Here is a 72,089-nt window from a genome sequence, read left to right as displayed (position 1 = left end):
ACCATTAATTTTACTAGGTTCTTTCAAATTGTACTGACAGAGACAGTACATGATGCAAACACAAAAGAAATTACCGGGGGAAAAAAGCCTGCTGTGGGTGGACTTCATCCCAGAAAAGTGCAAGCATCAAGCAGTAATTAATACTTTTCATAAAGCTAGTTGAGGGAGCCCCACACCTTATGATAAATGACTCTGAATTATAACCAGGACTATCTGCAGTCCTTGTAAACCCAGGAGAGGGGAGAGGCAACGGGTAGGGAAACAGGCTGCAGCACTTTCTAGGTGTGTTTTTTTCCTTCCTCTGTAGTCATTTTTCGAGACAAGACAGCTCTACTTGTTGGGCATAGAATGGCTTTACCTCAAGGTTACAAGGCCTTCAAAAACCTAGTAATGAAGCTGACTTAACACCTAGAAAAGGACATCTCTGGTAAGAGAAAAGCATTATAAAATTCAGACAAAGCCGTCCAGTATTTAATGGATCTGCTCCTTAGAAACAGCTGGTAATCAAAAGAGAAAAGTATCCTTTTTCAGAAAAGCATGCCTGTTTCCTTTAAGCAGTAGTTGTTAGTCTAAAGGTTAAAATAAAATATTTCCTTTCTCTTTGAAAGCTCTAATTAAAGAAAAACTGTACTATATGTATTTTTTCATTCTGTAGTTATTTAGCAATACAAACATGTTAGTCAACTCACATCTGACCACGAGCACCAAAACAAGCCTTTTATCCTAGCACTGCAAATGCTGCAAGATGTTTATTTAATGCAGGACCCAGCCATAGTTTTTTGTTGTTGTTGTTGTTTTTTTGCTAAAGCTTTATGCTTTTTCATCTCTCAAGACATTCATAAGCCTGTGATGCACACACCAACACAGAGAACAAGGATGAATCCCTAGATCCAAAGTAATCATTCAGGACAGAGTGGGCATTACTCTGCAAGCTCAGGTTCTGCATAAAGAGAAGAAAAGCTTTATTCCTACTCAGATTACTGAAAGAACTCCAGAATTGCTGTTATGAAAGTTACAAAGTTCATATTCTTCCCATCATCTGCCTCTTTTGAGAAAAGATTTGATTCCTTTAACCCTATTTCATTTGCTTTCTATTAGGTAAGTGCAGTATTGCTTGTACCAATGAATATATTCAGATTAAAATGCACCAGTTTTGATTGCATTCTTTCCTCCACTGCAGATGTGAGAAAACTAACTTATTCATGTGAACAAAGTCAGGCTCAAAGGAACGAAAACAGAAGCTGTCACCAAAATTATTGCCAAAATGCAAATAAATTTAAAAATAAAAATAAAATAAAATGAAATAAAAAATAAAATAAAATAAAATAAAATAAAATAAAATAAAATAAAATAAAATAAAATAAATAAAATAAAATAAATATGAAGCTGGATGAACAGTTCTGAGAGCAGTGAAAGCTGCACCAGTGTTGCTGCCACAGCCCCACAGACAGCAGCTCTGGCACCGCTTCCACACCAGGGACACACAGAGGTCTATCAGTGATGCCTGCTCAGGTGCTCACTGGAATCCAGAGATCAAGTCCTTGAAATTAAATGCAAAGTCAAGAGACTGACTTCTAAGTGCTTTTCTGCATAATAAGGATATTATTGAACTTGTTTGTTGCTCCAGGAGTTAAGAAATATCTTGGTATTGATCATTCCCAGTATTCCCAATCCTATTCCCACTTCAGCCTCCCCCCAAAAAACAAAACCCTTTATTCTCTGCTATTTAACCACAGTTTCGATCACAAACATCTCCCACTGTAGACTGGAGTTATTACTATTTTAGTATAGGCTGGAGGGAAATTGGTAAGTTTAGTAACAAGATTTTGCAAAGAGATTTGAACCCAGTGCCTAGCTCCGATGCTGGCTGTACAAACAGCCTTATCACCAGCTGAGATGGGATAGAGGCTGACAGGTGGATGGGCTGATGAAGGATGGGCTGAATCTTGAATTTCAACAAGGAGAAGTGCAAAGTCCTGCACCTGCCAACAACCCCAGGCCCCGGTACATGCTAGGGACCACCCACCTGGGAAGCAGGTCTGCAGAAAAGGACCTGGGGCTCTGGGAAGCACCACATCTACCATAAGCCAGTCCTTAAAGCAAAGAAACCTAGGGGAATCCCAGGCTGCAACAGGAGGAGTGTTGCCAGCAGGTCGAGGGAGATGAGCCTGGCTCTATTCAGCACTGGTGAGGCCACACCTGGAATACTGTGTCTAACTCTGGGCCCCACCAACTACAGGTGACATGGACATACTGGAGAGAGCCCAGCAAAAGGCCATGAAGATGATTAGGAACGGGAGCACCTCTCCTGTGAGGAGAGGCCAAGTGCTCGGACTGCTGTTCAGCCTAGAGAGGAACAGAGAAGGCCTGGGGGTGGGAATCTGAATGTGTGCAAATACCTGAAGGCACAGTGTAAAGACAACAGAGTCTTTACACTCTTCTCACATTTTACGCTCTTTTCAGTGGTGCCCAGTGCCAGGAGAAGAGGCAGTGGGCACAAGCTGGAATGCAGGAGGCTCCATCTGAACACCAAGCAGGACTTCTTTACTGTGCAGGTGACCGAGCACTGGCACAGGCTGCCCAGGGAGGCTGTGAAGTCTCCTCCTTGGAGATCTGCTAAAGCCACCTGGACGTGGTCCTCGGCAACCTGCTCTGGGTGGCCCTGCTTGAGCAGGTGGTTGGACCAGATACATCCCGAGGTCCCTGCCAACCTCAGCCATTCTGTGAGGGCACTTTTGCCAGAATTTGATGGATGAGCCAAGTAAGACTTCAGAGAAGCACAAATGTGTTGGTCAGATTTCCTTCTCTGCAGGCAATGATCTATCCCTTTGCTTTCTTATTGAAGAGTGTATTTAAAAGTATGATTGCTTTTTCAATTAAACTTAAAGAAAAGCATTGACTAAACATTTTAAATCTCTTTTCTGAAATGAGGCACATCATATGAAGACACTCTCACTATTTTCTATTTCATTCAAAGTATTTTATCTTTAGAAGCAAAAATAAGTGTTTTCCAGCTGAAACTAAATAAAGATTTTCAAATGATGTAAGAATTCAGATGCTTTTCTTTTTTGCTTTGTTAATACAGTGAAACAGCTTCCTTCTCCTTTCCAACCTATTCAATAAGTAGTACAGGAAGGAAGATAAAATTTCCTTTATGTTGTTCAAGAAGTGGTATAATTTTCCTTTTGATAGGTTTTCTAATCTTTGGCACAAGCTGCCAGCACATATTCAAGCTTCTTGGCATTCTCATCTTCTCTCTGGCACAAAAGCATGCTTAGAGCTTGTGGGAAGTGTTCTCCTCATCCTTAAGTTTCATCCTCCTCCTCCAGTCCACCCTCAATCAAAGCTCAGTAGCTCTCTCAAAAGCTGGCTGCAATACCACTACTCTTGCTGATACACAGTGAACTCTTCATTTCATTTCTCTCCAGCAACATTCTCACTAATCTTCCTTGGCACTGCTTATAACCAGATGTTAAGTGATACTGCGAGAGTCCCATAGCCAATGATTTAAAACAGATGCAGAGGGAAGACAAAGGAGAGATGACTTTTACAGTGGATTGCTAGTCACCAATTTTCACCCAGAATCATCCAGAGCAAGGAGCAAGCTGCTGCTGAACAGGGAATTTCCTGCTTAGACAGCTTTGGGTGAGGAAGGAGAAAGCAAAGGTTTCATGAATAGATACCAGTGCTAATTACAGAATGATTCCCAGTGTTAAGTTCTAGACCACATACACACACGCTTCCTTCTCTCCTCTATGGAGGAAATAATGAGTTGTCATTAATTCATTTAGGAAATTTATCACCAGTGAAACCTCCCTCCACTCATCCTCAAAACTCCCAGCTGCCAGCACCTAGAATACTCAAGGCCAGAGCTCAGTCTGGCCCCTGTCAGCAAAGCAGCAGTCAACAGGCTTCAGGGCTTCCGAACACTCATCAACCCCAATTCTAGTGTGCTGACATTAAGTCAGATAACTACTTCTGCTGTCTCTGACCACTCAAGCTGCTGTTCCCGTCTCTTCTTATTAGTAATAGAGGAAACACCAAATGGTCAGCTGAGTTCAGCTTACAGTACACATGACAAAACACCTGTCCCACTGTCCCACGGCTATATTAGCTCTACAGGACTAACAGGGGAATCACCAAACTATTACCTCATTGTTTTATTGCAAGAAAGAAATGGTATCCTAGTATTTTTTGACAGCTGCTGTTCAGACATAGTTCTAATTTCTCTTACACCTCAGGCCAAGATTTAAATTAACAAAAATAAAGATCAAAACCTAGTAAAAGTATGTTTGAAGCATTCTGTTCTGATGATGAGCTACTACAATTTTCAACATTTTTAAGTGATGGTACAAAACTGGACACTGGGGTATAATTAATCTCACTGCCTGTTGAATAAGAACCTGCAGCTTTTATGATGCCTTTTCAGCAGTAGCCAGAGTTTAAGATGGGAATTCATCTATCACAGCTTTGATACAGGCAGCCTGTATTTGACTTGCTGCATGTTTCCATGCGTTTAGGTGGTTATTAAATAATACAGATGATCAATTACTCTCAAATATTATTTCTCCAAGTCTTGGACCAAACTATACAGGTGCAAAAAGCTGAGTAGAAAGGAAGAGGAATGAAGTGAATTCAGAGCTGAAATCCAATTGCCAGTGAAAACACACCGCCCAGTTGCACCTCCATGAACTAGATGATGTGAAACTCCAAGCAAGGCAGGGCAGGGCTGCAGCAGGTATCAGTACAGCCTGCAGCCTGCCTGCTGTGCCCCACAGCACGTGGCTCACATAAGACTGCAGAGCACGTACACTGCTGTAGCGGTGTGTAAATTACACGCTATTTATGTCACCTCTGAATTTGGCTCGTGCTGCTTTTTTCCCTTTAACACAAATTGGCTTCTACGTATAGCAATTAAAACTAACCTGGCAAGTGGGAAAACACCTGTATAAACCTCTCATTATCCTGGCATCTTACACTATTTATTCCACAGTTTAAGAATTCAGTATATTGCCTGAGGTGGACAATTTGTCTGATGCTCTACATCCAATGGCCTTTCACCAGATCAGCTGCCTTTTTCCCTAATCCCAAATTCTAACATTACCAAATCCTGATCAGCTTTGTGGAGCAACCAGGCTTCAGACCTAAGAGTTAAGACATATTTTACCTGAGGCTCTATTCACAGCTGACTGGGAAATACCAGTTATGAATTATAGTCACTGGCAGATCCACTTCAGATAGCTCCTTGCAAGCAATTATCTGTTGTGCTTGCTGGATGCTGTATAATATGTTTTAAACCCCTGAATCACATAGAATTTACTGACTTCTTAAGTTTCTTATTCAAACTCATGATTCTGATCACATTCATCAAGACGATCACAGACCTGATATTTTGAGACTTTTTAATCCTGAAACTAACAACATTCACAGAAACTAACTCATACTTGCTTGAGATTTGAGGAGAAAATGAGTTTCACAAATCCTACTATCAAAGCAGAATACTTGTAACAAAAGAATTTGTTCAATGTGTAGAATGAAGCTATAAGAAATAGTGTTCCTGTGCAACCCCAATTCTATTTCTGTAGAGGTCAGTAATATTTTGAGCAGGCGGGAGATTGCATATATACAGAAAAGGACAGAGATATTAAACCCAGCAATGAAGCCATGAGAACTGGATTTTATTCTTAGGTGTGCCAATAATTCATCAGTGACCTTTGAAAGGTACTGAAGTGTACTCCAAATAGAACTAATAAAATAGTCACCCATTAACAAACTTGCTGAATTCATTAAAATTAGTACATTACTTTGGGGTTCAAAAATTTTAAAGTTTGCTTCCAGGAATAACCTTAACAGTGGTAGTAAAATTAAGCCTGATTAATCCAGAAATCTGTTCCTTCTTAGTGATTGAGATAACCACAGCTAAATGAGCATAAGACTCAATAGCAGAAACTACTTTTGTTTCTTTTTTACTTCTTTTGTTAAAAGGGTTATCATCCTGGAGGAAGAAATGTAAAAAATAAAGAGATTAGGGAGGGAGTTAAATAGAATTAAACAAAACAAAAATAATCATAATATAAAAATAAAAGGAACAAGATACCACAAAGAGGGTGATAATGTTTCAAACTCATCAGGTTTGCAAAAAGACTTGTAAGCCTCAATGAGGTAGGTTGAAGAGTATCTCATAGAGATCAGGTAAATCTTTTTTCAACCACTTTGTCTATAAATCAGGCAGATTTTCATAATTATACAAGCTTGTATTACTATATGCCAAAACTTCAAGCTGCTTGCTCTTCTGAAGAGCACTTTCTGCCTGATGGACCCAGTCAGCCTTGTTCTTCATATGGGGACTGGGCAGCAAAGCAAGTGAGTGAGAGAGTCAAGCAGGAAAAAAGCTCTAGTGTCATTGCTTCTCAGTGGGAAAACAAAAACAAAACAAAACAAAACAAAATAATAATAAAAAAAAAATAAAAACAACACATATCTAGATCCAGTATGCTTTGTTGTTTACTCTGTCACCTGTGACACCTTCAAAAAGATCCGCACAGAATTCTATCTCCTGTGTGATCTTAAGATAATTGCTCCTCACAAAATGAACACATTTAAAATGGTCCCCATTAAAGAACAAAGGTAAGAGCAAAAAGAAAGGAGAATTGCAGTGCGTGATATTGCATTTCTTTTTAACCAAAAATGATGCATGAGCCACAAGCAAGTACATTATTAATCTCACCACAGTCAGAAGAAAAATAATCATAAAGAGCACATTTATTCATTATTTCTGCTTTGACAGTTTCTTCATTCTACTGAAATTAAACACCACATGAAACAGCACAAGAAATTCAAACACTGGTATACCTGCTCTGGGCCAGAGTCTGTGCAACAGAAACCAGCACAGGTCCCCCAAAATAAATCCATAATGTCAATGTCCCTATTCAGCTTGAAATGTTCAAGGATGCAGCTGGGCTGAGGTCAGCCTTTCGAGCGTGTACAAATCTAGGAAGAGCCTATTGTTTTCCCCACAACTTTTGCTCTTTTGCTTTGTTGATAATTTCCAATATATCTTGCATACCTTGGATTGCCTCCTTTCCTTTATGAATTTCCTTTTTATCTGATATTTTTAAAACTACGATTTATGGATTCAAATGGAAAGATGGACATCTCAATTTTCGTATTTCTAAAGGCAGATTTCTAGTCCTAGTAGTAAAGGAGAAGACTTCACAGAGATTACCTTAAAAGTTTGGAAACAATGAGACAAGTCAAAAACTGGCATCTTTGTCATTTTTTTGATCTTAGTATTCATTTCATTTATTAAAGAGAATCTGCATCCTCATTTTAAATTCCTGAAGCTGCTAGCAATGGCTTTGAGTTTGACTCAGCCTAAAACCAAAGTAAATTCCATCAAGTTTTACATAATAACAGAAACTATAAACAAGCTTTTGTAATCTACTTTAGTTTCAACTTGCATCTTTTAATTCAAATTCAGTTCTGTGAAGCAGAAATGGTATCAGCTGCAAAGTTTGGATTTAGATCCAGCTTTTCCCAAGCAATAAGAGCTATCCACTAAATAGCTCTTATCCCTGACATTTTTTAAGCTGGAGCTTTTCAAAACCCACCTGCTTAGGAATACATGCCTTATACCTTACAAATCCTCGGGGAACACTCCATTAGTGAGTGTCATCACACCTCCTTCCTTCAAACAGCTGAATCTTCTTCTTTGTATTGTCCTGTCTATAAGCAACTCTTTTGTTTGTTTGTTTCTGTTTACAGCTTCACCAACTTCATCTGATCCTGATTTGAAGGTAGGCCTATCTAAGAATGAAGGATGGGAAAGTGGGAAAAGGTAGGCAAAGTGAAGGAAAAAAGTGAATGCAGGACAACCTTTCATTCTTGCTGATTATTCTTAGACTAACATTTCCATTTCTTGAGAATCCTCACCCTAACGTCACTTCTCACCCAACCTACCTCCTTACCATCACAAGATCACAAGAAAGATAGAGCTGTTTCTCCCATGCTCTACACCATCTTTTTCTCTTGAATTTTCAGCCTCAGCTGGAAATGCTCTCTATCAGTGGTTCTGCTGCCAGTCTTGTGCCTGATTGCTTTAATTAAAAGGCCAGAGGGGATGATTTAAGAGTGTCATCATCAGGCTTGACAAAATTAGATTCCTGGACTCAGTGTCAAATGCTCACAGAGCTGCCTCAACCTTTCATCCTTCTAAGGCAGCTGTAGGCAGTTCTATAGAACATGCTCTACAGCAAGAACTGTTCCTGAAAAGAAGCCTCAGAAGAGAGGCTTCGTCTTCTTTCTTAATCCATAAAAGGTCCCCGGCACTTTTCATAGAGTCCAGACTTGTGTTTATAACTTCAGCCAATGCAGCCCTAATATCCATGCCAGAAGTAGCTTTATTTTTATTAATGCCAAGTATATGAAGTTGAAAATTGCCTAGTGATCCACTGGAACAGAAAGCAGTATGTAAATAGCTTTATTACTTATATCCCGCATAGGCCAGTTTTAAACTAAGACAAATGGGAAGAGGTCATTGCCCTCTCAGATATGTACTCCAGAAATTGTCAGTATCAATTAAGCACAAAAGATCAAAGCTGCTGAAGAAACAGAACGAGATTGTTTTCAAGGTGCATCAGATCCCCCTAGACTGAGTTGACAGCTGGATACGTGCCATTGAGCTTTCCCAAACAGAAGAAGTGATCTGCTGTGGTCATTGATATGGCTTTAGTCTCTGCATTTTCTCCAATTTTGCTCTTAGAGATTAGTTTCCAGCTTTTTCCGAAATTTAACTGCTGGTTTAGATGCATTGCTTTCACAAATTAGGGGACATGGGGACATCTTATTAGTTAAAGAGTCTTGCTTGTTGTATAAAGGTAAGGCCTATGTCTACAAACACAGACAAGCAATTAAAAGGTTAGTTTCTGGAAGGCTGAGCTAAATAGCAGATATATTACCTAAATCTCACAGATGGGGCCTTGTAGGTAGAACTTACACAGATGTAGCCAGCTTAAACAAGGTACATAGTAGCTTAAGAAAGCAGTTACCATAAAGGACATATTTTCACCGCTGCTGAGGTGCAAGCCTTAGAACTAAGCTTTTCTGTGCTCCCTATTTCCATACACGCTGTTGTACTGCCATCAAGTGGGGAACATGCAGAGGAAGAAGGATAAAGATGGTCATGAAGATGTTTGAACAGAGACTAAAATGAGCAAAAGTAACAAGAGTTCTGAGTTCCCAATTCCAATAGTCACATTTTAGGAGCAAATTCAAAAGTAATGTGGAGATAGCTGTATAACTGGAATAACATTTCTACCCAATAAACAAACACCAGAAGACTCAGAACCAGCAAGCTGTATTCCACATGTCCCAAAGGCTTGTCACCAGACCGCAAATTAAGCCACAAAACTAGACAGTGATATATTAATCTGAATTATCTGAAGACCCATATGCATAGAAACATTTTCCAAAGGAAGGAGGAGGTTAACTTCAGCAAGTAAAACACCAGCTGTGAATGAACCTAAAAATTGCTCAGAAGTGCACAGGGCTCAGGAGGAACATGTAACTACAGATGCATCCTTCCTTGCCTTTGTTGGGTTAATCTAGTTCTCGTCATGCGCACTTAGCTGAAGGGCAAAACCTTGGCCAGTGGCTAAACAAAATAAATTGGTGCCTAATCTTGTGCCAGTAGTTTTAATTAACTTGAAAAGGCCAATTCCAGTCCAATTTAGAACTTGTAAAAAGGGTGAAGCCTTAAGGTAGCAGGGTCCAGACTGGAATCTTTCCTCCTTCTTTAAGAGCAGCACCGGGGCCACAAGAGCAAACAATGCTGAATTATTGGCCAGCAGCACCCTGGGCAATGTCCTGCCCCAAGACAGCTCAGAAACACTGCACAGCTGGCTCTGAAGAGGCAGCAGAAAGGATATTCCTGGGTAGACAAAGATATCCTGTCATTTCAATATTCAGACTCCAAAGTAACAGGGAAGTTTTAAGGTTTTGAGAGATTTTTAACATAAGATTTATTCCTGATTTCCTCCGGTCAATGAATTTCAGGCAAGGGCTTTAGATAAATGGTGTGGAAATGAGACATCTATCTATTAAACCAGTGTGTCACCATCAAACGGTATCACCTATGTTTTATGAGTCCAAATTTGCTTTGTACATTACTGAGTATGTTTCCATTAAACTTGGGCACCAAAGAACATGTTCACATTTTGGCAGCTGGTTTCAGACTGTGTGTGAAGCCAGGCACTGGGACAAATGTTGCTGCGTGGTGACATTCTCTGCACCAGCTGCTAACTGACTGGCTTAGCATGCTTTGTCTCTTACAGTTTGTGTTGGAAGGCCAAGGTTCAGTCTTTGTAAATACATCCAACAAAGGCAGAGTAGAGTTTCATAGATCAATGCATTCAAAACACCTTCTTATTTAAATAATAGCAAGGGCATGATTCAGTTTACACATACAGAGCTAGCACTGTAAATAAAGGTGTTCCTCCTCTCTAGGGCACACTGAGGTTGAGGTGATCCAAGTGTCTCTGGAGCTACGCCCATGGTGATAACCACATGCATGCGTTTTCTAAGTATGCTATAGGCAGAGCCCTGATCGCAGTCTTTGAAGAGAAAGGGACCTACTCCCTCTCCTTGACCCCATTTGGGTATGGAAACACATCACATTACTGCTAGGTCTTCTGAGCCATTCTTCTATGATTCTAGAAAACTAAGTGACACAACAGAGGGTGTGCATCTCCTTTGCTAGTTAGAGGACAAAGTGACAACCTGCTCTGGCTAAGTACTTAAGATCACACAGAGGAAAATGTACCAAAAACCAAGAACATCTATCTGACAAGTTGTGCATAACACTCTTCCTTTGACAGACCATCAAGCACTTCTAACAGCAGGGCCCAGCCAACATACACTTCTAAACTGGCCAGAGACATGCATAGTCAGGACTTGTCCCAATCATTATCTGTCCCATGTATTATAAGAATTTAAAATCCCATTGTGAGTTTGGTCCAAGGAACTTCAGAGACCCCAATTCTATAGTGATTCTGCAGCAGCTGAAATCCCCAAACTCCCCCAGAATAGCACCTTTTTATTTGATTGAAGTGGCTGACAGGCAAAAACTCACACTACAGTAGGTGAGAGAAATGGAAAAATTTCAGAAATTTGCAATTCCCTCTGCAGGAACACCATGTAGGCTACCTGCTTGAGCTGGGTAATGATGCATAAGAAAATAAAGCCAGGAAGAATTGTCTGAGTAAGAGGTAGGTGCAGGGACAAAGCAGTGATGAGGAGATATGGATGATGCTGCAACTGTTAGCATCTCTTGAAGTTTGCCTGTGACTTCAGTTAGAAACTGCTATAATGTCTACATTTAGACAGTGGAAAAGGTAACTTATCAAAGCCAAATATCTTATCAACAGCATTTCAGGAAAAAAGTCATCAAGGCAGAAAAATAAAAAATGTAAGAAGTAGCACCACTGGGCTAGAAAAGACAAAAGTATGATGAAGTTGTACTTCAGTATAAAAGGAGACAGACACATGAATTAACTTACTTAAGTTGAATATGTCACATCAACTGTGCGATTAATGAATGGATAACTTTACACTACAGTCCCACTCTGTGGAATGTGGTAGAAGTTTAAGTGCTCACCAGAAGGGAGGGAGGAAGAGTTTTGAAACTAACAGAAAATGCATGGGAAATTTAGGAAGGGCGGATGCCAATACTCAGTGGGAAAGAAGCAGTGACAAGGCAACAAGCACCACCTACACATTCTGTCCTCTAAAATCAGCAGTGGCAGTCCATTGCTTAAGACCTTCACAGCCTGGGAAACAAACTGGCCTGGGAAAAGATGCCAGATGTGAACCAAGATGTAGACCTAATATTAATATCCAGACATATACCAAAATCAACCTGCTCCTGAATTCCTCAATAAGCTCCTCTAACAGTTTAAATCCAAGTAACCTTAAACTTTGTGGTTATGGAGAAGACAATCCAAAGTCTAGGTCTGGATCTAAAACATGGCCAAATACTGGAAATGTCAGCTGTTCTTCCAAGAATTTCCAGCTGAGGAGAATTCATTTACTTGCCAATGCAGTCCTGCAGTGAAAGCTGCTCCTTTCCCTGCAGCACAATGAACAGAAAGGATGAATCTTAAGTTCCTCTGGTCTTAAGTGCCCTCTGCCCCTAAGCTACCTGTAGTCCCTGACATCTGTTCTTCTTCGAGCAGGGCATCCCACCCTTGCCCTTCAGACAGATTTCATACTCCGAAATACTTCAGATAGGTAATGCAAGATAAAGTTCTCATTTTTTAGTACAAGAATGTATGCTAGTGATAAAAAGCACTGACAAACCATCCGTAATTCCACTGTGAAATTAACTGGGCACTTACAACCAGGCTGAAACGATTTCCAGCTATTTTATGCTACTCATTTAACTTCAAATATTTCAGCCTTAAGATTTGTTATGAAGTACTAAAGGCAGAGAGTCACTAAGTAAAGTTTTTTCCAGTTCTCCACCCACCAGATGGTTATTATTCTTAATAATGCATACAGAGGCAGAAAGCACTTTTCTTCCCATTACTTGATGCAGCGTGCAGCCTTTTGGACTTTCCATTATAACCTGTCCCCTGTCATGAATCTAGCACGTTTCTACATGCCAGGTTCCTCCCCCACCCACCTGGGCACCAACACTGCTCCTAAAATGAAACAAAATTAATTTCCAGGGAGGTTGCTGCAGTTGGATTTTATTCTTCTGCTGTCTCCCAGATCCAAAACTATTTTAAGAGTACTAAATGTTTCTCTACAGAAATTACAGGGCTTCAAATGAAAGGAAGACATAAATCATGGGTACTGTTATTCCATTCTTACTCTTTGTTACACATAAGCTTCATTTGGGATCATGGCCTAGTTGCACGAGGCACACAAGATGATTAACTGCAGCTTCAGCAATATGGTGGAAGGTGATGAGTGAACCTCACAGTATAAAAACCTCATCGGTTGGTGTCAAACTTCCTTGTTACTAATTGTTGCACAGCTCAGTTCTTACGAGACGGCTGCAGGAGCATCTGATGGTGGCGTTGTAGCATGTCACCACAAGGTCCCGCCTAGGGTTGTGCCAGAGGACCACAACCAGTGACGATGTGATGTGCCATTGTGACAATGTGATGTGCCACTGTGACATCCTACAGGGACACTGCTCGATTACCACTGCTTGGTAGCAGCACGTTTCTGCCCTAACAGCACATCAGCAGCAGGCTGCAGCATGTGGGAGCGTTAACATCCAAGGCGTACTCAGATACTGCAGGGTGTGGTGAGAGATGCCAAAATCAACCATGCTGGCAGCATGTGCTCCACTTCAGAGAACAGCCACAAAAGCAATGGGCATATGCTATGATACAGATTTCACATCATCTGGTTTTAGGTGCCTAAATTAGAAGGTTAATCACCTCACACTGTCCAGAGACAGGCATACCAGAATTAATGAGACAATTTTCAGCTACAGCTCAAATGACAGTGCTCTTGCCGCCTCCTGAAAGAGCCCAGCTTCTAAGGAACCAGAAGAAACAACTCTGAGACATACATTCATAGATGCCCAGCATTTGGCTAATGTTGCAATTATTTAATAAACATTTGTGAGACAGCAATGCATTGGGCACAGGACACACTGACCTGAAAGTATGCAAGTCCTAGGCAGCTGTAAATTCACATAAACCCACTGACATCAGGAGAGCTTTGCTAATTTCAGCCCGTCACATAACGAGGCAAAACTAGTTTGCTGCCTGCTTCATTTCCGGTTGCCAACAGGCACCCAGTACATTCAAAAAGTAATTAAAGACTAACACATAAATGCAACAAAACAACAGAAGATAAGCTGGTGCTACAGTTGCTGCTATAGCGTTGCCTTCATTTTGACAGCCTCCCTTTACAAACCAAATGCTACCAGTGAAGTGATTTCTTATAAGATGCATTTTTAACTGTGTGCAGACATGTATCTCACCGACCTCACTGAAAGCATGACTACATTATCTTTTAATCCCCCTCCTAAAAGGAACCGCATCGTGTTTAAAAACCGTCTCTAACCAAAGGGTTTTTTAACCAAATAGAATAATTTCTGCAGTATTTTTGAAATATGCTGTGCTCCTCTTTCCTTTAATCTGCAGTTGAGAATTATCAACATCTCCCACAAGACTACATGAAAAAGATGAACAGTGAGCGAGCCAAGCCAAGTGCTTCCGCAGCTCTGCCAAGAACTGAACACACAGCTCCATCAGCGGAGGGCTTACTTTAGTAACAAAATCTGCCTCAGCCTGTACCTAAAAGGTTTACTAAGGCTCCAGATTAAAGTTTAAAGGCCACTGGAAAAACCTCAAGACAAGGACAGCTCCCACAGGCAAAAACCCATACAGAATTCCCAGAAAGAAGAGGTAATTATTACTTTGAGGAACAGCAATAATAGCAGAAGTCCCTATTTTTAATGATTCTCTTTCCCTAGAGATCTAAGCATGCTTTGTAAGTTATATAAGCACCAGTGAGAGGCTCACTTAATATTGAAATTCAGCCATCTCTGAGACACTGCATTTTGCAGTCGAGCTGTATTAAATTACACTTTAGTATGTCAAAAAAATGCTATATTAATTTGAAATCACAAGAGAAGTCTGGCAAGACATTTGGAGAACACCTGGGCTGGAAAAACAACTCCCTCCATGGAGAAGTGCCATGGAATATTTAACGACCTGAAATGGTCAAGATTTCTTGCTTGTCAAATAGAAAAAGAAGGTACTTCATACCCGCCTCTGCTTACCAGCCACATTAAAGCAACCTGGGGAGGCCGTCAATCAGCAACTAAAAGGAATATGCTCATGTACTGTATGGGAATAGCAGCTGCTTAGAAGGTATGCAAAGTGTACAGGCACTATGTGCACTGGAAATGGATTTATCAGGAGGATGGCTGCTAGAACTGTTCTGCAGCACATTTATGCTAAGTGTGGACTGACACAAAAAAGAGCGGAGCTCAAGTGTTTATGCTCAGGAAGTCAGCTTTGTTTTTTTTTGTTGTTGTTGTTGTTGTTGTTGTTGTTGTTTTGCTTTTTTTGCTTTTTTGTTTTTTTTACTTTTTGGTAAAAAGTGAATACAAATTGAAACTGGAAGTAAACAGAAGAAAAAAATACTTTTAAAAATCCTGTGTTACTTTTTAATTAGCATTACGTACTTCCCAGAGCAGAAATGTGAGTCTTTATCATCTAGGCTTAGAAATACTGCATAAGTACTCCCTTTGCAACTCCTGTCACCCTCTCCCCTCCTACCGTCATCCTATATCGCACCCCACCCCATACCCCGTCCCAAAACAAACACACATATCCTTGGGAAAGAACATATACTTGGACTCTATTTCCACTGTGGCCAGAAGCAAGGAACATCAATCCCAGAGCTGACAACCTAGTACTACCCCACCACAATTTAAAAAAAATGCTTCATTTATTTTAATAAAAACTAGCTAAAGCAGGCAAGACAGAACTGTCTTTTCCTTTTAACCTGCTCTGATGGCTGAGCCAGCCTCTGATCACATGAGGCTTACAAGTCATCTGAGCGCATTAGTATGCAACTATTTAATAACACTGCAGTGATCAAGTGTCTGAAGTTATCTCAGCCAGTTCAGTGAATGTCTAACACGAAATGAGCTAAATTAACAGTGGAGGCACAATGGCTCGATTATGGCAAGAATATTACAGCCATTTCTCTTAATAGTAATCTCCTGTCAAATTGATGCCTATAGATATTATATAATTGTTTAACACTGAAAATTGGCCACGTTGTTGTCATTCCCAGAAGACTTGCCTGCAAAATGAATGGACCACGGAGACTTAACAGCCCATTAATGCTCATAAATAGTCATCTGAGAAGGCAGTGCTTGGAGAAGCAGTGGAAGGAGATTTTTGCTCTCCTGCTGCTGAACAGACAGCAAGGAACACATTTTAAGTTCAGCAATTTAGCAAGGAACAACTTACAGCTTGAGAAGTCCAGTGAGCATTAGGAACAGCTGCTTTGCTAGGATAGTGCAGCATCAAGAAGGTAATCCAGAAAAATGTTGGAATCTGAGCTGCATCTAGACAAAACTGCAGCTGGCCTGGTCTAACAGTAGCAACTGTCCTACTCCCAATGGGAAGCTGGATGCAATTACCCTCAAAGGTCCCTTCCAAGCAACTTCCCTAGGATTTTGTGACCTTGTATGTGAACATAAAGCAAGCCATGAACTAACTGCAATTGGAAACTGTTTGCAACAGTCCCTGTGTTGCAATAAAGCCTTATGCCTGGACATCTCTCAGATAAAGGCCCTGGGTGGATGCTTTCATCAGCAGATGTCTTTTTTTTTTTTTCTTTTTTTTTTTTTTTTCCAGAGGATGATTATGGCTTTGCCTTTCACCTATTAGGTGAAGAATTGAAACACAGCAGCACAGCAGCTATCACCTCCTTTGGTCATTTTCCTGAGATGTACTGTTTTGCCTGCCACACATCTTTGCTAAAACATGAAGGTGTTCAAATTAGAAGAAAAGCCTAGCACACTTCAATTCCCTCCAGAACAGCAGGGCAGGCATCAGCTTGCAGCTGGTTACAAAAGCACAAACAATCTTCGTAGACAAGGAGAGTTCCTTGGAAGAAAAGTGCTTTCCTCTTTCTCTGTTAGAACCTTTATGGTTTAACTTAGGAAAAAAAAAAAAAAACTCTGCTTCAAAAGCTTTTCATGCATATGAATGCAATTTTGATCCGTCTTTCAAGTTTCTTTTTCTAACAAGTTCTAGCTACTCAAGGATAAATGAAATATACAAACTGACAAACCTTTCTTGAAGGAGTGCACACCTGCAACCTATCCACTCACCCTGCCATTGATACAGAACAACTCTCACATCTTTTAAAAATTTTGTACACAAAAAGGCATATGCTAGGCATGCCATGTAAACACACTTCCATCAAGTTTTCTTGTAGCCATTGGTGCAATTTGCTCTGCTAATTAAGCATAGTGTTAATTAGCTGGTGAGACTCCCAAGAAACAAACTGGATGGGTAGGTTTGTTTATTGTTGCTGTTTTTTTGCTTGTGGTTTGTTTTTTTGTTGTTGTTTGTTTTAAACCATGGCCAACCATAGCTGTGGTTTAAAGAGAATCTTAGAAAAGGAGCTATGTGTACTATCCATGGGGCTGCCTGGACTCCAAAACTTCTGCTAAATCTTTTACATATTACATACTTCTCATTGCAGTAGTAGAAACAAAAAATGAGAAGAAATACAAACAGCTACTGCTACAACTGCAGCTGAAGATTTTTGCATGATTTTAGCTCTCAGATACAGAGAGTCCAACCATAACAATAGTGTCCAGAAACTCATGAGTCTCCAAAAGACATGCTCAGTAGTGCAGGAACAAAGAGGGTTAAAGCAGTGAGCCCTGGGTTCTTATCTTTGGCAAACAAGGCTCTCCTTTGCCCCACGTGCACCAAAGGCAAGTTACTGAAATCACCAATCTATCACATGTGGCAACTAAAGTGAAGTCTTGCTCTCCATTTTGAAAAGTACTGTGTATAGCAGTAAGCAAAGTGTAACTAACAGGCATGAAATATGTACAAGCTAAAACCGGGGCAAACTTTGAGAGGTCATTCTCTAGTATCTTTTCTTCTTATCCTTTTCTCCTGCCAGTTAGATTTTTTTTCCATCTCACCAATTCTCTTCCTCCCTCCTTGCTATTTCAGTTTCGTCTTCCTCTCTCAGAAACACAGCTTTTCATTTTCCCTAACCCTTTCCTCAGAGCTAGTTAGAAGGTTGCCACCAGACAAAGCCTGGACCAGTTACTCAACTAAATCAGCATGCTTCCCCAGATCTTCACAGGCTGTCCAACTTGCAGGTTCCATTCAGCTTGATTTCTTTCAGTTTTAGTACAACTTTCTAGGAATGGTAAAGCATGCTCTTTAGCAAGATAAAATATTAAAAACTTCTAAGTGATGGCAAGTCCACCACATTCACTAGTTAACTATCTGAAAGTATCTTCTCACTTAAACATTGCATCTTTTTTAGATTAAACTGGCCTGTTTCGTTGTATTATTAGAAGACAGACAATTTTCCCCTATTAAGGCATCTTTTATTCCAAATTAAGCTATCCTAAGTCAACTTGCAGACTTTCCTTCAAGAAAGGTGGAATACATGAGTGTTTTTATGCTCATTTCCAGCTAAGGATCATTTCTGTGGCCTTCCCTGGACCTTCTCCAATATTACCATGTCTTTCTTCAAGTAGAAATTCCAAAGCTGGTCATAGGATTGGAGAAATCTTAATTGTGCTGTATACAGAAGAGAGACTAATTTCTTCTGCTGCTATTGTTTACCTGCTATTTCCCTTTGCAAAGTTCCATTGTTCCTATCAGACACTTTTGGCACATCACATTAACAAAGATGGATATTAAGATGGTTATCTACTTTAAATCCTTCACTGCGTTATTCCTTTCCAGGAGTTTCTTGGAAAGTTTGATTAGGTATACCAAGCATGTTCTAATCCTATGTGTACTATGCTGTACGTGTCTGTATAAAATTTTCAATTGTGATATTTAGAAAATTCAAATTACTCTGTAATAATGCAGCAGTGCAGTAATAATGCATTACTTCTTCAGTAATAAGTAGTGCACTAATCATATTATTTGCCAGTAAATCATTTTCATTTCAGAACACTGATAAAATGCTGAATATAGAAGCAAATAGATTCCTGAGATCTTGTCAGAAAGACTCCCTGCTTCCTTCCCAACAATCTTTTTTAGAACTGCCAAGACGACAGATTTTAAGCCATCTAGTACATAACCTCTTAGTTCCAAGTTTTGTGATTTTTTTTTCCCCCAATCAAGATGTTAGAGTGCTAAGACAAATGCCTTTGAGAAATTCAAGTACACTATATTTATTCTGCTGTCTTTATCAGCCAGAGATGTGATCTTGTCAAGTGATGACAGTTTTGTTTGACAGGACACATTTCCATAAAACCAACTTGACTGACAATAATACGCTCTTTGTCTCTAACCTTTCATTGATGGCATCCAAACTGTTCTGCTCTGTTGCCAAGACTTACGTGAGAGGAGCTATTCTCCTGGGTTTTTGTATAGTTCCTTACAATACTTTTAAATAGTGGGATTGTGACGGCAATGCTACATTGTCATAGAGCTTTCCCATTCTCCAAAACTCTTTAATATTGAGTTAGTGGCTTGGAGAACTCACGTTTTATTTAAAATTAAAGTAAAATAAAATAAAACATTGATTCCAGAAAATGTGATAAAATAGTTGCTCTTATCTGATGCTCTCTATATTATACTTTGACCACAGTGAATAAATTTATCCTATCCATAATACCATAGGAGGGTTAAAAAAGTGAGCAGAAGCAGCTGCTGAACATTTCTATCTGTTCTGCATCACTATTTATAATTTTAGTCTCAGTTCAGCAATGGATAAATCTGTTGACCCAATTTAAAATCAGCTTGAAGGAGGAGGTATTTCTAACAACTTAAAATGCCACCTTACTATTAATCCTAATAGCTTTTGCCATTCACCTTCTTCCCTGTGGCTTGCTTTAATGCAGTAACAAAGTCTAAATTAAGTTAGACACAGAAATTTACTCATGTCAGCTTTATCCTGAAAGCACAGGAAAAAGATACAGTAAGACTGTCTAAGCAACCATGTGCATGGAAGAAATTGCACTCCCTTGAAAAAAAAAATCGAATGAACTGCAAGCAAATTTAGAGAGCTGCTTCTCCAATATTTTTCACTTGACTTGCTCTTTGAATGTTGAAAATTTTCTTGTTTTTGTTAAGACAGAGGCAAATACGTAGACCTAGAGGTTGATCATTTGTTTTAAAATGTAAAAAATAGAACTGATGCCTATGACAAACACAGCCAAAGCCTCATTTAAGAGAAGCAGAAAATAGTACGTCTTAGATAACAACCTCTGTGATACACTCTCCATTTCCCGGTTTTGAAATGGCATACAGGGAGTTAAGAGATGGCAAATTGTGCCACCTTAACCTTTTCCAACACTAAATGAAATGAAAGGCATATTCTGAGTTGTAGCTCATTAAAAAGGACACTGATGTTAGCCAGAGCTGGACAGACACAGAGCCGTCCTCATTCTCTCGATTACATTCTTGCCTAAGGGCTGGTGAATTTCTACTGCTTAAAGCAAAGAAGTTTTTTTCTGCTCTGTTCCTCTGAGGAGTGGGAGGAGATGATGGAGAGGCATCCATACCTCTCCCAATATGCTCGGTGCTGTTGTGCTTAGTTGTGCATATGCCAGGGACATGAAGCATATGGCCCGGGGGCTGGCAGTGTCCCGCTTCGCAGATGTCTTCAATGTATTCTGTCATAAAAAGTATTTTTTTTTTTTTCTGGGGGCTAGTTAATTGTATTTTATCAGACAATTCTTTGTATCTGGTTGATAAAGTGAAGTTCAAGTTAAAGAGTTATTCACCTTAACTGAAATCCCAGCAAGCAACTCTATGCAACTTGTGCAGCTTTTCCCTTCCAGGGACAGGAAATTAAGGGGCTTTGCTACTCTCCTGAATTAAGTCTGCACCTCGCAGGTAGACAGCAGGGAGGCAGACTGACTACTAGGTGCCACGTGAAGGCATAACCCTTCCTAAAGCAGTCAAGCTGCTTTGTATTTTTGGACTAAGGAATCAGAGACAGGAAATACTACTGGATGGCATTACTCCAAGTACCCTGAGATGAATACACCACAATGAATACATCTGCACAGGCCTCCCATGCCAACAGGTAAAGAGGAAAGCCTGCACATCCTACAAAAATAAAAATGAAAAAAAATAAATGAGAGCAAGTAAAGTAAGTACGAATAGTGGATAATAACCTAGTGAGCTATCTAGAAATCCCCTGTAAATTAATCTGGCATCTCTGTATTATAAAGATTAACAAACTTATTTAAATGTTGAGGAATATTTAGTCCTGGACTAAATATTTTTGCTATTTTTGCCAACTCTTTTATATGATCTGTTTTCTGACCAGTTAATTCCCACTTTGTATTTGTACATTTGATAACTCCTTCCCTATAAGGCTTCCCATGTTTGTCACATCCATCAAAATGGAGAACAGAATATAAATTATTCCTTTTTTTTCGTAGTAGAGGACCGGCTGGATGTAGAATACCGGCTGGATGGGCTAAGAAAATGCCATGGCACAACAGCAATGCCCTACGCAAAACCACACAACAGAACTGGAAAGTCAGAGCTAGTCAGTGAGCTCAAAGGCAGAGGAACACATGACAAAGGGCTTAATTTCTATGCTTATTGTATTTTTTGTATTGAATCTGGTCATTTTCCCCAATTATAATGATCAATTTTAATTCTGATCTTGAGTTCAGTACCTGCATCACCCTAAAACATTTGCATTCTCGACTACAAGTTAGAAGGGAAAGCCTAGCAAGCCTTTTGATCCCTCATGAAAGTACTTTACAGAATAAGACACTGGAGAGAACCTAAAAGAACTGCTCTTGAAATGCATCCCATTTGGAGACAAATATTTCACTTCAAAGATTTTTTCCCCAACCAGTGGTAGAGCATTCACATTCCCTAGCTAGGGATTTGAAGATAATGGGCTTCTCCCAAGTAGAATCTCTGATAACCATGCAAACATCTCACATGAGATTTCATTCACCGTTTCCATCTCAGTGTGGTCAAACATCCTAAGTAGGAAATTCAATTGGACCAACAAAGCCTGGTCTTTGGTGTGGAGAGCCCACTCCCTTCTTTCCTTCCCCACAAAAGAAGAAAGAAGAAATGGAAGCCTTTTTGAATTATGCCAATAAAAACAATATATTTTCAATTGAAGAAAATCTGGGCTTCTCCCCCTGGTCTCCTGTGAACCTTTGGTGCCAGGTTCAGGATTACTTCCTTGTGTCTGCATTACAGAAGAATCCATGATTTCAGAACTTAATGTTTCAGCAGTTTCACAGCACAGTTGTAAGAATCCCGCTGGACAAAGTTTCTCCCTCCTCCTCCACCTTTGGGAGACTATTCCATAGTCTAACACATTTTACCATCCATTTGGGATTCAGCACTCCACAGATCAAATTTTGATCAGATCAAAGGAAAGTCTGGAGAATTATATTCTCCAGACACTCCACAGTAAGTATAATGAATTTTCCTGATCCCCCTGTGAGAAGTTAAGCACCTGAATTCTCAGACTTTCACTACTGTGTTACCATTTAGATATAACCTGAGTGTAATAAATATATATGAAAAGATTCAAATTAACAGAACTATTTTTGTCTTTGATGGCTTTTCAATCATTAGTAACATTTTCTATTGGCCCTATTTCAGCACATTCTTCCTTGCACTTAATGCCAAAGCCCCACTAGAATAAAGCATGCTGTATGCTTTCCATTCAAGTCAATAAATAGACAAGATTACTACAAATAATAGACATGCTGACCTATTTCAACCAAGTATGAGCCCCAGCTGCCCAAACCTCTCAAACATTTGCTAATAACTAGACTGAGAGCAGATTACTTAGATGATGCAGGTTTTATATATTTGTAATCATCTGTTCAAATTCATAAGTGAAAGTGTATACCTAGCCATTGCTGTCCACATAATCCTAACTCCCTTCCAGCCCATGAGCACTTTATGGGTCTATTAGATCTATGAGATTAATCTTGGAACAGCCCTTGCCTTCTGACCTGTTCATCTTTGCAAAACCATGTAACTGTAGGGTGACAGTGCAGAGTGATTGCTTCAGGAGAACACAGCAATGTGTTCCAGAAATTAAATGTGATTTTAAACATTCCTACTCTTATCAGTAGCCTCTGAAATTCCTTATGTAAATAAATAAACAGAATAAGTTCCTGTGGTGACTGGTATTACTGAAGAAAAGGCTAGAAAAATAATTTTCTTGATATAATTCTTTAGAAGAAAGGCTGCGACTTATACTTTAAATTATAGTACAAAAAAGCACTATCTCTGTGGTGTGTGGGTAGCTTTACTTAAACTAAGAGGAGGAAAGAGAAAGAATGTAATAATGAAGTAATGCCCATCCTCATATATTCCAAGGAGAGGAAGATGTATGCTGGTGTTAAACTTGATGGCATGTGAATGGAAGTGAGGCAACAGCACAGAGCCAGCTTGTTTTATCTGAGCGGGCACTGATATATGAAATCACTCGCTAGAGGAGATGGGAGAGCAATTCACAATAAACAATTTAGTTCCCATATATAGCTCTTCCAATATTCAAACTGTCCACAAAGATCACACCATTTTTACAGATGTTTGCTATTTGCAATTATCCAGACAACTATACTCCTCTAACCCACATCAGTTCAAGCGCTGGCTTAAGTATTCAGAGTTCGCAGTGATAACACGGACTGATCAGATGCCGGTGCTGCTACTGCTTAGCTGCAGAAGCTAACCTTTTTGCAGAACTACAAACTTTTGCAAGTACTGTCTTGAGATATACAGGTCTGGGGTTATTTCTACACAAACCTTACCACAAAAAGATTTGTTCTTTCTGTATATTTCACAGGTGATGTGAACTTGCCACCACAGGATTTTACTGTGAAGTTAGTCATGGTTTTATGTTGTTTGTTTGTTTCACTTATTTCTCCAACTTTCCTTTAAAGCACATGAGAAAAGTAGGCAGTGGTAGAAGAATTTGGTGGACAGTGATGAATAAAACACACAAAATTGGTCCTTTTTGTCCTATCTGCTTTGCCCCTTTCCTCCACCCTTCGAAATTCAATTTCTCATTTTCTGAGATAGCATCTCAAAAGCTTAACCCATATATATATAAAACATCTCTAAATCAGACTTATCTTTTTAGATGGCAGGTGCAAGTCTGAAAGAATCATGTAGCTGATTTTCTAAACGTAATTTGATTTCAAGACTTCTCATTCAGCTCCAAAAACTATGGCATGGTAACACCAGGCATGACGCAGGTAATGTGATACATATTCACTGTAGTTCACGTGAGCATCCCATTCTATTCACATCAAGCTCCAGCTTAGAAGGATTTATGTTATGCTTCAAATAAATAAATAAATAAGTAAATAAAATAGAATAAAATAAAATGGAATAAAATAAAATACAATCCAATAAAATAAAATAAAATAAAATAAAATAAAATAAAATAAAATAAAATAAAATAAAATAAAGCTATTGGGGGTTACGTCCCAGGACTCTAGGAACCTGATCAAGAAGAAATGGAGAAATATTTAGATTGATTTTTTTTTTCTGCCAGACCTATGAGGCCAGGTTCACTGATCCTTACTGAAGCCAATGGGCCATGAAAGAACTTGGCAATTTTCTCTGCGACCTCAAAGACTTATGCTGCATCAACACAATTGCCTTTTCCAGAAACAGACTGCAAAATTTCTGAAAGCAAACTGGTTGTTGCCCAAGGCACACTTACTAAGTAGGGAGAGAAGACTCATGCAAAACAATAGAAAACAGAAACTGAAAATAAGTTTAATAAGACCCAGACGTTCCAAATGTGCAGATCCGACAGAGCCTGGCATTTTTCACTACGGCAGTTACTCAGAAGGCTAGGCAGTTACATGTATTCACTGTGCTGCACAAAATAACTCCGGTTGGCTTTAACACTGATACTGTGGTAAACTATCAGATAGGCTTGGAGCTCAGCAAAGAGTGGCCTCATCCGCCAGGAAACAGCAGAAACTTACCTACTTTAGGCTCTGTGCTGCTGCATTAGAATAACCACCCTACCAGAGCTAACTAGCTTGGAGCACTATATTAGACATACCTTGGCCTCCGTGTATTCAGGTAAGTTCATACCACTGCTGATACAGCTTCAGGCACTTTTCTGTCAGACTAAGGTAAAAGAAGAGGCAGTGCAGAGGTGATACAAAGGGCTTTGGACATTCTTTTTAATAAGATGAATGTTGCAGTTCTGCAGAATAATAATAATAATAATAATAATAATAAAAAGAGTCAAAGACTTGAAAATTGCTCCATCTCACATTTTTGTGCTTGTAATTTTCTCATCTGACAATGGAAAAAAGATCCCTTTCTGCATCCCGTTCTGTGGGAAAGGTGGGGTGACTGCCTATTTTGGCAGGGAGGAGGGGGCCACTGTCTCAGATTCACTCTCTTTCTACATTTTTCCTGCACCTACAATGTATTTGTGCAACTGTATTTTCTAATCCTGTCACAAAGCATTCATTCTTGTCAAAACATTGACAGTTAACGTGCCCTCCCTAACTTTCAGTTCATGTTAACCAGAAGAATCTAATATAAAATAAAAGTAGTACACAACACAAATATATATATATATTATATATATAAAATCTGGTATGATCTAATGGAATAATGGCCAATAGGGTATGAATCAAAACAACAAACAAAGCTGTCCTAAAAATAGTGATGGAAAGCTTCTAAAGTTCTCATATGGACTAGAGTTTAGTGCAAAACTGCATCCAGTTTAGCAGCATTCCTACATCAGAGCTACCTGAATCTATAAATTAAATAACACTGAATCATGATTCCAGTAAGCATCCCTAAACTCAGATGCAGAACAGACCACAGCACATACACAAGCCATCAGTGCTAGATTTATATATTCAAAACCAGTAACATGCAAGCCACAGTTCTGACCAGGTTCAAAAAAACATACAAGAAAACAAATGCAATAGGATTTGGGATTCCACACATACACTCCTCTAGAATGAATCTCAGTGAAAATATACCCCTTTCACATCAAGACTATGATTTTCTGGGACAATACAAATGTGCATATAGTAAAGGACAGCTTAAGATACAGTGATCCTTAATAAAACTTGGTATTCTGTACAAATCAGACTGCTTCATAATGCCGTACTTCCTTTTCTGTAAGGTAATAAAGTTAGAGACACAAAGTAGAAATCAAGTTCTAAACATTGTTCAAATGCTAGATACTGAAATAAAAAGACTTGCTGTAATTTGACCTTGGAGAACAGAGGTGACAAAGTTACATCAAGCGATAGATTAAAAAAACACCATCATTCCCAAACTCTCCGAGATGTCTACCTCAGAATTAGGTTATCAGTCATCAGACACCATGGATCCCCAAACCATAAGAGAAAGTAAAGAAGAGCACCGTACTCTGTACTTGTTTCTGATCTAATAAAGATTTTTCCTAATAATGGACCTCTTTGCATAAAGCTGACCCAGTAAACTGTTCAGAACACCAACTTTGCTTATACCTACTATGCCATGTGTTTCCAGAAGACTCTTCACGTGGCTTAAGATAAAGTTTGCTTCAGAATATCAAAATAATTAAGTTCTTGCATGGTAAAACTCTCTGCATTAATCCAATATTACTGACACCAGCTATCTGAATGAAAGGACTATCACATTCCAGGTCAGTCCTTCTCTCCTTTGTGCTATCAGCTACAAAGATTTTTCATTTTAACATTTTATTGTCTGGTTAGAGAAGTTAATAAAATTATTGCTGAAAATATATATGTAGTTAAGGAAAACAGCAAAAATACTGTTGCAGATAATTAAAAATACAGTAATACTGACCTGAGACTCATTTCACATAGGCCTCTAAACCAAATGCTGCTAAATGATTAAATTATCCTGAGCTGGATTCAAACCAGTGACCTCTAATTAGAAGGTGCTATATCCTATTACTAAACCTCCAAGGCATACATTCCTTCTTTGTCACTGTGCTGTTACAGTGCTTGATACCTTCCACCCTGGTAAATCTGCCTCACTATTTTCATTCCAAACTTCTAAGATTTTTAGCAGCCCTAACAGGAAGGTTATTTGTCATTCACAAACATCCTATTTTGCAAGGTGATATTTTTTTGTTTCTTTTTTCTTGGCCAAAATACAAACATCAGCATCGGGGGGGAAAATTGACAGCAACACTCACTTTTCTAAAGATATAAAGAGATTTTTAAGACATGAGAGGTTTTATAAATAATAATTATTATATTTCCATAAAATTATTCAAGATTATAAGACTTTCAAATATATTAATCTTAACCTAATTAATGTTCCAATTTTTACATATAGAGACATTGACATCACTGACATTTCCAAATGAGGTGTCCTATAGTCAGACAATTATACCCACACTGAGAGATGAAACTACCCCAGATCTTTGATCTTTGAATGTAAAGACAATTTTTACTTTTCTTTTTTCCTCTTCTTCTTCTTTTTTTTTTTTTTTTTAAAGGAACATATCCTTTGGCTAACAAAAAGCCTACTTTTTGAAATTTTGGTCTGTGTGACTAGACCATGGATATCATAGGAACCTGTGTGGACAGATACTTTATTCTAACCACAACTTTTGTTAATCTTTGTTTTATATATCTATTGTTTATATATATATATATAAGTATATATATAAAAACATATGTATCTATATATATCCCCAAGAAATGAACAAACAGATAATTTTGCCATTGACAGTAAATTACATAAAGCAGGTAGGAAAACTAGGTCTATGATACCCTAAATGTGTGCTACTCTTTAGCCATTGCCAGCAGGTAGAAGAACTAGGTCAGGTACAGTGTTAGCAGGTACAGTGCAGGTTAGATGCTTATCCAATTCCTGCCCTTGCAAAATGCTGCCTCACTTTAGCAGTCAATAAGCAGCCAAACACAAAGAGAAAGCTTGACACAAAGAACCCCAATCATTACAAAACTAAAATTGGATGAATTTGTAATATCAAGCTTCAGGTACATCTCCAGCAATCCTAATAGACCAGTTTTAAATTAGGCAGTAAGTCTTAGCAACAGCTAGTCTGGAATGTGATTAAAAAAAGAACAAAGAAGAATCACACATCCATATGATTTTCAGTCCCGAGCCAGAAATTTTTTTTTTTTTTCAAAATAAAATTGTTTCAAGACAAAAGTTGCTCAGAATCCAAAAACAAAAACAAAGTTCCTAGAGAAGGTCAGTCTCACTGTATTTAAAAAAATCAAAGTAAAGAAAAAGCACAGACTCACAAAAGCACAAAACTCAGATGTTCATATCTGATACAAATACTACCCTGTCCCAGGAGTGAGATAAAGACACTTCAATCATGCTTAGAGATTGACATGTCCAAGAGGTATTTCTTCAGAACTTGGTGTGGAAGATTATGCACAATGTTACAGAAGCAGTTAATTTTGTCCTTGCATTTCCTTGCTTTGTGGTGATTACCTAAAGAGCTTTATTATTAAAGTATCTGAATCCTGCTCCACTTGCAAGTTCCGGGTCAGTAAGGAAGGGAAGCATTACTGATGCTTTCACAGCTGGGCATCTGAAGTCCTGAGAGATTAAGACAAGACTTGTCAAAAAGTGGATGCTGAACCAGAAAAGTTTTGCCCTTTAGTACAAAGACATAAGTAGCAGTACCCCTTGCTGAAGCTCACAGAACTCAGCAGTCTTTAAGACATCTTAAACACCACTGAAGACAGACACTAAAAATCAGTTATTTTTTATACTTATCACTTTATAAGTACAAGAGACATGGAAAACCCACCCCTCAAAAACCAGCAGATTTTCAGAATTTTTGGTGAACTGCAGAACCTTTCCTCTCTCCAGTAATTCCCCGATTCCACTGCTTGTAAAACCAAAACATCCATCCTCACCTAGGCTGCATTACCTGCTCGGCAGACACTGCAGGCAGTTCAAAGCTAATGCCGCAGCTCCATCTAGTGAGCAAGAAGGGCTTTCAGCTGCTCTGGAGGGGCAAATGACAAATCCTGAGCAGGCAGGCTGGCCAAGCTCCAGTGGGTGGCAAAGAATTTACACCAGAGATGAAAATAATGCAACCTTTTCCTTCGCTTTGTATCTGCGGTGTCCCACTTCCATAGCTTTTAGAAGCTTTGAGGTATCTGGAATTGGATTTTTTTATGCTAAGAAATTTAATCAAGAACTTAGAGCTGACCCCTTGTAACTCAGTACAAATCTAATTTACAGCCCAAGTATGTTCCTTTAATTTGCTAAGATTTTATTTCAATGTATAGAACATGCACTGCTGAGGAAAAATGCCCAATTACTAATCTTACAGCAACATATGGCAGGAGCAACAGTAAAGACAGCTTTGTGCTCAAGTGAAAATGCCTCTTAAACCTTAAATGCAATGCTCCCCCTGTACAACAATGCAGGATCCTGGATAGCAGGATCTCTAATGTATTCAGATTATACCTGAGCATATTAAAGTTTGTAACATGAACACTGAGTTCCATCAAAAATGCTTTATCATAGAATCACAGAACGGCTTGGGTTGTAAAGGACCTTAAAGATCATCTAGTTCCAAACCCCCTTGCCACAGGCATTTTGTCACCCACTAGATCAGGTTGCCCAGGGCCTCATCCAGCCTGTCCTTGAACACCTCCAGGGATGGGGCATCCACAGCTTCTCTGGGCAACCTGTTCCTGTTTATGCACTGTGTGTTACTCAGCAGCTTCACAGACACAAACCAAGATCATGACTGAAGTAAACAAATTGCCAACACGATTGCCCTTATCTAGCCAGAAAAGCCTGATACACCAAATATTTAAAACTCACAATCACACAGAGGGGGGGGGAAACCTGCATTGCCAGATTAATTCCAACTTTGTTTCCTGCTGTCTCTCACAGGCATAGCAACTAACACTGGTACTCGAAACCAGAAACACCAGCCACTTACAAGCCAAAAGCTGTGTAACCACATGAGCTATGTAACCACGAGCTCACTGTAGGCCACGCTTACAAAGTTGGACAGAATATTATAATGATACAGTCAGGCAGCTGCCAGTTGGCTTTAATTTGTTTTAGGAGAGACTACTTCTAGTTAGGTGGTAACTGATCCCCTCGGAACATGCTGAATACACAAGATGAGCTGGGTTCCCTGGCATAGTTTTGTCCTGGCCAGCAGTAATGCGATCAGTGCAGAGACTGTCCCTCTGGGAGGGACCGGCCACATGGCACAGTAATGTTTTCCACTCATGTGCTTGGTGGGGGACACACTGTGATTCTTCAGTAAGCAAAGGCGTCTGTGTATTGCTTACCTTATTCAGACATCAACAGAAGCCCATTAAGTGAACACAAAACAACCAGCCTTTCCCTACTCCCTCGCAGAGACACTGGATTTCTTCCCTGAGGTGTGAAAGGTATTTGTAAATTGTCCAGATTGTGTGGAGTGGCAGACAGGGCACTTAGCCTTAATGAGCACTTTCTAGAACGATTTCCTCTGTGCCTAACAAGACTGCTTTTGATACCAAGATGTAGGAGGAACGCGTTACATTAGAATAAGAAAAAATCCCTGCGGAATGCTGGGGGAATCGTGAGGGTAGGAGCTCCTCCTAGGCTTAATCAGGCAATCAGCAGTTGCAAGAACTGTTGCTGATGACAGAGGAAGATTAATTTCATTTCCTCCAATTCAATATGCTTCATCACTTAAGATCCTATACATCTTTTATAAGTATTGGAATGACATCATTATTCCCCAGTATTAGTAAGCTGGCATCTTTTATTGCCAAATATATATATATATATATTGCCAAGCAAAAATATATAAATAATATCAGACACCTGATCCCAATAATCTGGCTCAAACTTTCCTGACCCTTTTTCACCAGAAGTTCAGATTCCAGTTCCAGCTCTTTCTTAAATATCAGAATCTGAAGACATTAATTGCATATCATAAATCTCCAGCTGCTGGAGGCCTCTGATGACAGTAGCATCCTGATTTATTTTTTCCTGAAGTTTCTAACCACAGCAGCTGTAAAGCAAGTCTTGAAAACATTATTAATCATTCCACACGACCAAAAAGCAAGTAGCAATGACACCACAATTATGTTTTAAAGTATCATTACTTTTAAGCTGTGGTTGTGCATTTATTGTAGCTTGTCTCACCAAGAGCCAATGCGAGCACTTCATACAGGATCTGCAAAAATCATAAGTATATCTACACTCCAGTGAATGGAGAAACAAAAGCACACACGCCCAGCTTTGGTTGTGCTTGGGATCCATATGTTACAAAAACATTATCTACTGCAATCTCAAATGAAGGCTTTGCACCTGTGGCACAGCCCACAGCATGGATTAGCACCCTGATTTATTCAAAAATAAAAAATAAAGCTGAGTTATTCTTTCAGCTTTTATTGTCCAGGATGTGATTATTATGCTGATCCCAGCTTCCATCTGCACAATTCCTGAAGCTCTGCCCATACACACAACTATTGCACTGGGTCTGGCTGGGATGGAGTTAACGTTCCCCACAGCAGCCCATTCAGTGCTGTGCTCCACACGCGCAGCAAGAGCAGCCCTGGTATCGCACCAGCATTTTGTCTGTTGCTGAGCAGTGCTGGCACAGCATCAAGATCCTCCCCAAGCCTTCCCCCAGACCCCCAAAGCCAGGAGGCTGGGGAAGGGGCAAGAGCTGGGGAGGGGACATGGTCAGAGCTGCTGACTTCAACCAACCAAAGGGATGTTCCATGCCATATGGTGTCACACACAGCAATAAAAGGCTGGGAAGGGGAACTCTCAATATGAAATGGCTGTCCTCTCAAACAGCCACTGTTTATTGAGGCCCCACAAGATGTAGCCAAATATCTCTTGCATATGGGAAGTAGAGAATAATTGTTCTCTCTCTCTTTTTGCTTCTGTTTGGCCTTTGCTTTTTTTTTTTCCTCTCTTTCCTTTGACTAAATTATCCTAATCTCAACCCATAAGCCTTTTTTTCCCCCCATCATATTTTCTCCCCCCAAGCCCTTCCTTTGCGAAGTGGTGGAGATGAGCCACCCAGCTGGATGAAACCACCACAGTTCCCTTAGTTGCTCTTCTTAAGTCCTGTTTTTCAGTCCCTTCACGAGCTTTGTTGCTCTTCTCTGAACAACTTGAGCTCCATATCCTGTTTGTAGTGAGGGGCCCAAACCCAAATGCAATCCTTGAGGTGCAGTCTCACCAATGCCACATACAAGGGGACAATCTCCTCCCTAGCCCTGCTGGCCACACCATTTCTGATGCAGGCCAGAATGCCGTAGGCCTTCTTAGCTACCTGGGCATATGGCTGGCTGATGTTCAGCCGGCTGCTGACCAGCACCCCCAGGTCCTTCCCCGCTGGGCAGCCTTCCAGCCATTCTTCCCCAGGCCTACACCACGGCACGGGGTTGTTACGACCCAAGCACAGTAGTACCTGGCACTGAGCTGTGTTGCATGTCATGCGACTGGTCTCAGCCCTTTGATCCGGCCTAACCAGATCCCTCTGCACAGCCTTCCTACTCGCCAGCAGACCAACACTCCCACCTCGCTTGGTGGTGTTTGTGAACTTGCTGAGGTCACAGAGAAACTCAGTAGTTAGTAAGACAGGGGAACAGACTGTGCTGGTCATGGCTCAGTTAAAAAGTGTCCTGGGTATGTTCTTCTGCTGCCCACCCTTATCCCTCCCTTTCCTTACCTTTGTCCTTTCCCCTAAACATCCCATAACTTTTACAAAACCTTACAAATTCTTCCTAGTATTCCATATTTTCATACATTCCCACAGCCAGCCCCCTTCAAATATCTAATCATATAATAATCTTGATTTTGTGGTGCCCCTGTTAAGATTACACCTGAGTAGTTTCTTTTAACAGCCCATCAATGACTGCTGAGTTCTCCTCATTGTTATTGTCTCACTTATTACCTATTTGCTAATGTTTGTGCATATTTGCTTTACCACTTTTCTTGTTGCTTGTTACTTCTATTACACTGGATAGTCCTTAACCAGATAACTTAATGGAGCAGATGCTCTTACATCCCTTGTACTGATGATGGCATACAAGAAAAATGTTGCTGTTCATTTAAGTTCCTGAAATCATGCTGCTTTTTGTGTTGGTTCTGGTTTAAACTCTGCTATTGAGTTACTGCTATCACTTGCTTTTCTTTACTGCTTATTTTTGCAGGGGAAGAGCTCCAGTTATCTTCAATGAGATTTCCTGCAGGATTTAATGAAACCTGAGTATTACATACTTACCGGAGTTGTAATGTTATAATCCCAGGGGCGGGAGTTACTTTTATAGATTTCTTAAGTCTCTGAATTGTGCCAAGAGCCTCAGCTCTATGTCTAGCATGGAAACCTTCCAGCAAGGGCAGCTGTTGTGCTTGCACTAAAAATAATGTTATCTGCTTGGCTATATGCTCAAGGTCCCGTCTTTAGATGACAATGAGGAGCAAATGATCTTGCTGTGTGTTATGGCATATGAACACCAGCATACTCTAGAGAAATAGTGTAGTGACATCACGCCAATCTATGTACAGATTTGCTGAAAACATAATGTTCATACTTTTAAAAACATTTTAATTATTGAGGACATATTGTGTAAAAATCCGTAGAATTCTTTTCTAGCCCCTAAATTTAAGAAGCTGGGCAAAATAAGGAAAATAGTATCATTTAGAAGAAACACGGTCTCCCAGTTAAGGATCTGTAACTGGAAATAACAAGAGGTACTCTGCTCCTTTTCTGTACCTCTGCATAGATGTGTGAATTTAGGTATATTACAATGTCTTTGACATGATTTTGAGAGGCATCTTGTGAGTTTTGGTGCAGATATTGAAGGCAAGGAACAATTTCAGAGAAAGTAACTTGTTGCAGTGACATGTCCAACATCTTATTAAAACTGTCTGCAGCCTAAAAATTTTATATATGTTGGATTTTGTTGCACTTATGGATGTAGCATTATCTGTTGTATTAATGGCAGTCTCTAATGTAACCTGAATTACTTTAAAATAAGAAAAGCTCAAAGCAACTGAGAGGCTTTGAGGTAAAACAGAACATAACTAGTGCAGGATGGGGATGGATTCCAGGGGTATGAGGGATCTGAACTCAATGTTTTCCTTCCCAGCTTGGGAGTCCCATTCTTGAAACCTTCTGTGTTGACTGCAGGCTCAGAACCAAAGCAAGAACTCTGGTCAGTGAAGAGGTGAGCAGGAAAAGATGTACACAGGATATTCACTATGGGAGTAGTGTTGGGTATTAACTGTGGAAACATCCACAGAGCTGTAATTCTGAGGAAAACAAAGTCAGATGAAGAAGAGAAAAAAATGCATCTCTGAGAATATTGTTTGGCTATACTGACTGTCCCTTTGGCCTGTGTGAACTCAAATATCTAGTCTGTGTTTACAGAAGCATTGTGGCAATGCTGTCGTTTCTGAGGCTTTTGCAATGTTAGCTTGAAGTATGGTTGTTTACTGTTCATAATTCTTTGGTTAGAAAATTTGAGTCATTCAGCTGGAAGAACATAAAAGAATCACAGGATTTAAACTATCAATCATAAATAAACAATCCTAGCACTCATGCAGTGTGTAATTTATTCAGAAAAAAAATGATTCAACACACACAAGTAATGAACATGGTTGGGGGAGGCATTGTTTTCTTCTGAAGTTATTTGGGAACAGGAAATGGTTAAAAACCAATCAGCTGTAATATGCAATATTTACAAACATATGTAGAAATAACTTACATGCATCTAAAAAAACTAAGACTCGATAGAGTAAGAAAACTATTTTAGGATAGAAATCAGCCCACCCAAGATTATATGCAGTGCATCAGCAGAAAACTAATTTAGGGATGGGAGATTAGAACTGAGGTGCATGAGTTGGGCTGTGGTGCCCAGGAATGAAGTACCAGCACAAGTTTAGCCAAGGGATATTAGGCCACGTTTTGAGGAGAACATCCCCATTGCAGGATCAGGCTGTTGTTATGCTGTGGATTGTAGCTGTCAAGAGCGAGGTGGTAGGACTAGAGCTTATTGGGAACAATGTCCACTAGACTTTTAAAAAGGCACGATCAAAAATCTTTGTCTGCTGGCTAGCTGCACAGCCCTATTTCATTGCTTCCAGCAAAACCTGCACCATTCTTGCCTTGCCACCAAATGATATTGTCACTTCAATTCATACCGAATTTCTCCTGTTATGAGTTTCATTGTCTTTCTCTCTCATGTCTGGCCCCTGTGATGCACTAACAAGCTGGCCTGCTTACTGTATTCAGACATCATTCTGGTGATTAAACCATATGGTAGGGAGCATGGGAATAAAATCAGCACTGGCAGAACATTGTGCTTTTCTTTATCTTCATTTGGGCTGTGAAGATCACTGTTCTGTTTACTAGAAGCCATTTAACAGGCATTTCTGTGATAAACATCTGAGACTTGAAGGAAAGCAGAAATGCTGTCCTGGGGAAATGGTTTAGTGATGGGGTATCTAGCTAGCAAAAAGGATAATGGAAGAGTATCAAACCTTTTTATGTTAAATATTTGGTTTTGTTATAAAACTGTTTTCTCTAATGGTTTGGCTGCCCCTATTTATGGTTTATCTGTAGTCACAGGTGCAAGCTGCAAAGTGAGAGGGTTGTGCATGAAATTTAAAGCACTGCACCCCACAGTGTGAGTGTGCTGTGCTTGAATTTATACTGAGTTTGACATTCATGAATTCATATAATCTAATACAGGGTTAAGTGACTTCATTCTCACTGCATGCTGCTCAGGCTAGAGAGACAATTTTGCATATTTCTTTTTTTAAACCAAAAAATCTAATGCAAGAGAAAGAGAAGGCTAAAGGACAAAAGAGATTCTTTGCAGAGTCCTGTTCACCAGATCTCAAAAAGGGTGTAATAGGACTTTAAGGTACAAAGAAGGTACAAAGGAATTGAGGATGTTCAGAAAGATGGAACAATTCAGCATGAAGACTCTAAATGGACTGGAAGTTTTTGTCTTAGGAGAGAGGCAACTGAAAAAAAAATATGTAAAGATTTATAACATCACAAGTAGCATGTAGAAGAGGTATAAAGAATGATTACTCACCATTTGTAACACAGCAGGCACACACGGAAAGGATGAACAGGTTTAAAATTTGAGGAGAAGGTTCCTTTTTCACACAGCATGGAATGAAGGAGAATAGGAACTGTTTCCGTAAGTCTTTGTGACAAAGCACAAAGAAGCTTGTGAAGAACAGGTCTGTGGATGACGTGCATCTGGTCTTCTCCATTAATAGTCCCAATTCTCTGATTCTGGAAAGTTGGAAAGGACCAAAAGCAACCCTGCTTCTAGTACTTTATTCCTTAAACATTTTCTGTAAGCCATTCCTAGGGATAGGGTGTTGACCTCATTGAACTTGCACAGTAGAGTCCTTGGTATATTGATATATTCTCAGTGTGTTAACCTATTCCAGTGCTGTAAAGCTGTGTGCACATAGAGCTGGACGAATAGATGCGCATAAATGGGGACATACGAGATTCAAGGTGTGAGCATCAGATCAGGACGTAAAGCCTGCTCACTTCTATCCTGAGACTTCTTCAGTTGCCATCAGTTTCTCACAGGATGCAAGGGGTAGTGTTAAATGAGAGGCTGAAAATGGGTTAGGCAGTTCAAATGAGATCACGCCGTAAAGATGGATTGAACAAGATGGCAGAATACTCCTTCCTCTCTCCATCACTGCTTTTCCTTTCTCCCTGTAATTGGACAGTTTGTCATCACAAATATGGGAATTTATCATTTTCACCATTGTCCCCCAATGATGTTTAATTAACGTTTGCATTGTGTCCCTTTGCAGATTCCTTCTACCTCCCTTGCTACAGTCATAACACTCTGACAGCCACAAACACTGGAGATTTGGGAAGATTATTCTCCTTGCCATTATTTTCTCAGAAAGAGATGGCCAGAAACTTGAGAAGGACATACTAAAACAAAGAAAAGCAAAAAAGGATCTTCCAGTGAGCTATGAAAATGAGTCTGTACAAAACTTTAACAGGAAAGAAATTTCTTTTTTGTCAGAAAAATCCATCTGTAAGCCTGTACATTTTGGGAGATAATTTGTCTTTGAGAGGTGCCTGAAGCTTCTTACATTTGACTTTTTTTAAAGCAAGCCTGACAAATGATGTGAGAATATTCTGCAAGGATGATTCTTAGGAAATTAATCTTCAGGTGTACCAAGCTTCATCTCTCTCCTACTTCCACAGTTTTACATTTAAAAAAAAAAAACATTGGGAAGTTTTCATAAATGATGTAAAAGTTGCAGTTGCTGCAGAAGAAGAAAGTTGAGCGATCAAACTATAGAAACAGAAGACAATCAACGGAGTATTAGAAATACACAGAAAGTTATTAGGCGTATCACTAAATAACTCAAACTTTAACTCACACCCTTTCATTATTCTCTCTAATACCATATCATACCATACAAGAACTAAGTAGTATTTAAATAGGTCCAATTCAAAAATCTGTTGAACATTTAAATTAGATAATACTTTGAGAAACTAAAACCAAGCGTACACCAAGTGTACCAAGCAAAGGAGGAAATCTGAGCCTTTATTCATGTGGTCACTTGATGCATTAACTTACTTCCCCATCTAAACCAAAAGATTTTTCCAAGATACATGAGAACATCGTATTTTGGCATAGAATAAATAGGAGTTATACAGCAAAAGTGCATAAGCATCCACTCAAAGCTTCACAGAAGAAAACAAAAAACTGATTAAGAAAGGTAATGGAAATGTTATGGCCAGTGCACACATAAATGGAAAACTGGCAATAAATTTATCATGCTATTAGACTACAGCATACACTAAATTAATTGGAACTAACCTAGACTACAGTATTATCTGATTTATTTATTTATTTTGAATTTGATTAATGAGTTCAGAAAAAAAAAAAAAAAAAAAGAAAGCCATTTGACTTTTTTCCGTCATTCCTCCATGCCACTTGGCCCTGCACTCGCGGCTTTGGTCCTGAACAAGGCCTGTGAGGAACGACCACTGAAGGCAGCCTGGTGCCCGGGTCAGGGCTTGCACTGCCCGGTGGCCATGGGGTTGCCTGTGGTCCCTGGGGGCACTGAGGATCCCGTGGGCCCTGCAGGTCAGTCCCACAGCACCAGCACCATTGCTCGCTGCTCCTGCCCTGCAGACAGCCAACATGCCGGGAGGGCGATGGGGCTCAGCGCTGTTTGGGCATGCTGAGACAGGCCCAGTGTATAATTCAGCACAGCACAGCAGCATGGCACAGTCCCATGACATGGTAACTAACTGCCTCTGCCTGCTGCAGCCAGACAGACACTGGTCCCCCTTCTTATTTCGCTGCTTGTTTTTAATTGGCCTACAGGAAAACACGATGCCTACAAGAATTGAAGCACTGCATTCCACAGCACTCAGATCCTTCCCAAAGCTGACTTTTGTGCTAAACTTCAATTAATCATAGCCTCCCAGTCTCCACATGGTTCAGCTGCGCTCATTTAGCATACATTTAATTGACTGCCACTTCCCACACACCTGAGCAGGGAAGCACCCTCAGCTGCCCGGAGTTCTGTTGTCTGAAAGCTGACCCCAGCACATGAAGCACAACCTGGACGCACGCACCTCTCCCCCCTCACGCACCTCTCCCCCCTCGGCGAATAAAAGCTGATACAGGAACCTACTGACAGAGGACACACAGATGCCAAAGGACAAAATTAAAGACAATAATTTGTACTTTATTAAAAACAAGCACCCCCACAGCAGCCCGCAGGAAGGGCCCCTCAGCGGGCAGCCCCCAGCCTGCCCTAGGCGACCCCTCTCCACCACGAACAGCTTCTCCCCCTGCTGCCTGCTGCCGGCTCCCCGCGCATCCCCCCCCCAGCCACCGCCCTCACGCGCCGCGGGCGGCCCGGCCCTGCCCGTAACATATGGCCCGCAACCAGCCCCCCCCCGCCCCGGCCCGTGCGCAGCTCGGCGCGGGGCACTCTGGGTAATGTAGTCCCTGTCGCCTGCCGCCTCGTTGTGACAGGCGGTGGGGGGGCGCCCTCCGCAAGGCATCATGGGCCTTGTAGGAACGGGCGCGGGAGCCAATCGAAGCCCTTATCTGGGAAGACCATCTCACGTGGCTGGCGCCTGCGCTTTCCTTCTCGCGATCCCATTGGCTGGCGGGAGGGCGTGACAGCCGCTCAGCCCCTCCCCCCGGCCAATAACTGCGGGCCATGTAGCGCGAGCCGCTCCCCGGGCGGGCTGTGTGCAGCGCCGCCGCCAGCTGCTGCTCCGGTCCTGTCAGCGCGGGGAGCCGATTGGTGGAGCCGGGCGGGGAGCGGGGCCAGGGGGCCGGGCTCGGGCTCCGGCGGCGGTGGCCAGGAGGAGGAGGCGGCGGCGGGATGGGGCGGCTGCGCCTGCTGCTGCTGCTGCTGCTGGGCGCCGCCGCGCTCGGGGCCGTCGCGCTGGCGGCAGCCGGTGAGTGCCGGGCTCCTCCTCCCCTCCCTCCGTTCCTTTCTGTTCCCTCTCGCCGGGCCGCGGCCTCGCCCCCGGGCCTGCCGCAGGGGGACGTGTTGGGGGGGAGGGGGTGCGGCCTGCCCCGGGGGCCGGCGCTGCCTTCAGCAGCCGCGGGGAGCCGAAATCCGCCCTCCTGCGTGGCTTTCCTCCCTCCCCGGTGAGTGCTTCGTGGCCGAGCGGTTGGCAGCGCCGGGGCTGGCGGTGCCAGGCCGGCCTGTCTCTGCAGGGCCCGCACAGCGCTTCTGCGGCCCGCGCAGTACCCACGCCCTGTCCTGCTCCTGCTGCCCGGTGTTTCTGGCAGGCTGTCACCGGCTTCGTGCCCGCGTCTCTCCCCCCGGGGGGGGAGGAGCACACAAGGCATTTAGCTGCACAGAGTGACTTCAAATCCTGCGAGAACCCCTTTAATATACAGCCTTGTTTGGGGCTGCTTGTGGTGTGCTTTTAGACTCTCAGCAATAAGTCAATAAAGTAATTTCACCTCTTCTCTAGAGGGAAGGTCAGTGGTCTGGGGTTTGTTTTGTGAGTGCAGTAGGAAGTTAAGTGTTTAAGCTGTGTTATTGCAGTTCATATGGGATAACAAGCGTAGTTATATGAGCTTAGTATATAATGTTGTAAGATGCAGAGCACTTCACAAAGCGTGGAGAAGACACATACAAGGTTTGTGAAGCCAGAGAGGGGAGGCACCGAGACTGAATGATGTGTTCTCCCTGATAACATCTCAAAAGGCAAAAGCTAAGAAGAGCAGAGACTATTGAAGTGAGATGAACTATCTGTTACGTGCATGGAAGCTATGTGTCAAAAACATGGGCTGTTAACTGCACAGCTGTGGCTGTGGTAGCTTATAGGATGTGGGTCTTCTGACTTGATTGCTTTGCTGCTATCACGCAGCAGTGTTTGTGAGTATGAGGTTCTTACAGCCCACATCAGCCTTGAAAAAAAGTATGTTTAGAGGCAGTTGAACTAACACAATTAATAGCCTCAAGGCAGCCCATGGTATAGTGCCTGACAGAGGGAGTGCTCTTGCCAGGCTTAAACCACTGCTGAGGTTAAATTGTTCATTGATATCCAGAAATAGTGAGGGGAGAGTGTTAAATTATATGAGGAAGGCCTTTTTTTGCTCCTAATCTGTCTTTGTTCTTAAAGAAAAAAAAAAATGATTGCTTCAGAGGTGTTTGGGTTTCCTGCAGTAACAGTAACTAACACCTTGTGTGGTAGCCTCTGATCAACTCCTAGCAGAAGTGTTCACGGTGTCTTTGAACAGTTGATCATTCCTAATGCCTGAAAATGGTTTTCTAGAGTCTAAATATATTGAAGGGAGAGATTTTAAAAAGGTTAAAAATGGTTCAACTATCATTTTCTAACTCAAGGCAGTCTTAATACAGACTTTGTCAGCCACTTAGCTGTAAATTTAAATTCCAACTCTGTAGTCGTTGTCTGTTTAAATCAATTTATTAAAAACTCAGTGCGAATGCAGGTAAACTCAGGCTTAAAAATGAGTGTTATTTGTTTAAAGGTACCATATTTATACAGATTTTGTAGAAATTGAAAGTTGGGTCTGGGGAAAGAATGTGAAGGAGTCTGTGGGGCACTGGCAAGAGCAGCTAAAATGGTAGCTGTTCCTGTTCCAGCAAAAGGTGGTAATCTGCTGCTTATCACAGCAGCGATGGCCTTCTTCTTCTGTTGATCATTTATTAAGAATGTTAGGGGGGAAAAAAAAGCCTTCTCTTACTTGTTTCTGATTGCAGGTATTACTTGCTACTTGGTATTCTGCCTCACTCACAGGCCTGAGGAGGCTGAAGTTCTTTCATTCTGCCCGAGGAGAGGAAGTGGTTCTTACTCAGGCTGTCCTGCACATTCCTTGGCTAATGTCAGTGCTAAGCAGTGCTTTTTCATACTGGTATTAGCTGGTAGGACAACTGAGTACAGGCACGTAATAGATACTTGAGTCTGTTCTGGTAAGTCAGAGCTCAGTGGCTTTCCTGACCCTTTTGATTTTTCTTACCTAGCTGGAAAACTTTCTTCAACTTGCTGCCTTCTTGGGAATCTCAGTCTCTACAGAGGGACTGCTGCAGAGTAAGTTTTGTAAATAGCTAGCCAGCAATTGTAAGGAGACTGAAAAAAGATTTGTATTCAGGGTGAGGGTTGACCTATATCTTAATCTGGTAATTGCCCTAAAATGAGGACACAGCAAAGATTGTAGCTGGGTATGGTTTACTTGCTGCCAGGGATTATTTGAAACTAGTCTTGCTGAATAGATGCCACATAAGGATTTTGCTCAACTTACCTCATGTTCTGGAGGTTCATGTGATAGGAACAGCATCTATGCTAAAGTGGCTCTGGTGTCCATTTCTCTTCTGAATTTAACAGTTGAAAATTTGATAAGGAACAGTCTTAGGTAATTTTATCTTAAGATTTCCCTTGTTCCTGCAAAAGTAGGATAAACAGGGCTTGCATTCTGCATCAGAGTCTAACTAGCCACTGGCATAAAAAGAATGTTGAAAGAAGTAAAAGTGCCACAGAGAATCTCTAGGACAGTGGTTGCCAAACTTCTTTTACAAAACTTTTTAATGTCCATTAACTTACAAATAAATATACATATTTATAGTGTGCTGATACTATGCACCTCATATTGTATATAAAACAAATGAATAAGTATGAGATAAAGATGAAATAAACACTATATTTTTGTTTTATTTATTAATGGTGCAAGAAAGGCTTGTTTTACACGCCCCCTGTGGTACATGTACTCCCCTAGGTGGTTGCTTTGTTGTGATAGTGTTGGAAACTTGAAAAGCCTGGCAAAAACTGGAAGGGAACTGACTGGCATTGATCGCTTAGGACTTCTGTCAGACTTTTGGGAGATTGTCCACTGCTTGCAGTTACTGAATTTTTAGTTACTTCCCAAAGATGAGCAACCAGTCCAATGTTAAAACCAGTAGTATTAGTTGCTGGTAGTAGCAGCTTTACAGACTGACAGTTGATTTGTTCTTCTAATGCATGAAAACTTGGGAGCTGCTGGCCTCTTTCAACCTAATGACATTCTTTAAATCACTGCACTACTACTCCTACCCCTCTCTCCATATTTTGAAAATAGCAATTCTTGCAAAATGTTGGGATTTTTTTATCTGGCATAGGCTGATGGAGTACTTCTGCTGTATTTAAATAGGCTCCTTGAACACTAGCTTCTCTAACTGAGGAAAAATACTTTTTTATAAAGATGATTTTAATTTTATATGAAGTGGTGGATACCTCAAGTAAGTGTTTAGCTGCATGGAGTGCCCTAAAATCCTAACAGAGCTTGAGAGCACCCGGCAGTTGAGCGCAGTTTGTAAACAAAGCTTTGTGCCATCTTGTCAGCAGCCTGTTTCAGGCACAAGTATTTTTGCCTATTCTTTCCTTTTAATGCATCTTCATCTCTTTCTAATTTGTTTAACAAATGGTGGGATTGGTTTCCTTGTGTTTTCTTTTCCTAGAAGGCTTTTTTTAATTGGGTCTGTTACCAAGGTTGCCTAATTCTATAAAGAAATGTCTGTTACCTTTGCTTTTGGATTTGCCTGTGGAAAAACAAATTAAACTATCAGCTTTAATCTTTGAAGCAGGTGCACAAACATAACATCTGTGGCTTTCTTCAGTAGTTGAGCCTTGACTAATAAGCTGTTCTTAGGTCAAACTGTGACCTTCCCCAGATCTTCCATTAACACTTTCAGAAGTTTTCTCAACTGTTTCTTAGAAGTAGACAAACTTCTGTGGGTAGTGTGTGCATATTAGTCAGCAGTCCTGTGGAGAAACACTGTTGTAAGTGATCTCTAGTCACATTATCTGTCATAACTGCAACCTTATCTGTTTTACTTAGAAGGAAGTCTGGGAGCCAAGAACAGTTAAACTCAGCTTGTCACTTTAAATCTATTTTGGAACGAATTGTTAAAGTGCAACTTTTCAATAACAGCGCTGGCTCCTTCAGAGAGAATTTAGGTGATGCAATACGTCTGAAACAGGGTGACTTGCTTTCAAGGAAGAAGAGCAGATGTAGTGAGCTGTAGCTTGTGTTGGTCTGGATCAGCTGTCTCCTGCCTTTCAGTTCACTAATCCTTTTGCCTTGAATATGGAGTCCAAATAAAAATGTTCTTACGTATATGTGCATAGGTAACATACCCTTTTTATATTTGTCATTACGTGGTCTTATGTAGTGAAGTCAACCTTCCTCAAACTGAAATCAATTACTAAAAACTTTTACCAAAAATCAGAATGGTCTAGTGCTATATCAGGTATGTAGGTTGATTTTTATTTTTGACCAGACAATAACAAATACCCTAGCTGGTATAACTGTTAAAAATAATGTTTGTTACTACAGAAACAAGCACCATTTAAGTATTTTGTACCTATTAATAGAAGTATATAGTCTACTAGGTAGTTTAACCTCTCTTCTTTTTCCCCGCTCCAGAAGCACGTGTGAATCTCTTGGCAGACTCTAGAGGCTGAAATTGCATTAATGGCATTTGGCTTTACATCAAATTTGTTTAGAATAGTAGAATGTAATTCATGGGAAACACGTTAAACTTCTGTCAAACAGCTTCCATATAGGGAGAACCAGCAAATATCCCAGATCTGTACATACTTTTTAATGTATTCAAAAAACAGCTCTTATATGGTGGTCTGAAGTACTAATATTCAGCGGTAGGACTTCTTCAGACTTACGTAGTCATTCTTCTCTGTTAGAGTCCTCAAGCTGGGAAGCACAGTGGTATCTGCTTAGAATGCAGCTAAGTCTGTTTTTTTTTTTTTCTTTTGCCTCTTTGGGTATTTCTTCCAAATTGGTGCTTGTTCTTAGGCTGGTTGCCTGGTTGCTGCTTGCAGGATCTGTTCCATCTTGAGTACTTTGTGCTGTCTCCACTACCTTCTCTGAAGAGCTCTTCACACTTTCTTTTTTGGACTTGTAGAGTACAGCTGCCTACCCACACAGGCTGTTCTAAACCCTTTTTAATCCTGTGTCTGTGGGGAGTCAAACTCATTGAGCTCTGCATCCTCTTCAGTAAGCTCAGTAGACTATGATCTGTTTGAGTTACTTCTTGCATCACTTTTGCAGCTTCACTTATCAGTCTTAAATTTTTTTTTAAAGTTATGCTCCCACAGCTTAAAGTTGATGCTTATGTTTTCACTTACCTGTTCTAACCACAGATTAGACCTCAAAAATAGAATAGGCATTTGTTGATGAGTCTCCAGAATCTGGCTTCCAAGATTTGCCTTTTCATTGCAAATACCTGCAGCTGCACCATTATTATAACAATCTTCAAGACATGAAACTGGTGATTCACAGCTTGTCACGTCAGAGATGACTGATTTCTGGTAAAGCACATCACTTGCATGAGGATGAAAAGTATGCAAGTTTTTTCTTTGCTTGCTGCCAAATGCCTACACAGAGTCAGCAGAGTTCTGTAAACTTGTAGAGTTTTGCTGATGTTCAGTATTTGTGTGGGGATTCTTTGATAGTGAGCTGTAACATACTAACTGGTGTACCTCACCTACAAGCTGTCAGTTCAGGTAGCCTTTCTGCTTGTGCAGGTCTACAGCCCATCAGTGTCTGGCCACTTCTGCAGGGTATTATACAACCCAAAATCTCAGGGTAGGGGGAGGAACTCCTAAATGTAATAGGGGTTAGTGGCACTTCTGCTTAGCTGTTCATTTAGATTTTAAGCTTTTTGTTTCAGTGAGTTGTGTATGGGAGAGAGGGAGGCCTATAGCTTTTTCTTTCAGATGTTTCTTGTTTACCTAAATGAGGTGGTGTCACATCCTGATGACTGGATCAGTCATGCTTCAGCTGTGATAGTTGTAGAGGCTTTCCATCAAGATGATAGTGCAAATAAAGTTTTCTGAAGTGCAGTGGGTAGCCCTTTAAAATTACAAGAACTAAAATTCAGAGACAACTGCAAAACAGTGGTAGAACTGTCATAAGTAAGCTTCTCTGATCTTTTTCCTCCTTTTCACTTCCATTCCTTTTGCTTTTTAGTAGGTCTCTGCCTAATGGCCTTCCTTATTTACTGTTTTTTTCTCTTTCCAGTATTTCTAACCAGTTATCCTTTCATAGCCCTTCCAAGTGAGAAAGCTGACAGTTAAACGAGGCTTGCAGCTCTTGAATGGAACCTTAGAGCTAAAGTGATGTCTCACAGTTTCTCTTCTGAAGAGAAACCTCTACCCAAAGGTTTGAGTATGCTGGCCAGGCAAAATGAATTGGTATTCCTCTGTGAAGAGTAATGTTTAATTAAAAGTGAGGTGGTGTTAATGTGACTGGTCACTAATGAAGCTGTTTATACTAAAGCTGATTTGGTGACTCAAATCCTTGGGTTCCACAGGTTGTTTTCACTTGCTATTTACCTTTTCAAGCAGTTTACCTGAACTGGAACAACTCAGATGGCATGGTTAATCTAGAGGATTAATTTGGGTTAAAAAAAAGCAACAACGTTTTGGATATTGCACAAAATTGTAGAATATTTCAGAAAAGTTGTAAAATATAATATCTTAAAAATATATATGGGAAAGGTTTTTAATGACTTATTACATCTTTTTGTAGATGAAGAGGGAAATCAAGATGAATCCCTGGAGCCAAAGGTAAGGAAATACATTTCTAGTAATTCTGTCTTTCTCTTGTGGAGTTGAGAACAAGGGTCTGAAATTCCAGAACTATGATTTGATTCTTGTTTTAAAATGTTCTGTAGCTTTCATTGTTTCATTAACTTCTGTGTAACAGAAGTTGTTGTGTATGTATGTTGTGCTGTATCTTTTGAAGTACATTTTTCACAAAAACGGGAATCGATGAGAGCTGGTAGCAGTAGCTCAATTTACTTCTGGTACTGCTCTTTAAATGTCATATCTTTAAAAAGTAATCATTTTTTCCAACTGCTGCTCTTCCATTTCTAATCTAAAATACATGGCTGCTCCCTTTCAGACTTTAGCTGCAGAGGACCAGGTAAAGGACCATTCCACGGGAACTCGAGTGGTAGCAGGTCAGATCTTCCTTGAATCAGGGAAGTCAGACTCTCAATCCGAGGATGAAGAGAACTTTCACAGTCAAGAGGAAGAAAAAGAGAATTCACTGGAAGAGTTGAACTCTCTAGAAATGTCCAACCTACTAAATAAAGAATTGGAAGAAGCAGAAATACAGAGTCCAGGTAACTGCTCACAAGATTTTGAACAAGTGGCAAGAAAGACACGTATGAGTAACTGTGGGATGTAGATAAACAGAAATAGTTATTTAGAACATATTAAAAAAACAAGCATCTGAATTTTTCCAGAAATGAATGGTAATTGGTGCCTTTTTTATCAGGAGGTAATGTAAAGAGGCTTTCAAATATACTGTGTTTGAAGTCTTAGTGTTTATTTTTATATTCATTTTCAATTTTTCATAACTCTTATTGCTTCCATCTTCCTGGAAAGCTTTAACTATCAAATAGATAAAGTATGGATGTCTTCACATACTCAGGTACACATACTATATTCTGTGTATATATAGTAACTGTAGAAAGAGAAATTGCATTAGTGTTACAGCCTACTGGCTGTGTCCCTGGAGAATGAGTTGATGGAGAGGAACAAATTGTTATATGAATACAAGTTTCCTAGGAGCATTAGGGTAACACCTAAATTGCATGTAAACTTCAGTAAACTTTCAAATACAGGTAGAACCTTGTGTTCTTGTGCCTAAATTCACCAGGAAGTTCTAGTATATCTTTTTTACTTACAGTAATATGAGTTTAATATGATTATTTTGGACTTGTAGTTAGTGGATGATACAGTTGAGTACTCCAGCCTTTGCAGCAAATAGTTTCGTTTTTACCTGTTTGTAAAAAGTAAATCTTCAACTAAGAAGTATAGTTACATGGTAATACTAAGCTGCCTATTTTCTTAACTCATGTCTTGAATATCAAAAGAAAACGGGAATAATGAATAGGGTCTCTGTTACTTTCTGTTTTTCAGTATTTTCTAATAAGCCTTTCTTATTGATGCAGAACTAGTATACAGTTAGTAAAAAGTCACTAATAGGATAAAATACTGCTGTTGAGAGGTATGATGTTGTACAGGGAGGAAGTATATGAAGTCCACTAAATAGTTTTCTGCCACAAAAGTGAGCTATGCATTGTATTTACGCAGTGCAGTCTATTTCAAAAGTAAACTTCAAGATTTTTTCATTTCACATCAGAAAGATGTGACCAGATGGCTTGCCCCCAAGTATTGCTTTTAACTAAGGTTTTTAACTATACTTGTCAGAATACTGCATGCAGGTGACTTTAAAAACTATAAACTTACTTGTCCTGTTCAGTTCTTTTGAACCTGTTAAAGTAAGTTAGTGGTGTGGATGGAGGGATTACTGTTTTTATCTGTAAAACAATTCTGAAGGAAAAGTGCCGGGGGGGGGGGGGGGGGTCATGCTAAAGGAAAACTTCACTGTCAGGCTTTTTAACTGAGTGGGACAGGGAGATTGAAGCTTTTCTGAATACAGTTTGGCTCACGTGCATGGTGATTGCAAGAAAAAAAAATTCAAGTTTCCACATGTATTTTGGAGGTTATTGAGCAGGGAAAAATTCCATTCTCAGAAACTTAGAGTTAGTACTATTAAGGCTTTCCTTTTAAGAAAAGTTCTCTTCTTCTTCAGTGCCCTTTTCTCTTCTAATCAGTGAAGAGTTCTTGTGTGTGTAGTCTAAAAAAATAGTTTTTCATGCTCTTATTTTCCATGTTTTTGTTAGTATGGAAATATATTGTTAGAGCTTTTGTTGAAAACTGCTCACTACTTTTTACAGAGCTGGCAATTCCTGCCACATTTGTCTTCCTGTTTGGACGAATCTTTCAGTGATCGTACTTTTCTGTAACATTTTTAAATAAATAATCTATATTTGGGTTTCTTCCAGTGTGTAAAGTATGAAATATAAATAAGGACAACATGATAAAACACCATGTATACAGCTGTTTTGCTGTGTCTGAATAAATCCCCATTTGTGTGCACAAATTGACAAAATATCCTCCATGTAAATTACATGTATTTATCATTCCTCAAGTACCTTATAAACTGTGGTTAACATTTTATCCTGTAATAGCATGCTTGTGTTGCTTCAGGAGTTAATATTTGTGGCTATGTGGGGGGAAAACTGCATTATGGAATAGTATATAAAATTTAAAAAGGCAAAAGGGAGGACTGGGTTGGAGTAGTTTCATAACTTTAGTGTACAACTAACTCTTATGCACAGCGTTGTCTAAATAGTTCATGTCCAATTGCTTTCACTCTAGGAGGTAATGTTATACTTGCTATACAAGTAAAGTTTCAAATTCCAAGTTGTATTAACATCCTGGACCTGGAGTTTGCTCATAGTGATAAGAGGTCCCATCTGTTCTAGTTGCATGTACTTTTAGCATGAGTTTGTGCGTTACCCAATGGCTAACAGATGTCTGAAGTGATTCAAGGCTAATTACGTGTAGATGCATTATTTTTTTTCCAGTTTCTGAAAATAACTCTGTTCTGTGTGTTAAGAGCTAATAAACTTGGGTGGGAATATCTGCCAAGGAATTGAATTCTAAAGAGCAATTTGAGCAAGCTCTCTAATTCTGGAGATTTTTTCACTTTAAAAAATGGTATGGTCTCTAGGCCTTATAAAAATGGCATAGTCTCTAGAAAAAAAGAGAGCTAGCTCTGTTGACAGCCACAAGAACTAGAAACTTAACTGGAAAGAACAACGCAATTGGCCTTCTTTGCATGTCTCTTCAAATTGCATGTCTCTTCAAATGTCTTCAGATAAAGCTGAAGCTAACTTCTGGTTTTAGCATAGTGAAACAGAAGGAACTTTATAAAAGGCTAATAGAAATAATTTCATTTTCAAAAACTGAAGATAATAGTCGTTATAGAAGGTTGACTTACAATATTGCAATACTGGAATCACTAATGTTTGTCTAGTGCTTCAGAAATCAGAGCGCTGAAAGTACTCTTGAACGCAACTTAAACTTGTGAAATGAAATAAAGATTTCAATGCAAGTATATGCAGCAGTAAAGAGCGAGAGGGCTCAGTGATTTTGTAGTCTTTTCTTACGATTGTATTTTCTAAATGTACTCCTTGCTGATACTCAAGTATTTTCAGTAGCCTGGTGAATAGTTCTGTTGAATGGCTACATCTTGCACTATGGCTAAAATGAATAAATGCACTGGAATGCACTTGGTGGGTAGTCTTTTGCGTGAGGAAGGGAGTACAGAGAAGTGAAACTAAAAGGAAGGGCTGTTTATTATGGTAGGCAAAATATATATATTTGATCTGTATTCTACACTCTTAAGTATTTTCTTTGCTTAGAAATAAGGAATAGAAGAAATTGCATACTTTCAATTAAGAAATGGAACAGTAATATTTTTGAAGCGCTCCTTAGGAAAGTAACTGCTTTTTCAGGCTTTGGTAAATTAGAAACTTTACTGAAAAGTTGATGAAATGCAGTTTTTAACTTCACAGAATATAATACCAACATAGGAGTGCTTTTCTGTATATAGTAGGTGACTTTATAGAATAAAGGGAAGCAGTCTTACTCCTGGGTATCTATTTTCAGTTTTGACAGCTATTGGAGGCACTGCGGATGGTGAACCTTGTCACTTCCCCTTTTTGTTTATGGAGAAGGAGTATGCAGAGTGCACTGCAGATGGGAGGGAAGATGGTAGGCTTTGGTGTGCAACAACCTATGATTACAAGAAAGATCAAAAGTGGGGCTTCTGTGAAAGTAAGTAACCTCATGTCTTTATTCTTGTCCAAGGAATGCTTTCTTAACTCAGTTTTTTTCATACCTCATGCCCCCTATTACAAGGTCTAGAAGTCCTGGTCATGTATTAATGGCCACCTCGTATAAGAAATTATAAAGGCAAAGTTCTTGTGATGGGAAATACTGGAAAAGATCATAATGCAAATGCAACTTGTGGGAAATCTTGCAGTGGAGGCACCTGTAAAATTGACTTTCAGAGGTTGTAGAAGTACAGGGGTTTGATGGTGTTCCACATTATACTCGCTGATTTGTTGCACAGGAGACGCTGTTCTAGAAAACATTCTCCTGAAGGAGGACCTTTCTTCTTTGCACATCTTGCTTTGGAGCAATGAAAGGAATGTTTTAATAACAAACTCCTATGAGAGAGATCACATGGGAAGAAACCATCTCCCAAGATACTCAATGCCTCCTTTTTTAATTACATGGGATTGCTTATTGGTATTCAGAAACACCATTTTGGCTGTATTTACCCTTAGAACAAATGGGAATTTTTGAGTGAATAGTCTTGAAGATGTGTAATTGGAGATCTTAATATTTTGGAGTTATTTTTTTTTTAAAAGCTGAAGAGCAGTCTAATAAGAGAAGGCAAATGCAAGAAGCTGAGGATGTCTATCAGACCGGAATGAAAATCCTTAATGAAAGCAGTAAAAAGGCTCAGAAGAAAGAGTAAGTCCACCCTCTCCATCCCCACAAGAGAATGACTACATAGCTGATCAGTCTGGCTTAACTAAGAACTAATCTAAATGAGATTTCCTGGGACTTTCCCACTTTATGGAATTTAGCATGGTAGTGAAAGTTAAAAGTGATTTGAGGGCATTTAGAAAGAAAACTTGTTTGCTTTCCTCTAACTACACAAAAATTTATATGCATTTCTGAAGAGTGGGTGTATTTAAAACATTGAGTTTAATGCAAGGTGGTGCTGCAGTTTTCTAGTTACAATCTAAATGTGGAAACTGCCTGGGAAGAAACTGAGGATGTAATATGAGGTAATTGACATGCCCCTTTTCATATATTTCTTATGGTCTTTCTCATTCTGCTTCAAAGATGAATGAGCAGGAAAGATGAGCATTTCTTATCCTGCTCTGTTTTTGTTCTTGCTTTCTGATGGTCTCAGCAGAAAAATTAGTTTTAAACCTATTCTCAATAAATAATTAACAATCTAATAACTAGCATTGTGTGAGAGAAAAGGGTAATGCTTGCAGAAAAAAATCAAAAAAAGTAGAAATGTTCTATTCATTCTGGTCTTTTTGCTTTCTACTCTGTAATATAACCAATTGTTGGTGAAATAGTTGTCAGTTCACTAGAATTAATAGCAGCTAATGTAGAACTGCCTGGTAGTCACGTTGACAACGTCATCAGCAAGTGGTGACTTCAGGGTAGTGACTATTATGTAAGCATTATTACCATGTTAAATTCCTTGGTCAAGATAAGGGGGCATATTCCTACTTTATGTATCAGGAAGTTGAATGACAGCTAGAGGTTGTCCATCACACCCTGGCTAAGATAAAAGGAACCAGCATCTGTTACAATCTGGCTAGTATTTTTTATATAAAAGTCCATGAATTTTTGAAACAGTTCTCTTGAATGCATTGCATTTTCGTAGAAGATCAAATCATGTGAGGAACCAAGTGTGCTTCAGCTTGTACCTAAAGAAAGGGAAGAGGAAGAAAAACAAGTCTCACAATAGAAAGCAAGAGAAGTAAAGAAAAATATTGGCATATTATCAGAGGTCTGTGACAAATCAAACTGAAGCATGTTATATATTGTTTGAGGTCACAGTTTTTGAAATTGCTGTGAAATTACTTTTCTAAGTTCTGAGGTTGAAATAGAAACAGGAGTTTCCAGAGAACTTTTTCATAGTTAACATGATGGTTTCATCACAAAACTAATTACATATGCAGTTGTCTAGGACCAAATGTTTAGTATTTTCATCTGAATGACTTTGTACGAAGAGAGACTTCATAGCCTTTTTCAGGCTTCTTTTAATCTGCTGTGTTCTGTGAAGCTGTTATAGTAGTCCTACTAGATATCTAGTAGTAGACTAGAAGTCTAGTACAGGACTTAAAATTCTTTCTACAAAATGTGATCATTTGACCTTTAAAAACTTTTAACGTATCTTGCTAAAACCAGCCACCCCACCCAAATCTTTCTGGGTTTATGAATAGAAGCTGTTGTTTTGCTTCAAGGTGACTCAAATTCTTTTCCTTTAAGAGCATATCAGTATCTCCTGAAAGCAGCAGACATGAATCATACGAAGGCAATGGAGAAAGTCTCTTATGCTTTGTTGTTTGGGGATTATCTGAAGCAGAACATACAGTCATCAAAAGAATTATTTGAAAAACTAACAGAAGAAGGTTCTCCCAAAGGACAAATGGTATGTATGTCCTTAAATTCTACGGAAGTTTATTGGATTTATAAATTGTTTTATAGATTGTACTTGTTTTAAATTGGTTATAAAGATTGTTCTTCCATCTAGATCAGATGAGAATGATGAACAGCACCTGTTCCCTAGTTGAAAAAGATAAAAGGGTGCTGCTTTTTAAGTTTGAAAACCAAATGTTTTACGTCAAGTTTGGAGTTTTATTCAGGATTTTTTTTTATTACTAGTGCTTTTCTAAGTATTTCTTAATCCGAACTACTCATTGGCTTTACCACTTTAAATTTCATCAGTTCCTTTGGTTGAAAGATTGTTCCCCAAATGCTGCTAGCATAACGGAGGGTGCAGGAACAAATGACAAAAGCCGTGTGAAGGAACAGTTTGTGTTTGTATGGTTATGAAGTAAATATGGCTGTACAAAGTAAACAAATGGAAACATTCTGTTTTAGTTTTAATATATAATATTAAACTACCAGTAGTATAGTGTTACAGTCATCTCTGCTTATTTTTTTCTGTTTTATGACTAACTAGACTTGAGGTTTAAATCAAACCAAGTGGATACAGGTGAATCTAGCCTACATATCTGGTCTGAAACTGTCAATTTTTGTGGTTTGTGTGGGATTTCAGATACTGTGGCTTTTCATCTGCAGTTTTACGGCAGGTGGGGGGAGATGTTTATAATCTGGGAAGTAATAGACTAAGAGTCCTAAGATTCTTGGAAGCCATTTAGTGGAGCAGAACTTCCTTTGTCCATGTGCCTTTGAATGTTAGGGAATTGTTCATATGGACTTGTTCATAGGTAATGTTGTAAAACATGGCTATTGTCAATTTGCATCAGTATCTACATATGTTTATTTACTTTTTGATTTTGTTTTTGAAGTGTCAGCTTCTTTAGGATTTATCTAGTTTCTCTGAGTTCTTAGACTTTCAAGTCTCTTGCTGTTACATATTTGATGTTGGAGCAACAACTTACAGTAGAAAGAAGTGTTTTTTCTAGATCTTAATAAAACCTTCCGTTTTATTGGTGTAGAATTCAATACAGTCTGAGATGTTTGTTTTTCCTGTGCTTTCAGAATTGCCTAAGTCTTAGTGCATTGTGCAATATGAACACCTTCATATGCACTGTATCTTTTGTGCCACTAGTTTCTGAGTCACACAGCTGTAACAGGTGTTAGAGATAGAGCAGTACTTATGTAAATTCTAAGAATAAAAATAACTTCTGAAAAAACTTTAGCCAAGCAGCTCTTGTTACTCTAACTGCTTATTCTTATAGTCATAAAATGCAGTTAATTCATGGCAGAACAGATGCAAAAAATATTAAATTCATAGGATGTTTCAGATAGTGAATCAAATAACAAAACTCTTCTCTAGAAGTTCATGGTTAGTGTTTCTTTGCACTGGTGTATAAGAAACAAGGTGCATACATAACTCATCTTCAATTAAGGTGTCTTTACGCTGGGGTGTTTTTACTGTTCAGTATCTCAGAATCTACAGCAGGCATGTAGGGAAGTAGCAGTTCCTTCCTTGTGCTTGGTACACTAAACTGAATTGTGGTGAGACATGTTTATGGTAGTGTCTTAGGTAGCTAGTAACTTAGTAACTCTATATTCAGAAACTGGAAGGGAAGGGCCTAGATAAAGGAACTACCTAAGTGAAGGTAGAGCTTGGCATGTTCTCTGCAGCTTTGAATTGTTGTATTTCTTTATTCTTATGTATGCCAGGAATAGCCAATCCTGGAATTTTCAATGGATGTGCTGACTAACTTTATTTTTATTTCTAGGCTCTTGGATTTCTGTATGCATCTGGTCTAGGAGTCAATTCTAGTCAAGCTAAGGTAAAATAAGAGCACACACTGAAGGTTTTTGTTATCTTGGGAGGCAGATGTTAAGTAACCAGTGATTTTTGTTTGTTTATTAAGGCCCTGGTCTATTACACTTTTGGAGCTTTGGGAGGAAATCTGATAGCCCATATGATCTTGGTAAGTAAGATTTCCCATTTAATTTCTTGTATGTGTAAAGTCGTTATTCTTTCCCTTTCTTAAACTCTCATAATTTTTAACCTAAAAATTAGATCATCTTGCATGCATTGAGTGGGCAATAGTATTTTCCACGTTGTTCCCTCCTTAACTTAAGGAAAAGTCTGCTCATTTTAAGCTGTATACCACCATGGATTTAAATGGTCTGAGTTGACATCTCTTTGACTTAAAGCAGAAGTGTCAACTGCTTTAATTTTTGTAGGCTGAAATATTTACAGAAGGTGCTTGTTTAGTCAGTGTGATATTTAAGATGATGCAATGTATATAAGTAGAAAGGCCTCCTTTAAGTTTTCATAAGTTTCAGCCTGTTTGCTTTTCTCTGAGCAATATCTGAGGTTTATTGGATACACTTTAACCTTTAATGGTATCAGTCAGCTGATTTTAATGCAGGTGAGGTGGCCTTCATTTTGTCTATTGTCCTGTCAAAACTTGCTCAAGTAATGTGAAATTTTTTGTAACCTTGCAAGTAGTGTGTTGTCAGACAAGTCCCATATTTTTCATATTTTCTTTCTAGGGTTACCGGTACTGGGCTGGGATAGGAGTCCTTCAAAGCTGTGAATCTGCTCTCACTCACTACCGACTTGTAGCTAATCATGGTAAAAACTTTTTACTACTCTAATATTTTTGAATGATACAGGAATGCCTAGAAAGTCTCCTTGTGTCAACATTAGAAGTGCAAAAATACAGTATTCCTGCTACTAAGTTAATTGTTTGGGTCAGAATTGTATGCCTTTTAATCTCTATAGAAATGCACTTAATTCTTAATGAATGCTGAAGTAATTTATTTCTGAATAAGAGTTTGAAGCTCTGTAGAGATTAGTGTTTTCTCTTTGTTTTGTTTTTAAAAGTTGTGGTGTAATATTTGTATTGAACAAAGCTGCCTGAAAATTTTACTAATCTGTTTTCCAGTTGCTAGCGACATTTCATTGACTGGTGGCACGGTGGTTCAGCGAATTCGCTTAGCAGATGAAGTAGAAAATCCAGGAATGGCAAGTGGAATGCTGGAAGAAGACTTGATTCAATATTACCAGTTTTTAGCAGAGAAAGGAGATGTACAAGCACAGGTACAACTAAGGTTATTTGGTGGTTTGTAGAGGTTTGTGGAATTACAGGAATAGCTTTATGAAATATAGAAAGATACTGGAGCTTTAGCTTTCAGTAAATTAGCACTTGGGTTGATTTACATTTCCAGATTAGGTTTTTATAAGTCTCTTATATTTTAGTATGTTTAAGGTACAACCTGGAGAGAAAATGTAATTCTTTGTGGAAAATAAATCTAAAATGTTACCACTTCTATATCTTAGGTGTTCACTAGAAACCAGTCAGAGTAGTTAAAGGAGAGTTTCATCTGTTGTGGAGACTTTTTCTTTGCATGACTTCTGCATGCTGCAAGCTAGACCTCTTCACCACAGGTGGAGGAGAGGATGCTAATAGCAGGCAAATTGTCATGATTTATCTTGGTCAGATGTGACTTGAGAATTAGGTAGAAGTTAAGAGAACAATCTTTATTTTTCATCTAGGACAGTCACATAACTCTTTTTTATCTCAGATAAATTTCCACCTCATCTGAGAGTAATATGAGAAAAAACTAGGACTGTACTGTAGATACTGAAACAGATCTGTGACTTCACACTCACTGTAAACTTTATTTTTAGGTTGGTCTTGGACAATTGCACTTGCATGGAGGAAGAGGAGTAGAGCAAAATCATCAGGTAGCCTTTCTTTATATATCTGCGGGCGGGGGGGGAATGTAGCAAAGACCACAATGAAGCAGAAGCATTTAAGATATACCATAAGGTATTTAACATAATCCATACATCAAAAATTGATCTTTATGATTAGTATATTGAGCGGATTTTCTTACACAGTTAAAGACTTAATGCTTTTAGAAATGAGGAGTTAAAAAAAAAAAAGACCTGCTTTTCATTAAGTGGTATTTGAAACTGGCTGAGCTTTTGCACATGCAGTAGGATCTTCATGATGGACTATACACAGGTTAGTAATGATATTCTATCTCATGTGACTTGTAAGAATAGTGTACTACAGTAGCCAGAATAGTATTACTTTAAATGCTAAAGATACTGAATCTGTTTTGAAAATAAAACTTCTGCTTATGTAAGTAAGCTAACCTAGCTACTACTTATAGAAGTTAAAATAATTAACCTCTTTAAATATGTACTGAAAAATGGAGATCTGGGGATTACTGCCAACCAGGAATATTTTAACAGCCATCACCTTTTAAAATACCTTGAAATGGCGTTTCTGTATGGATTCAGAGATAAGTAGTCAGAATGAGTACATGCAAGGTCTGTGTAAAAACTGGAACAGGAACTTCCAGATATCCTGTCTTCCAAATAGAATTTGGAGGTACAATAAGGAATTAAGATTCACCTGTGTAGATTGTGTGTAGTGGCAGTTTTGTAGTTTTTATTTTTTTATCTGCCTTTTGGAATACACTGAGAGGAATTACTGCTCAGTATTCTTACTATATGTAAGTGGGGAGCTGCATTACATATATTGAATTAGTTGGGATTAAGCGTTTTCTTATCGCAGCCTGATAACTTGACAAGCCATCTACTCATGCTGTATTTGCAAGAAAAGATAATCAAATCATATGTCAAGATTGCTAAAATATTTTTTCTCTCTACAGCGAGCATTTGAGTACTTCAATCAAGCAGCTAATGCTGGTAACTCACATGCCATGGCCTTTCTGGGAAAGGTAAGATGTGAGCACTCTCAAAAGTAAGCAAATTGATGGTGTTTCAATAGGAAAAAAATAGATATTTCCTATTTTCTAATCTCTGGTGGAGAGATCAGAAAGGGCTGTCAGCTACCTTCACCCTGTGAAGAGTCAAATTTTTATTACTCTACTGTAGTACATGCCAAGGTTAGGATGCAATATGTAGCAGTGCTAGCATATCTCTTTGAGGCTGTCACTGCAGTAGAGGACGCAAAATTCATGCGCTTGGAGCATGAATAAAGAACGTAGTATGATGGTCAAGGCAGCTGACATGAAAAATTGTGGTTTCCTGCTTTCTGGACTGCTAGGGTAAGGGTCTGGCAACAATTTTTCTCTGATGGCAAGTAGTATTTTAAATGCTAATAGTCTGGCTTCCAATGATCTCATAGGATTTTTTGCCTGATTGTGTTCTTTACTCCACACTGGTACAACTCAGAAGTGAAGGGTATTACCACTCAAATTTTTTAATTTTCTGGGCAGTTAATTCTCCATTGGAAGCTAATGCCTCTGAATCTGAAGTTTACGGCATAGGGACATGTCTTCTGCTTTGGTGCAATTTATTTTGTAAAATAACTATAATTGTCTAATGCTACAGTGCTTCGTTATCTCTACAGTGAATTGACTTACCCAGGTGTTCATCAATAATGCCTTTTTCCTCCAGATGTACTCAGAAGGAAGTGATGTTGTACCTCAGAGCAATGAAACGGCACTACAGTATTTCAAGAAAGCTGCTGATATGGTAAGATTATCTGTTAGCTAGAAATACAGCAAATGCACTATAAAATTTGATAAGCTCAGCAGTACTACAAATGCTTCTTTGTGCACTTCCACGTGCATACTTGCTCTTCTGTCCCAGATTAGCCTGTAACTAAATCCTGCCCGTCAAAGGTGCTGTAGGCTGCCTCCAGTTCTGGTCATGGATCTCTTCACTTGCTCCTTTCCTACATTCACTAAAGGTTTCTGATGTGCCACATTGCCTGTCCTGATACTGAAGGAATACAATGGTACATACTTCTACAGGGGTGCTAGTCAATAATACAGCCCTCAGGGCAGCCACCAGTCTGCCTTAAATTAAGACAGATTCTTAAATTAGCTGTTTTGGGAGTTTCTGTGGCATCTAGAACACGGCAAACTTGGAAAAACTAATGATGAGTAAGTTATTAATGCCCCAGCTTTCTTTGGGTAAGTGTTCTACATCCCATGCAACACTTCAAAAGTACAAGGACTATCATAATAGCATTGAAAGCTTTTTTCCCCATAGTAATCACCTGTGTGGTAACTAAAAATACCAAGGATGCTATTTTCTCCTTAAATAACTGTTGCTTAATAGATGGGCTTTGCATTTTTGGCTCCTCTTTCCAGCACTACTAGTTTTATTGCTGCTAATAAGGTACCAATTGGAATATATAGTTGTAGATTTTGACTTTCTTTTCAGGAGTATTTTCCTGTTTCAGGGTAATCCAGTTGGGCAGAGTGGATTAGGAATGGCTTACTTGTATGGAAGAGGTGTTCCAGTGGTAAGCTTTTGATGGTTATCTTTCTAATTCTATCTGATTGTGCAACTTGTTGTCTACAAGCTTTTTCTCTGGAGGGAAATACTGTAGAAGACTTATGAGTTATTTTGTACTGCAAATTTCATGAAGAAATCTAATATAAATAAATAACTCTGGAGTTAACAGCTATTAAACACTTGCTGAGTTTCTGCTAACAAGTTTGGAAATATTGCTGAAGCTATTAGAAAAGCAGAGCAAAGTAAATTTTTAGCTGAAGTTTTATACTTAGCTTTAATTTTTCTTGTGAAAGAAAGCGTGTCTTGTCCTAGTTTTGTCTCTCTTGTGAGAGTGGAGGAACACTTTGAAATTTTTAATTAGTTCATTTGCCATGTTGCTTTTCCAATGTGAAGGGTTTTTTATCAGATGTTATATAATTAGCTATATAAACAGATACTCAAACAGTTGAATTAGCAAAAATTGAGGAAATGAGTTAATTGCTTTAAAAACAGAGCAAGGCATTGGTTCTGCTAATTAAAACTATTTGTTGTATTTGTTGTAATTCTGTATGTGGATGCTAGCTGTCAGATAGCCAGTAGTGATTACAGAATGGTTGAGGTTGGCAGGGACCTCTGAAGTCATCTGGTCCAACCCCCACTCAAACGGGTGCACCCAGAGCAGGTTGCCTGGGACCGTATCTAGGCAGCTTTGAGTATATAAGTATATAAGGAGGCAGACTCCACAGTCTATGAGCAACCTGTTCAATTACTCTAGAGTATGTCTAGCATGTCTCTTATTCATTATTATGATATAGGTCTATAGATACTTCATTTTGCACATAGACATATGTTCTTTCTTTACTTAAATTGTGCTGTATTGCAAGGCTCTAATGACTATACCCAATCTGCCTGCAGAACTATGAGCTAGCATTGAAGTATTTCCAGAAGGCTGCAGAACAGGGATGGGTTGATGGACAACTTCAACTAGGTTCCATGTATTACAGTAAGTGGCATCAAAATGATGATTTGCCAAGTACAAACTGCCTGTTCAGTAACTGTTCGCTAGGTGGCATTCTAAGTATGGACATACTGCATGTGGAGTTGTTACTGCACTGCATTTATATTTTATTCTAACTGCTCCTTTTCCTAACACTGACAACACCTTTCTGTAATACTTTTTTTTGAGAGTAAATGTGTACTATGTTTCATACAACCTTGCTTGTTATGAGAAATGAATAGCATTGACTTAATCTTTTTTTTAGATGGTATTGGAGTCAAGAGAGACTACAAACAAGCTTTGAAATATTTTAATTTGGCCTCCCAGGGTGGCCATATTCTGGCTTTTTATAATCTGGCTCAGATGCACGCTACTGGCACTGGAGTGATGCGATCCTGTCATACTGCTGTTGAGGTAAGGTCATCCATTTATAAAAGTCAAATAATGTTAACTTCCAAATGGTTGGACATGACCATGTCAGTTTACATATGAAATTATGGCCAAGGCCATAATAAGGAAAAGTGATATATTGTTAATGACCTTTTTATCTCATGAGAAAAATCTTTAATTTTTCTTGTTCTGGTATGGTGAGTTGGTAACAGTTTTCTTAGCTTTGAAAAAAAATCAGAAGGATCAGAAAGCAAATGTGTCTTTATTATTACTGAATTCTTCGTTTAGATGTGATTTCAAGTGTTACATTTAAGCTGAGAAATAGAAAGCTGTTGGAAAGCTCATATTAAGTATAATTTTGATTAAGCATCTGAATCTTGGTGTGTTTGCTTAGTAACTGATACCTTAAAGTAAGCTTAAGTAATGTTTGTCTATTGAGCTTTTTCTGTGAAATGCAAATACTTGGAACAGGTGTTCAAATGTTAAGGCTACCTCCTACAAAAAAGAAGGCTTATGTCAAGGCTTACCTTCTTTTTTACCTACTGCCAAAAAAAAATATCTCAATTTCTGAAGTTCCTGACAACCTGTCTTCTCCTTTTCCTCTGCAGTTGTTTAAGAATGTTTGTGAACGGGGACGCTGGTCTGAAAGACTTATGACTGCCTACAACAGCTATAAAGATGGTGATTCAAATTCAGCTGTTGTTCAGTATCTTCTATTGGCAGAACAAGGCTATGAAGTTGCTCAAAGCAATGCTGCTTTCATACTCGATCAGAGTAAGAACTCAAATTTGTATGGAAATGTTTTTTTTTTTGGAGTTAGCCTGTAGCAGTCCATTTAGTAGAACTTCAGAATTCTTGCAGACGTGTTTAAATAGCTCTTGGTCAGTTTGCACTTAAATGAGACTTTTATCCCCTTTCCTGCACTGGAAAACTGTCTTTTTTATACCTCTAAGTATAGCATCCTGGCCTAAAATTTAGAATACATTTAAATTCTGACTTCTGGGATTTAAAAATGGGGTTGTAAGGGAAGGCTTTAGAAATAGGTACAGTGCTGAAAATTCTGTTCTCCAGACTTCTTAAACACACCCTTAACACCTTGTTTTTAAATCTATAGAGTAGGAGTAGCATTAGTTTTTACCTTTGGGCTTTGCTATGCATACAAGGTTCAGTTTCCTTTGTTCTTTATCTTGTAATGGCTTTTCTAAGTGCTCAACTTTTTCTAAGCTTTTGAACTTGTTCTACACTTCAAGCAGTGATGAAGAAAGTTGATTGGTTCTGTTAATTTGAAAAAAAAAAAAAAACTGTCATTGTCTCTCATTGAACCTAAGTGGCTAGAACTTGGATTTTTTTCTATAGTTTGAGATCGCAGGAAAACAGTGGAAGTGGTGAATCTTTCCAGAAACTACAAAAGCCAATGTTTTAAACTTCCTGAATTTTGTACATGTACAAGACATGTAAATTTACATGTCTTGTACCAGATTTAGGGCTTTGTATCCCAATACAAAAATCAGCTATTAGTGGCTGCATAGACTAACATCTTAATTTCCAGTTGATGTTTTTCAGAGGTGCCTTAGTGACTCATCTTTAGATAAGCTACAGCAGTGGCATCAGTGCTGGGAGTGCATTCTTGCAAAGACCTAGCATCTTTTGCTGGGTTAAAATCCTGATTATCTTTTCTTGGATATTTAAAATTACATACTTTATTCAGAACATCTGTATGTTAAATATGTTTCAGCTATACTATCTCACAGTTACGCTAGAAGTGAAAAAAGTTAGTCCTTTGAACTGTCTAGTCTGACACTTCAGCAACCCTCTATGACACAAACAAAACATGCTCTGAAGTAGGTGTAGCACTGCTGTGTATAATACGCAGTCTCTGTCAGGTTAAGGAGTTTGTCTTCTCTTTATATTTTACTTGTCTCATGGTGGTTTGTTTTTTTTTAATATAGTCAAACTAAGTTAGTTTTATACTGTAGCCTTGTATGTGAGTGCACCTATGTCAGAGCGCAGACTGTACTCTTAAAAAAAAATTACACCTTCTGGCATTTCTCAAATATGCTTCAGTATATCCTAAAGCAAGAATGGGAAAGACACTTGATAAGCAATTTTGGGGGGTTAATTTATACAGTTTGTTCATAACTCATGCGGGCAGAGATGTGGAATGACAATATAAATAAAAGTTTTTCTTACTAATTTCAGTCAGGCTGAATCTTGTTTGGGAAATAGCACATTTCATTTTTCAATTCATTTTAGTATACTTAATATAAGTAGGGGGGTGTCTTGAGGGTGCATACCAAGTTCACACTTAACTATTAATTTCTTTTCTAGAAGAAGCTAGCATAGTTGGAGAAAATGAAACATATCCTCGAGCTTTGCTTCACTGGAATAGAGCGGCTTCTCAAGGTAAGTGTGTACCTCACAATTCCAGTTAGTTTATTTTTAGAAGAGCCAGTAATGTCTGATTCTCTCATTTTTATGAAATGAGGAAGGAGGGAAAAGCTTATCTGTTTATGCTCAGTATTAGTTACATGAGCCTAGTTGCTGTTCTTTTTCTAGTGGTAGCAATAATGTTATTGCAGTATGCTTGCAGTCACAAGCCATTCTGAGATCCTGAAGAGTGAAACGAACAGAACACAAATGTGTAGTGTGGTTTTTTCTTGTCATTCTATGTGGAATTATAGAGTAGTATTATGAGGAACAGATTTTACACTGACTTTTCTTAAAAAAAAAAAAAAAAAAAAGAAATCACTTTGAAAAATAGATACAAGTTACCACTGAGGACTTTGGTACTTGTCATTGTTAATAAGAAATGCAATTTCCTATCCAAAACAAGCAAAGCTAAGTGATCAAAAATGTAGCCTTGTTATCCAATCAGGCAGAGTTTAAACTGGTGCTTGTGATCTTACTATAAAATAAGCAAAACGAAACTTAAAGATTATGCATCTCAGTGCAAGTTCTCTAACTTTTTTCTAGCTTTTTACTTAAGACGGTATCATGCAAATGGAGCATGTGATTTTGTCTGAAAATCTGTAGACCTAGTGTTGGCTTTTAATAGAAAATTACAAAGTGAGGGGATAGTATAGTCAAAAAATCAGTTACCAAATGATGATCAGTGTGTTTGGTTTTCAAGTTTTTGTCTCTATTTTAAAAACAATTCTGTAGCCCTTAATAATCATAATAAATGAAAATTTTTCCTTAATAAGTGACTATGAACATCAGTATATATCTTTTCAACTGATACCATTGAATTGTAATAGAAATGTTGGTAGAATTACTAAGAGAAGTACTTTCCTGAAAATAAGTCAGTTGGGTTTGGATTATTTAAAGTTAAATATTCCTTCAAAAATTAATAAAAATTTGTGGCGGAGGGATAAACGAACTTTGTGCAAACTGTAGAAATTAATACCAAAGCCTGTAGTGCATCTTCATATGAAACTAAAACTTCCTTTTGCCTAGAGGATTTCTTTGCCTAGCTACTTTCTTTGTTGTTTGTAGGATACACAGTTGCAAGAATTAAACTTGGAGATTACCATTTTTATGGGTTTGGTACCGATGTTGATTATGAAACTGCATTTATTCACTATCGACTAGCATCGGAGCAACAGCACAGTGCCCAAGCCATGTTTAATCTGGGCTACATGCATGAGAAGGGATTGGGCATCAAGCAGGTGAGTTAAGCTGTAGGTACTGCTACATAGCCACTTCTTAGGATCTTCTCAAATAGCTATATAACTGGCAGCTTGAGGACTGTTTCCTGATGCAGCAGATGTCTACTGCTCAAGTTTGTTCCTTCACTGGGAGCCTGTGGATGGTTCATATATAGATTTTTAGCATGAACAGTGTCTAACAAACTGTGGACTTTCACTGTTGAAGAAAGTTGTATACTTTCCCTCTACCTACATCCATGTCATCAAAAATCCATGTCCTTAAGATTGTAAGCAGTCCAAAGTTAGGGAGAACAATCCAATCAGTAGTGTGGCCTGCATGACTACAATTCAAGTCACTGTTCTTTTGGGAGAATCCTGAGTAAATATGGTATTTCTTCAAAACAGCTTTTGCCTTACTATTCATATTAACTATTTACTTGCTGACTAAATAGTCTGTCATACATATAGGACTCCATGTTACACTTCCTATACGTAGATGGTTTTCGTACTATTATGAAGCCAAATGTTAAGCCCCTTCACAAATTTCAAACACATACACTGTTACGCACTTTTTTCATAGATTTAATGTTGTCCAATGTCAGAATGAAAACTGTATGCTGCTAAAAATAATAATAGTTTTCTTAAATTACTTTCTCATGGTGCTCTCTAAGATTTGGGATGATATTTCAGTGATTTATGTGTATTAAACCTTGGACTCCTGCAGTTTTCACTCCTGTATCGAGTGAGTGAGGAATATGTAAACAGAACAAATGGCTTGCTAATTAGAAGTGAAAATAACCCATGACTAGGATCTGCTTCTACAATTATATTAGCATATTACAAGGGAGATAAGAAAATTTTAAACAGTTACAGAACAGGCAGACCTTTTGGGCTCAAGGAGTACTCAAGCATTCTATTGAACTAAAATACTAAAGTGTGATCTAGTATAGCTCATACATATACTGATTTTCACACTGTTTCCATGTATGTCATAAAACTAAGCTTCTATGTATCAATGAGCAGAAAACGATTAAGGTATTCCACAATCAGGATGAAATATATGGCATGGAGATTTCTCTTGAATTTCTAACCTTGCATGCTTCCAGAAGTAAGCCTTATACAGGCCTATTCTTCCCATCAGTGTGAATGAACATAAGCAATTGGTATCCCAATATCCTAATTTTGCACAGTATGTATCTGAAGCAGAGCCAAAAAAATCAAGGAAAGTTGAACTTCGTAGCTACATGTATCCTCTGTTCTTGATACAGTCACCTTCTTGTTCCAATTACCCCAGCAGAGAACACTATTTTAGGCATCCCACAAGTGGCTATTGGTGCTCGTGCTTTTGGCACGCTGCCATCATTTGTGAGCTAGGTCAGTTTAGGTTAAAGTAGAATCTAATTTGGGAATATGTGCGGAAATGGTTGGAAGCTGCAGGCACTCTGAAGCAGGCATACTGTGGTATAACTAGGAGGAATTGTCACTATGCTCTCCTACCTGACTTCAGTTTTCTTAGTCTTTTCATACTTGGTGTGGCATTGCAGATCCAGAGTATACTTGAATATACTCTGTATATCTGTATATGATCTAAATATAAGCTTTAGTTTACAGTGCATGTGTTGAATGTATTGATACTAATCTCTTTATTAGGTTCAATTTCAACATCATGCTAGCTTCGTCCTCAGATGGAAGCTTCCCTTTATTCCCTTTACTTACCTCTTCAAAGATGAACATCCCTTGGGGACAAAAAGGGGAAGGGTTTTACTGAATGTTTTTTCCAAGAAATACTTATTTTCAAATGACAGTATAAGTTTTCTTCTAGAAAAACCTCTAGATCTTACGGCAACTTTGTGTTCTTCATAACTGAGTCTTGTATTTTCTTAACTGTAGGATATTCATCTTGCAAAACGATTTTATGACATGGCAGCTGAAGCAAGCCCAGATGCTCAGGTTCCAGTCTTCCTAGCGCTTTGCAAACTTGGAGTGATTTATTCTGTGCAGTATGTTCAAGAAATTAATGTAAGTACTATAGAATTAAAGGGAGGAAAAAATGTGTTTGCAACTCAATCTTTTAAAAATAGAGCTCTTACTTGAGTAGAAAACTCATGTGAGCCAACTGAAAACTTGATAGGATTTCTGGTGGTGTTTATCAAAGTTACTGAAGCCGTGATTCATCTTGTTTACACCATTATGAGAAACTAAAATGTGCTCAGCCAGTGCTTTTCAGTGCTACTTTTCCCTTGAAAAGAAATTCTCAAACCTGTTGGACAGCTCCTATCCATGAGCATCTGCCATCAAAGTTGAGCAAATTATTGTAATAACTGCTTAAGAAAAAAAAATTGTGCTTTAGTTCTTAAGGAATTTTATATTTAGCTGCATCAATTCCACTTGAGTCCTGTTTGAATCCTGTGTGAATCCTTTTTCCTGTTGGAAAAGTTGCTCTGCACAATAGCTGAACTATCTAAGATAAGTTTCTGCTTAATGATGGCACTGAAAAATCCTTTACATGGAATTTTGGTGACTTTTCTGCATTTAAGGTCTTAAATATTTGTGTTCTACTATCTTACTGCCTTTTGGATTACTTGATAAATTAAAGTGGTAGGAAAACTATTGCCATTTAGTTCAGGCAATCCAGCTAGGTTTGACAGAATTTAAGTCTAAGATTGTCAGCAGTGGACAATCAAAACATTCTGAATCGATTGAGGCAATATTTATGTAGTGCTCACAGAAGCTACTATGCGGATTACTGATATTACTTTGATGTGCTGATGTGGACTTCTTTCCTTAGATAAGGGAGGTATTCTCACACATTGATATGGACCAGCTGCTGGGGCCGGAGTGGGACCTTTACCTTATGACCATCATCACTTTGCTTCTGGGAACAATTATAGCTTACAGACAAAGGCAACATCAGGCAATTCCCAGACCAGCAGGACTGCGGCCAGCTGTGCCTCAACAAGAACCACCACCAGAGCATCGACCACCACAATAGCAACAAGAGCCTCAGTGAAAGAACTGGATTTTTCCACAAGGAACAGTTTTCATTGTGATTTAGGACTTCGGATCAACGGTCCCTCCCACAAAAGAGGCACAAAGAAGTTTATAAAGGAAAAAGTCAGAAAGCTGCTTAGAATGATGCCTTTTTTCAGGGATAAGAAAATTATTTTGAAACTGATTCGAATGTTATTTCAGTGCCAATGGAATAACACTATGGCTTTTTTCATGGAAACACAGAAGTGTGCTACTACAAAAATGTTGCCTGCTGTATCTAGTTCCTCTTTATTCAAAGTCCTTTTCATCTTGTAGAGAGAGAAGGTTAGCATTGGAAGGTTTTTGCCTGCCTGATAGCAGCTGCCCTATAAAAACAAAAATAATAGTAATGATTTTATGGCCAATTTCAGTCCAAGAAGCTGAACTTTATTCAAAGTCTAAAAAGGCTAGAGCTGTATGAACTTATATTCTGACCTGCATCCCGAGTGTTTCTACAGTCTTTATTTCATTTATTTCTTACACTTTGGTCTTTTATGCTGTCCTGGATGGTTTAATGTGGATTATTTATAAACTCTGTAAAACTAAGCTAGCAAACGTCACTCTGCATTTGTGCTTTTTTGTTTTGAGTATTTTCCTCCATTGCCCTTATAGTAGGCAGTTGTCAGGAGCCTGTCTGTAGCCCGGGAGGTGGGCTGGGACAGATTGGGCCTGTGAAGATAATTAGTTGAAAGCTATTATTGCAGTGCCCAGATCTTGCACCCTTCTAATTTTTTTGAGATCATAATTTGCAGTCCTTAGTGACATAAGGACAAGTTGTTAATGTTCCTAAATAATTTAACCTCGCTCTTGCAGAGAAACTGAGTCTAGATTACAGAATGCACAAGTATTAGTGGACACTGAAGGAATGACAGAGCCAGAAAACTCAGTGAGTTAGCCTACTCATTTTTTAGTAGTGGTAGTCTTGTATTTAATTTTCAACAATCCTGCATGTTCTTTGCACTGCAAGAAGGTGGTCTTGCAACTGGAATGTATGTGGTACCTTACATGTGCATCTGTTTAATGTATCTGCAGAGAAAGGGCCCCAGAGATGCATACTCTATAGAAAGGCATGGATTTATGCCAGTGATGCTACTCCAAAGTTTGGTTGACTGATAAAAATCATATGTTAGATCACAGCAGTGCTCTGGCTATGGCCTACTTCTCTTGTACCTGGCATACACGAGAAAGTCAGAACAACACGTCTGAATGGCTGTGCCATCTGAGGATCCCTTGTAACAAGAAAATCCAAAGATAAAGACAACTAATGGCTTATGGCCTCTTGATCCCACCAGGTCAGTGCAAAGGCTTTCTAGTGAGTATAAAGAAATAAGACCTGTGGAATGAAGTTTTTAGACTGCAAGGAGTTTTGAGTTAGTGACGATTTTTCATTGAACTATAATTTCAGGGGTTGAGGGTGGGAAGCAGTGAGGGAATAGCTTAGGTGTAACAAATACAGTTGTTTCTGTTCTTATTTGGCAAAGGCAGTTAAATACTTGTTTCTGTACTAGCATTAAACCCTCTGAATATGCTGTCTTAAAGCAAAATGAAATACGAATGATGAGGTTGTACCTTCTTTTTGTCAAAATCTGCTGCATTTAAATGGTTAAGAGCTTCCTTGCATACATTTTTTTCCTCCAGTGGATTGGCAGCAACCTCAATATGCTCTCAATATGCTGTAGAGTTGAGACTTGATCTGTTTTTATATTTAATGCATTTGTAAGGCAACCATTGCATTAATATATCTGTAGCTTGGGGGAGAGGATAAGAAATCCCCTCTTCTGTAAACTGAAGTGTCATGGATGACTTAGTATTAAAATATAGGTAGAGCTTTTCAGTGCTTCAAAATGCCTTTGCTGGTTATATGGAGACAAATCTTTCATCTAAGTTTGGAGGGTTGCAGTAAGTGATAGAGGAATGTCTTGTTTCAATCTTGATCATCATTATCAGATGCAACAGTGTTGAATTTTAATGTAGTGTCTAAAATGTACAGCAACTCCCCAGCTGCATTTCTAAGATATCTGTGACTTCTGAGCACTTTCTCTAAAGTATTTTTTTGCCTCTGTCACTTAATAGCTCTTTTTAGCTCAGCATGAATAAATTAAAGATTATATGGAAAAGGTTTTTCAGTTAACTACCACTAGTTCATTGGTCTCTTAGGATGTTTAACAATTTTGTTACTGGTTTATTAAAATTGGTTTTGTTTAATCAACGAGAACTACATTCTAAAAGTTCTGTTTGCATGGGAATCTCTCATCATTACTGCCATCTGACAGCTCACTTTTCACTGAACTGATGCATTTTTACATCTAAGAAATCAACAGAACATGGCTGAAGATCAGTGAGTTATTTCATTATAAGGAACTGCTTTTTGCAGAAGCAATAAGGAAGTCTTTCTGCTTTTTCCACTACTTCAATCAAACTGCTATCACGAACTTTTTTCAGATGGCATTTGTATGAGTGAAGTGGTAGTAAAAGGTACTTACCATGAGTAGTAAGTTAACTCAGGGATTAAAGAAATTAATATACTTTCTAAATTGGTTGTTAAACAACATCAGTTCAGTTTCTGTGACAATCCCTTGCTATTCTGTTCTGAAGCTTGCATTCTGAGGGTAGTGTGTTTAACTCTTACTAGCAATGTTTCTTGTGAACTTGGTTTATCAAACTTCTTTTTTTTTCCTAAAGGAACTGGGTTGCTCAGTTGATTGCAGTGAAGTGCTCTTCCCTTTTGGTAGCACGCAGATTGTCTTACAGCTTATGCGCAGAATTATTTTAGAAGAGAAATTGGTTTTAAGAGAAGCCTTTCTTAGGTATGTGATTGTTCTTTAAATGGAAAAACTGTGTTCTTTGTAGTAACATAGGCCAGAGCTTGCCTATTTGACCTTCACAGACACCTGCTGTCTCCTCCCTGCATTGGAGGATGGATCTGCAGAGCAGTAACAGTTGTCAGTGGGAGTTCTATATACAAGAATACAGTGGAAAGGTGCGGGGGGGAAACATTGTTCTGCATCTCACATTATTACACATCAGCTGTTCCTGCAGTTTGAAAGTAACATTGAAATGTTGAGAAAACAAGATTCTAGTTCTTCCCTTTGACACTTGCCCCAGAGCTTAGCCTATTGAAATAGTTTTCCTTGCTTTATATGTCCATCATAGGACAATGTAATGGCAATTAAAGCCTTTGATATAAATATCACAATGAGACTTTATGAAACACAACTTCATGCACTTTTTAGTCATCTTCCATCACTTTGGTCATCTTCTCTTACTGAACTTTAAAGTGCAGGAAAAGAAATCTTCTTTGAGAAGAACATTAAATTATGGGTTGTGAAAGGACTTCTAAGACTATGCATTATCTAGCTTCCACCTGTTATATACTAGTTTTGACCTATAAGGATTATATTACAGGGGTTTACAGTCACCTTTGGAAGTTGTTTCCTTTTTAGGCAACAATAAATTGAAATTCTATTTTTGTTTCAGAGAATATTAAACTAAGATAACTTAGTTTGGTTTAAGAACTACTGCAAGTGCATATGGCAAATAGGGTTCCCCCCAAAAAATAGTCCCTTTGTTTTTATCAGCTGCAGTTCTTTAAAGGGTCTTGTAGGACTTTTGTAAATTTATTTTGTATTTAAAATCAGTATAAAGGCTGGTCAAATGTAATATAATTGTGTAAACAAATTCTGTTAATAGAAAGATGTACAGATTCATTTTGTACTGTATCTTTAATCTTGTGAAATAAAGCTACCACCTGTGTGGTTACCCTCAGTGTTCACAGTGGTTATGGTAACAGAGGATGTCAGTTGTTAATCATATGTATGGATGTTTCTCACTACTAAATGCCTCCTTTCCTATAAGGATGCTCACATTTCTTTCACTTTTTATTCCTCTTAAAAACATATGCATACACCTATAACTTAGGAGAGGCATAGAAAGGGGAATGGAAAATTACGCATTGTATTTTCATCTGTGCTAGAGACTTGCCCTCTGTGTGACACTTTTTTCTAGTGTATACAACCTCTGCACTGTCTGTAGCAGACAGAACGGCTGTGTGACTCAAGATGGACTAATAACTTCAGGATTACTAGTGCATTTTCCATACTAATACATGGATAACAGTGTGACTAGAAGCAGATACTGGGGAAGGGAGCCCTACAGGTTTACTTCCTTTTCAGCCCTCTTTGTGGATACTCGTCCCTTCAGACTCCATCTGTTGAGGAGCTTCTCAATACCTGTTAACTGTCCTGCCACAAAATAGGTTCATTTGGCTTGCCTTCTTATGTGCTTATTGATTTTGAAGAAAATTAGGGAGAAGGAAAGTAAGGGGAGTGATGGGGCACCAAGACCATTACTGTGAAACGAGTCAAAACTCCTAGGCATCAGCCCATTTTACATAGTTATCTGAAGTAGTTGTAGGCTTTGCACATTGTCTGAGAGGTGAGAGAGACCGGTATATGAATACAATGGGGGGGGGGGGAGGGGGAGTGCGTTATAGTGAGTTAAAGCTGCTGACAGTACTGGTTGCGGGTAGCTAGGAAATAGAACTGTTGATGCTAAAACCTGCTTGAGCTTTCTGCAGCTCAAGCTTAGTGATGTAGGCTTCCAGGATCACCTGTGGCTTAAGACATGGTTGCTGATGTGCTCAGGTGAGGTGGGGACAGATGCAGACAGTTAATTTTACTTGACTACCTCAAAAGCACTTTTCATGGGAGCTATGAAATGGGTTTGGTTTGCAGGTTGATAAGTTGGTAGGCAAGATGGACTTGCTTTCTGTGGTGGGAGAACTCAAGGACTCTAGTCCTCTAACACAAGAAAGAAGACTAAGTGATGTCTTCCAAAAGCTCAGCTGTGATGGAATACCACCTATCCAGGTAGTGAATAGTTTTAATGTCTAGTCTTTTTCATTTACAGGAAAGAAAAATAAGTGGGGATGGAGCACCGCTTTAGTTGTAGTTCAGGTAGCAAGAGGTAAATGTGACTTAAGTTCTGCAGCACAGTAGCTGGATTCTGTAGTAAACCTGAGGGAATGCTTTTAACCTGAAAGGTATCAGTGCTGCTTATTCTAGTAAGCTTTTCTGAGTGCAATGGTATTTCAAGCAGTTCACCCAAGGACTTGGTTGTTCACGCTGGGAGTTCTGTGCAGCTGAACTTCCTGAGCTTTCCACATAACACTAATTGCAATTCCATATTTTTGAGAATAACTTGGAAAAAAAATTATTCTTGTTACAAGATATATAAATTTCCTCAATTATGCTGTCTAATACTTTCCGCATTTCCCATCCCAGTCTTTTTCTGTTTTTGTTGATACTCATTCTTTCTAATCACAGGCCTGAACTGTAGTGTATAATTAGTCAGGTTTCCCTCTATTGTATGTGACTCCATTTCTGTACAAGGTTCATACTAAAATTGCTTTTTT

The 72,089-nt window shown here is 39.0% G+C and overlaps 1 protein-coding gene across 2 annotated transcripts; it reads left to right on the top strand.

The window, feature by feature from the left end:
• The first annotated feature begins 38,948 nt into the window (after nucleotides 1–38,948).
• SEL1L (SEL1L adaptor subunit of ERAD E3 ubiquitin ligase) lies at nucleotides 38,949–70,446 on the top strand. 2 transcript variants are annotated; one of them, XM_035327352.1, is made up of 21 exons: nucleotides 38,949–39,159; nucleotides 45,764–45,801; nucleotides 46,139–46,361; nucleotides 49,765–49,932; nucleotides 50,532–50,637; nucleotides 52,183–52,345; nucleotides 54,129–54,182; nucleotides 54,267–54,326; nucleotides 54,898–54,979; nucleotides 55,293–55,447; nucleotides 56,039–56,095; nucleotides 57,034–57,102; nucleotides 57,785–57,862; nucleotides 58,578–58,640; nucleotides 59,528–59,615; nucleotides 59,875–60,023; nucleotides 60,608–60,773; nucleotides 62,331–62,402; nucleotides 63,495–63,667; nucleotides 65,537–65,665; nucleotides 66,435–70,446. In XM_035327352.1, the coding sequence occupies exons 1-21, from the start codon at nucleotides 39,084–39,086 to the stop codon at nucleotides 66,636–66,638; spliced, it is 2,373 nt and encodes a 790-aa protein (XP_035183243.1). In that variant the 5' UTR covers nucleotides 38,949–39,083; the 3' UTR covers nucleotides 66,639–70,446. The 2 variants fall into 2 exon arrangements, with proteins under 2 accessions (XP_035183243.1, XP_035183242.1); XM_035327351.1 differs by having other exon boundaries at nucleotides 39,049–39,159; nucleotides 62,328–62,402.
• The last annotated feature ends 1,643 nt before the right edge of the window (nucleotides 70,447–72,089 follow it).

This window comes from Oxyura jamaicensis, chromosome 5 (genome assembly GCF_011077185.1).
Source record: "Oxyura jamaicensis isolate SHBP4307 breed ruddy duck chromosome 5, BPBGC_Ojam_1.0, whole genome shotgun sequence".
NCBI lineage: Eukaryota > Metazoa > Chordata > Aves > Anseriformes > Anatidae > Oxyura > Oxyura jamaicensis.
Note: the sequence above shows the minus strand (reverse complement) of the source record. Positions and strands in the feature narration are given on the sequence as shown.

Coding starts and splice junctions, on each gene's coding strand:
- SEL1L (XM_035327351.1), top strand. CDS start 39,084: ATGGGGCGGCTGCGCCTGCTGCTGCTGCTGCTGCTGGGCGCCGCCGCG. Junction 59,616..59,874: donor ACTAGGTTCCATGTATTACA/GTAAGTGGCATC, acceptor TCTTTTTTTTAG/ATGGTATTGGAGTCAAGAGA. Junction 60,774..62,327: donor TGCTTTCATACTCGATCAGA/GTAAGAACTCAA, acceptor TTTCTTTTCTAG/AAGAAGCTAGCATAGTTGGA.